General features: G+C 42.7%; 2 protein-coding genes across 3 annotated transcripts; one reads left to right on the forward strand and one right to left on the reverse strand.

The window, feature by feature from the left end:
• The first annotated feature begins 3,364 nt into the window (after positions 1 to 3,364).
• On the forward strand, positions 3,365 to 48,308 carry LOC120055756 (TSC22 domain family protein 2-like). The gene is made up of 3 exons (XM_039003701.1): positions 3,365 to 5,850; positions 46,047 to 46,098; positions 46,428 to 48,308. The coding sequence occupies exons 1-3, from the start codon at positions 4,007 to 4,009 to the stop codon at positions 46,848 to 46,850; spliced, it is 2,319 nt and encodes a 772-aa protein (XP_038859629.1). The 5' UTR covers positions 3,365 to 4,006; the 3' UTR covers positions 46,851 to 48,308.
• A 7,476-nt stretch (positions 48,309 to 55,784) lies between these two features.
• Positions 55,785 to 63,982, reverse strand: LOC120055477 (UAP56-interacting factor-like). 2 transcript variants are annotated; one of them, XM_039003340.1, is made up of 9 exons: positions 63,789 to 63,982; positions 63,155 to 63,286; positions 62,809 to 62,981; positions 62,407 to 62,621; positions 58,045 to 58,117; positions 57,863 to 57,927; positions 57,069 to 57,146; positions 56,735 to 56,867; positions 55,785 to 56,245 (listed from the first exon to the last, which is right to left on the reverse strand). In XM_039003340.1, exons 1-9 carry the CDS (start codon positions 63,859 to 63,861, stop codon positions 56,147 to 56,149), a joined length of 1,041 nt encoding a protein of 346 aa, XP_038859268.1. In that variant the 5' UTR covers positions 63,862 to 63,982; the 3' UTR covers positions 55,785 to 56,146. The 2 variants fall into 2 exon arrangements, with proteins under 2 accessions (XP_038859268.1, XP_038859267.1); XM_039003339.1 differs by having other exon boundaries at positions 55,785 to 56,248.
• Between the last annotated feature and the right edge of the window lie 8,107 nt (positions 63,983 to 72,089).

Below are 72,089 nucleotides of genomic sequence, written 5' to 3' on the forward strand. Positions count from 1 at the left end.
CACGGTCCGGTATTTCCGGCGCTACCTCCCCGCCCCAGCCCAGTACCACCAGTGCCTACACCACGCACCAGGCTTCCAGTGCGTTTTCAGAGCCCTGTTCCTCCTCCACGCACTCTTCCTATGGTGCGTGTCTCCAGCCCAGTGCCTCCAGTTCCGGCACCACGCACTAAGCCACCTGTGCGTCTCCAGAGCCCTGTACACACTGTTCCTTCTCCCCGTACTCGTCCTGATGTGCGTGCCCTCAGCCCGGTGCCACCAGTGCCGGTACCACGCACCAGGCAAATAGTACGCTTTGAGAGTCCAGTGTGCCCTGTCCCTGCTCCCCGCACTAGCATGAAGGTGCGTGTCCTTAGCCCGGTGCCTCCAGTTCCGGCACCACGCACCAGGCCTACAGTGCGCCTCATCCGGCCAGAGCCATCCGTCTCCCTAGCGTCATCTGAGCCATCCGTCTCCCCAGCGCTATCTGAGCCATCCGTCTGTCCCGAGCCATTAGAGCCGCCCGTCTGGTCAGAGCCGTTAGTCAGTCAGGAGCCGCTAGAGCCATTCGTCAGTCAGGATCTGCCAGAGCCGCCAACCAGACAGGATCTGCCAGAGCCGCCAACCAGACAGGATCTGCCAGAGCCGCCAACCAGACAGGATCTGCCAGAGCCGCCAACCAGACAGGATCTGCCAGAGCCGCCAACCAGACAGGATCTGCCAGAGCCGTCAGCGAGCCATGAGCGTCCAGAGCCGTCAGCCAGCCATGAGCGTCCAGAGCCGTCAGCCAGCCATGAGCGTCCAGAGCCGTCAGCCAGCCATGAGCGTCCAGAGCCGTCAGCTAGTCATGAGCGTCCAGAGCTGCCATGTATCCAGAACTGCCACTCAGTCCAGAGCTGTCTCTCTGTCCGGAGCTGCCCTTCAGTCCGGAGTTGCCCCTCTATCCTGAGCTACCTCTCTATCCTGAGCTACCTCTCTATCCTGAGCTACCTCTCTGTCCTGAGCTACCTTGTCCCGGAGCTGTCCCTTATTTTTGTGTTGCCTCTTATATTAGGTGGGTGGAATAGGAGGGTGGTCATTCTGAGGGGGAGAAGTAAGCTGGGATTGACTATGGTGGGGTGGGGACCTCGCCCAGAGCCTGAGCCACCACCGTGGTCAGATGCCCACCCTGACCCTCCCCTAGACTTTGTGCTGGTGCGCCCGGAGTTCGCACCTTAAGGGGGGGGTTATGTCACGTTCCTGACCTGTTTTCTGTTAGTTTTTGTATGTGTTAGTTGGTCAGGACGTGAGTTTGGGTGGGCAGTCTATGTTTTCTGTTTCTATGTTGGTTAATGGGTACCTAATAAGGTTCTCAATTAGAGGCAGGTGGTTTTCATCTCCTCTGATTGAGAATCATATTAAGGTAGGTGGTGTCACATTGTTTGTTTGTGGGTGGTTGTCTTCCGTGTCTGTGTTTGTTTGCACCATACGGGACTGTTTCGTTCGTTCATCGTTTTATGTAGTCATTTTTCCTGTTCGTGGGTTCTTCGTGTTATATGTAAGTTCGTATGTTCAGGTTTGTCTACATTCGTTTTGTTATTTTGTAAGTATTCAAGTGAAGTTCGTGTTTTTCGTCTACACTTAAATAAATTCATTATGTCTAAATACAACGCTGCAGTTTGGTTCAATCCCTGCTCCTCCTCTTCGGATGAAGAGGAGGAGGAACGCCGTTACAATTGTAGTCATAAGACGTTGCACATTGCTGCTATGGCCCAAAGCAAAGAAAGTTACCATGAGCTGATTCAGTAAATAAGCATCTACAGAAATACAATATTACAGCCCACCTGGAAAATGAGATCTCATGGTGACATTAGAGCAGAAATAAATGAAAGTACATAATTTTGAAGAAGCTGGGTAGGACCAATCCAATAATCTCAAACTACTAAAACAATCATCATGATGTGCTTGGAATGCCCCTCTAAATTAAGGCAGTTATACTATGAACAATGTCAAACCTAAATATCTGTAGGCACAGGTTCTAACTTGCTAGATCCTAATGCAAACTACACTACATGACCAAAAGTACCTGCTCGTCGAACATCTCATTCCAAAATTATGGGCATTAATATGGAGTTGGTCCCCCCTTTGCTGCTTTAACAGTGTAACTAAGGGGCCTAGCCCGAAACACAAAAAAGCCCCATTAAAAACAACCATTATTCCTCCTCCACCAAACTTTACAGTTGGCACTATGCATCCGGGCAGGTAGTGTTCTCATGATCCGCCAAACCGATATTAGTCCGTCGGACTGACAGATGGTGAAGCGTGATTCATCACGCCAGAGAACGATTTTCCTTTGCTCCAGATTCCAATTGCGGCTAGCTTTACACCATTCCAGCCGGCATTTGGCATTGCGCATGGTGATCTTATGCTTTTGTGCACTTACAGTTGACCGGGGCAGCTCTGGCAGGGCAGAGATTTGATGGACTAACTTGTTGGAAAGGTAGCATTCTATGATGGTGCCACATTGAAAGTCACTGAGCTCTTCAGTAAGGGCATTCTACTGCCAATGTTTGTCTATGGAGATTGCATGGCTGTTTTCTCGATTTTATACACCTGTCAGCAACAGTGTGGCTGAAATAGCCGAATCCACTAATTTGAAGGGGTGTCCACATACTTTTGTATATATAGTGTATTTTTGAGGGATTCACAGCCATCTATAGTTCATTGAACTGACTGAATATGTTAAGATTTGTATACATTGGCCACCAGGGGTCCAAAGATACAAAGACCACCAGGGGTCCATGGCAGAGTTTTAGTTTGGATTGTTCCTGCTCCCTTCAATAGTGTTCTTCACCAACGGATAGTAAGGGGTGCAGTCCCCCTTTCAAATACTAAGTGGTCTAAAAGGAAATAAGACAAATGGTCTAAAAGTGTAGTAAATATATTGAGAGAGAGAGAAATGAAATTCTCAATCATTATGTACGTAAAAATGGTTGCGTTCGCTTCCCACGATGCAGTGCAATTGTACGTAACCAAATATTTTCTATTATATTGACAAGACAGTCGAGTGACTGCTCTAACAATGGAAATACATGTCCATGAAGATGGAAGGCAGGCGGAAAGAGACGATATCTTGTGGGACCATACTAGCTAATAAGAGGGCAAATACGCGTGTGAACAACAGTCACAACTCCGATATAAAGTTGTTTTTTCTAAGTTGCTGAAATCCCATGTGCGTCTACTTATATCAGTGCGTTCGTGACAATCAAACAATTGACCAAATTCGACACTTGTCATAGACTTCCTTACAACAATTTCTCATTGGTAGTCTTAAATTCGTGGACAGATTTTGTGCGGAGTAAACCCTCTCGCTTTGCCTCTTCCTCTCTGATATAACTGGCTAGCCATCTTCTTGACAAGAGTAAGGTAGGCGCTGTTTGGAATGTCAGTTCCATGAAGTGGGAAATAGTGACAGTGTATTCTTGGTAATGTGTTTCAATTACCTTTTAAACAGTGTTAGTATTGAATAATTTTTAATTCGCAAGTCAAGAGGGGAGAGTAGACTTGATCCGCATGATGTCTTACATACTTGTCCCAACGTAGAGGAGTGTTGTAGCTAGCAAGCTAGCTAGCTAGCCAACCACGTTAGCTCTTTGAGTGGAGGGGTACGGGCCCGCCTCAGACTAAAGTAGCTCCTGCAGCTGGGGAGCTCTATCTGCGACAGCGGCCATCTGACAACTACGGAGTCGGGACATTACTTACTGGGCAGGCCGGTTCGGACGGATCAAAGCTTTGGATCAGTTATTTAATTGCTAGCTACTTCTATTGGCAAACGCCGCATTGCTTGAATTGAGAGGGTTGGTCTTCAATGTTATGAACTCGTAAAATGCAACAGGAGACGAGAGGAGGTAGGATGACTTACTCGTCTTGATAATAGAATAACTGAAATCGATGCAAATACGCTGTTTCAGATAGCCATTTGTCGGCTGGTACTAGCCCACTCGCGTTTGACGCAGGATATTTAGACGAGTTGTAAACGCAGGCTCTCAAAATGTCTAAAATGCCGGCTAAAAAGAAGAGCTGTTTTCAGATCACAAGTGTGACACAGGCTCAGGTGGCGGCCAGCAGTGCCACGGATGACACAGAGAGCCTGGACGACCCAGACGAATCACGGACTGAAGACGTGTCTTCGGAAATATTCGACATGTCCCGGGCTGACTACGAGCCGGAGGTATGTGATCGAAGTTCATCTGAGGAAACCCTAAACCATGTAGGGGAGCAAGAGGCACCTGGCGTTATACCTCAAGTTGGGCAGCTACCTGCAATGTCGGGTCCCCCAAATGAGTGTTTTGCTATTCGAAAGGTGGGAGTGGCAGGCTCTCATGTTAGCCAGCAAACTCTGGGAACTGGTTCCTCAAGCGGCCTCCCTAGTATCGCTCAGTCCAGGCTCATGCAACAGCCTGCCCCAGTGACCAGTGGGGTGGCTACCAACGTGTCAGTGAGCACATCTCAGCCAATAGTGACTAGTTCAACCCCTACTTCTACGACGTCGACAACAAGTTGCAGTTCACGCTTCAGGGTCATCAAACTTGACCATGGTACTGGAGAGCCCTTCAGAAGGGGCCGATGGACTTGCACAGAGTTCTATGAGAAAGACTCGGAGGGTAACACAGTGGTTAACAGGACTGCGGATAACATTAGGCATGCCAATGCGTTGGACCCCAGCGCCGACAAGGACAGCGGGCTGGGGTTGACAGGTGGTTCGGTGGTCGCACCGGCGACTCTCTCAGGTCAGGGCCTAGACTCTATAGTGGATGCTGCTGCACTTAGTGCCTCGCACATTCCCCCAGTGGACACACTGCTGCAGCAGCTCCACCACCAAAACTACAACATGGGGCAGCCTGGAACAGCCACATCCAACGCTTTCCCCACCAACAAACCCATGGCTGTCTCAGTTAAGCAGCCAGCTCTGGGCACTATCCAACCCGCTGCCCTCCAGAACCTCCTTGTGGGGTTCAACGGTCTGCCTCAAACTGGCATCCACATACAGAAATTTCATAGTGTGCCCCCGGCAGCCCAGACCCAGCCGCTGGCTTACCCTCTCCAGCAGCAGCAACCCATGCTACAGCATCTTCCACTGGGACACCATCTATCCAACCAACCCCCAGGCCTGCCCCAGAACCAGGCTGACTACTACCAACACCACCAACCTGTCATGGAGGCAGTGGCGTCGGCTGGCCAGACCCTTTCCATGGCCAGCCTCTCCGTGGGACAACCTATGGGTCAGGGCCCATCGCCGGTCATGACTCCCGCCGCCGGGGTGCCGATGCAGGGCCAGGTAGGGGAGTTGGCAGCAGCGGGGGGAGGTGTCTCTTTACCCCTTAGTCAGCCAGCTCCAGGCTTGATGGGTGCAGGTATTGGAGGTGTTGGGGCCTCCATGCTGCTGGGCAGATCCTCTACCCTGCAGCAGCCTGTGTGTCAGTACGCCCCCACAGGGATGCCTCAGCCCCTCGGGCTCCACTCCATGCCCCCCAGTGCCCAAAACGTGCCTACCGCCGTCGTAGCCGTGACCACCAGCATTGCCGGCATGCCCACCACTGTTCCCAGTGCCTCCAACACCGCTGCAGCAGTCCCTGCCACCATGTCAAACCTGACCGGCTTCTTGTTGCCCGGGCAACAGGCCCGCAATGGCGGGGGGGTGCAGGACCTCTTGGCTGCCGGGTTTGACCAGGTGGAGGAGGGCAGTAGGAAGGTGGAGGTCCTCGCGGCAGCTCAGCCTCCCGCCATCGCTGAGAAAAACCTGTTGAAGACCCCAGAGGGCCTGCATCAGGCCGACAACCCCTCTGTGAACAGCCTGTTTGGAATACCCATACAAATGGACTGGGACGAGGACAGGTAAGGCCCCACCACCATCGTTCACCCTGTTACAGTTCACCATAGAAGGGAATAACCTAGCTAGAAAGTCAACTAAATGCTGTCAGGCAACATACTATGGACTCTCAGGGGCAGAGCCATTCAGATACATGACTTAGGCCTAGCCTAAAATTGCCAAAGACTCCAGTCACCCAAACCATAGACTGTTCACTCTTTTACCATCCGGCAAACGGACCAACAGGCTTTGAGACAGCTTCTACCCCCAAGCCATAAGACTGCTAAATGGTCAATTAATGGTACCCGAACTGTCTGTACTGACTCTCCATCTTGCGCTGTCCTTATGGACACTCACTAGACTATATATACACACTCACACACTACATTGACACTCCCACACAAAACCCACACACATTCAAATACACCACATACATCCACACACACATACCGACAACACAAATGCACACATTACACACACGCACGCACACTCATTTGCTGCTGCTACTCTGTTCTTTATTTTAGTCTTATCTATCCTGATGCCTAGTCACTTTACCTTGCATTCATGTCTGTCTCTAATACTTTACCTCTGCACATTGATCTGGTACTGGTACTCCCTGTATACATCTCCATTCTTGTGCATTTAATTGTATTCCTCGTGTCACTATTTTAATTGTATTATTTTTAAACCGCATCGTTGGGAAGGGCTCGTAGGCAAGCATTTGTACTACACCCGTTGTATTCATGTTAAAATTCAATTTGATTTGATTAGCTATAGCGAAACAATAGCTCAATCTCCTTGGTTGAGGTATAAATCATTTTGGTACGGTTTTTCTCTGTAAGCAGTACAATTGGCAGGTTTTATATCGGTGTAGAAAAACAACATTGCAGCTGTGGAGTGGTTTTATAAAGTGCAGGGGGTGTGCGTTCACATGGGGGAGGGTCTGTTTTGAAATTGTGGCAGCCAGCTCTCTGGACACACAGTGCATTTGGAAAGTATTCAGACCCTTTGACTTTTTCCACATTTTGTTACGTTACAGCCTTATTCAAAAATGTATTGTCATTTTTTTCCCTCAATCTACACACAATACCGCATAATGACAAAGCAAAAATAGGTTTTTAGAAACGGAAATATCACATTTACCTAAGTATTCAGACCTTTTACTCAGTACTTTGTTGCTCGCCTTTGGCAGTGATTATAGCCTCGAGTCTACTTGGGCATGACGCTACAAGCTTGGCACACCTGTATTTGGGGAGTTTCTTCCATTCTCTGCAGATCCTCTCAAGTTCTGTCAGGTTGGATGGGGACCGTCGCTGCACAGCTATCTTCAGGTTTCTCCAAAGATGTTCAAGTCCGGGCTCTGGCTGGGCCACTCAAGGACTTCTAGACTTGTCCCGAAGCCCCTCCCGCATTGTCTTGGTTGTGTGCTTAGGTTCATTGTCCTGTTGGAAGGTGAACCTTTGCACAAGTCTGAGGTCCTGAACTCTCTGGAGCAGGTTTTCAGCAAGGGTCTTTCAGTACTTTGCTCCGTTCATCTTTCCCTCGATCCAGACTAGTCTCCCAGTCCCTGCTGCTGAAAAACATTCCCACAGCATGATGTTGCCACCACCATGCTTCACCGTAGGGATGGTGCCATGTTTTTTTCCCCAGACGTGACACTTGGCATTAAGGTCAAAGAGTTCAATCTTGGTTTTCATCAGACCAGAGAGTGTTGTTTCTCATGGTCAGAGTCCTATGGTGGCCTTTTGGCAAACCCCAAGCGTTACTGAAGAGTGGCTTCCGTCTGGCCACTCTACCATAAAGGCCTGATGGGTGGAGTGCTGCAGAGATGGTTGTCCTTCTGGAAGGTTCTCCCATCTCCACAGAGGAACTCTGGAGCTCTGTCAGAGTGACTATCGGGTTCTTGGTCACCTCCCTGACCAAGACCCTTCTCCCCCAATTGCTCTCTAGCTACAATGTTATCTTCAACCTAGCATGTATTTTAGCTAGCTAGCTAGCTGCTCTGCAGTGCAAGCTAGCTTGACTTGCTATAAAGTTTGAGAAACAAGTTGAGGAAAAAGTAATTAAACAACTTTTTGTATTATCACCTGAAACTGTATTTATCCTGGCATGAATGAGAAGTTCATATTTTCTAATCTCCCAAAAATACATGTGATCTCTGACGAGAGACTCTCCTTCCATCTTGCATTAAACACTTGTCCGTTCAGTAGCGGGACAAGACTCCATGAAGATGACGTAAGGCATAATGAAATATGTCACGATGTACATGGGTCAATTATAGAGTTAAGAAATCAGCATTTTCAAAACGCAGACCATCAAATCTGCATTTTTAAACCTTTTGACTTGAATGTTTACATTGAAATTAAAGAGTGACTTTTTTGTCTGATCAGGGGCATGCAACTAGGACTGACCCCTTTTTTAAAATGTTTTAACCGACTGGTCGATTATGTAGTCGATAGGCTGTTGGTCGACCTAGATTTCGCTAGTTGAGCAGTCACAAAAAATTTTATGGTGCACACGATACCTGTCTGATTCACACCTGTCTGAGTGGACTAATCCATTGCGGAGGCTGTGGGGATGTCACTGTCACTTTTGTGCTACTGAAATTGTATATGTTTATATTATGTAAGAACAATGGTGCAACTAATAAAAAATATAATTTTATATCATGCTTTCTCTTGCCTTTAGAGCGGTCGCTGTCCATGGTTCTGAAACGCCAGTGCGCTGTTGAATTGGTACCTTATTCATGTTGCTATGTGCATAATAGCGAAGTTAACCAGTATATTGGTGTTGAGAACAATACGGAGGAGGTAGAATTAGGAGACAGGAAAACAGCCCTTGCCTTAATTGTCTAAGAAAATTGAGGAGAGGGGAAACCCCAACTTAATTAGGTCTAATCAATAGCCTAACTGTTAAATGTGCCTGACTTTAAGTCATCCATATACAGTACCAGTCAAAAGTTTGGACACACCTACTCATTCAAGGGTTTTTCTTTATTTTTACTATGGTCTACATTGTTGAATAATAGTGAAGACATCAAAACTATGAAATAACATATATTGAATCATGTAGTAACAAAAAATAGATTATTGAAAGTAGCCACCCTTTGCCTTGATGGCAGCTTTGCACACACTTGGCATTCTCTCAAGCAGCTTCATGAGGAATGCCTTTACAACAGTCTTGGAAGGAGTTCCCACAAATGCTAAGCGCTTGTCTGTTTTTCCTTAACTCTGCGGTCCAACTCATCCCAAACCATCTCAATTGGGTTGAGGTCGGTGGATTGTTGGAGGCCAGGTCATCTGATGCAGCACTCCATCACTCTCCTTGGTCAAATAGCCCTTACCAGCCTGGATGTGTGTTGGGTCATTGTCCTGTTGGAAAAACAAATGATAGTCCCACTAAGCGCAAACCAGATGATGGCATATCACTGCAGAATGCTGTGGTAGCCATGCTGGTTAAGTGTGCCTTGAATTCTAAATAAATCACTGACAGTGTTACCAGTAAAGCACCCCCACACCACCAACCAAAAATCTCAAATTTGGACTCATCAGACCAAAGGACAGATTTCCACCAGTCTAATGTCCATTGCTCGTGTTTCATGGACAAGCAAGTCTCTTCTTCTTATTGGTGTCCTGTAGTAGTGGTTTCTTTGCAATTTGACCATGAAGGCCTGATTCACGCAGTCTCTGAACAGTTGATGTTGAGATGTCTGTTAATTGAGCTCTGTGAAGCATTTATTTGGGCTGCAATTTCTGAGGCTGGTAACTTTTTAATGAACTTATCCTCTGCAGCAGAAGTAACTCTGGGTCTTCCTTTCCTGTGGTGGTCCTCATGAGAGTCAGTTTCATCATAGCGCTTGATGGCTTTTGCGACTGCACTTTAAGAAACTTTCAAAGTTCCTGAAATGTTAAGAATTGAAGGGTCATGTCGTTAAGTAATAATGGACTTTTAATAAGGCACACCTGTAAATTTAAATGCATTCCAGGTGACTACCTCATGAAGCTGGTTGAGAGAATGCCAAGAGTGTGCAAAGCTGTTATCAAGGCAAAGGGTGGCTACTTTGAAGAATCTCATATGATCATATCATTATATTAATAATGTCGTTGTCATTCTTAGGGTTAGTATAGTAGCCTTGCATAACCACCATCGAGCTGTAGGCCTTATGAGTGCATCCTGTTTAGTCTTAATACCGTAACTTACTTAGGCCTAAATCTCTCTCTCTCTATATATATATATGAGAGAGAGACATTTATATGCTACTGTATCAATATTATCACACAGTATACAAGTCATTCATGATTTGAAATGTAATCAAGCATTTTACTTTTAAAATGAAATTATGAAGGGACCCTTGAATAATTAGTGTAAACAATAAATAAACCTTTCCATGTTGGCAGTTGCATTAACAAATGCATGCTACTGGTTTTAGTCTGTAATAAAGGCTTTACAACGCAAATTTTTAAACTGGTAGTTTTATAATTTAGTGTTTACATTGTTCCAAACAGTCCCCAATTTTTTTTTTTTAAATAAAATTGTAATCTAACCTGTTTTGCACACAATATGCAACCAGCGCTTGCTCCTTACCTTCCTCCTTTTTCTTTATCTCCAGTAGTTTCCACAACTAAATCAAATCTATTCCACACATCTGACTTCCCCTTTCCCTCCTGCACCCAGTAAATATTTCCCTGTTTTTTTCGAGTTTATTTTTCATGTCCTCCGCATCCATTTTGCTGTCATGTGATGGGAGAGCAAGGGTTGAGGGAATAGGGAATGTTATTTTCTAAACAAAATGGGTTTTTTGATATCAAATCAATTGTGGTCGGACTCTCTCTAGTTATTTGTGTCTTAAATATTTAATCTAACAGTGCGCTTAAAGCATCAGACAAGCTCAGTCCATATAGTGGATTTTATTAAAACACGTAGGGTGTGTCTACATATAGAAAAATGTGTTTTAAAAATGTTGGCTAATCAAAGTTTTTTTTTTTTTGAGTCGGATAGCTGTACATGCAACAACAGTATTCCTTCACAGAAAATGCATTAGTGCACCACATTCGGCAGAAAATAGCTTCATTTTCATCAGATGACAACAGAAGTGCAACGCTATTTGGCTAGTCTTTTTATTTCTGTTGATCATAGAAGGAATGCAGCCAGCTACATTTCACAATGTTTTGCTTGAAGTTAAACTGGTGTTTTACCTGAGAAAAGTAGCTACACATCAGTCAGAGTGCTGTCTACTTATAAAAATGAATTCTCATCCGAGTGTAGACGTGCAACTGAGCACAAAATGAGTCTGATGCCAAGCAGAAATTACAATAAGAAGCATTTTAGATCTGCGTTGAAAAAACGCAGCAAGATATTTCTTATGCGTTTTGTAATTTTGTTGTTGTTGTGGAATTCTGCATTAAGCTGCATCCCGCTACCGGGATCGATATGAAAGTGAAAGTGCAGGGCGTCAAATTCAAACAACAGAAATCTCATAATTAAAATTCCTCAAACATACATGTCTTATATAATTTTAAAGGTAATCTTGTTGTTAATCCCACCAAAGTGTCCGATTTCAAATATGCTTTTCAGCGAAAGCACTACAAACAATTATGTAAGCAATAAGCACAGCCATTTTTCCAGCGAAATATAGCAGTCACAAAATGCAGAAATAGAGAAAATTAATCACTAACCTTTGATTATCTTCATCAGATGACACTCATAGGACTTCATGTTACACAATACATGCAAGTTTTGTTTGATAAAGTTCATATTTATATCAAAAAATCGGAGTTTACATTGGCGCGTTACAATCACTAGTTCCAAAAACATCAGGTGATTTTTGCATAGCCACATCGTTTCAATCGAAATACTCATCATAAATGTAGATGATAATACAAGTTATACACATGGAATTATAGATATACCTCTCCTTAATGCAACCGCTATGTCAGATTTCAAAAAAACTTTACGGAAAAAGCAAATCATGCAATAATCTGAGACGGAGCTCAAAACAATAGCCAAATTAGCCGCCATGTTGGGGTCAACAGAAACCAGAAAATACATGATAAATGTTTCCTTTGATGAACTTCATCAGAATGCAGTCCTAGGAATCCCAGGTCCACAATAAATGCTTGATTTGTTCAATAATGTCCGTTATTTATGTCCAATTAGCTACTTTGGTTAGCGCGTTTGGTAAACAATTCCAAAGTCACAAAGTGCGTCCACTATAACGTGACGAAATGTCCAAAAGTTCCATAACAGTCAGTAGAAACATGTCAAACGATGTACTGAATCAATCTTTAGAATGTTGTTAACATACATCTTGAATAACGTTCCAACCGGAGAATTAGATTGACTTCAGTTGAGCGACGGAACGGAGCTGCCTATCACGTGAACGCGCGTGGTCAAAGCGTGGTCAGCTCGTGACAGTGGTGACTAATTCCTGTCTCCTTCGGCCCCCCTTCACATTAGTCATCAGACAAAGTTCTATTGACTGTTGAAATCTAGTGGAAGCCGTAGGAAGTGAAAACTCATCAATATCTCGCTGTAATTTCAATGAGAGCTTGGTTGAAAATCTAGCACCCTCAGAAAAAATCCAAACAGGAAGTGGAACTTCTCAGGTTTTTTGCCTCCCAATTGAGTTCTGTTATACTCACAGACATAATTCAAACCGTTTTAGAAACTTCAGAGTGTTTTCTATCCAATACTAATAATAATATGCAAATATGAGCAACTATGACTGAGGAGCAGGCCGTTTCCTCTGGGCACCTCTGTGCACCTTTCATCCAAGCTACTCAATACTGCCCCTGCAGCCATAAGAAGTTAACGCACCTCTGGCAAAGATTACAGCCTTGAGTCGTCTTGTGTATGACGCTACAAGCTTAGTACACCTGTTTTTGGGGAGTTCCTCTGGTTCTTCTCTGCAGAACCTCTCAAGCTTTGTCAGGTTGGATGGAGTGTCACTGCATAGCTTTTTTCAGTTATCTCCAGAGATGTTCAAGCCCAGGCTCTGACTCGGCCACTCAAGGACATTCAGAGACTTGTCCCGAAGCCACTCCTGCGTTGTCTTGGCTGTCTGCTTAGGGTCGTTGTCCTGTTGGAAGGTGAACCCCGGTTTGAGATCCTGAGCAGTCTGGAGCAGATTTCCATGGTTTCTAAACCTGTTTTTGCCTTGTAATTATGGGGTATTGTGTGTAGAATGAGGATGAACATTTATTGAATACATTTTAGAATGAGCGTAACAAAGTGAAAAAATGGAAGGGGTCTAAATACGAATGTACTGTGTGTATGTTTTGATGGAGGCTACAATCTATCTGCAATATTTAAGCTGATCAACTTTGGGACTGTGAAGACACCTCTGGTGGCATGTCTTGTGGGGTATGCATGCGTTTTTGAGCTGTGGGCTAATAGGTTAAACAGACAGCTCAGTACATTCACCATGTCAATACTTCTCACAAATACAAGTAGTGATGAAATCAATCTCATGTACTTTGAGCCAGGAGAGATGAACATATTATTGTTAGCTCTCATGTACATTTAAGGGCCAGCCATGCTGCCCTTTTCTGGGCCAATTGCAATTTTCCTAAGTCCCTCTAATTGGCATCTGATAACACGACAGGACAGTTGTCCAGCTGCAATAACTAGAGCAGGTAGGACCTGCCTTGTTGATATCTATGTTAAGAAAGCAGAGCAGCACTTTATTATGGACAGACCTCTCCCCATCTTAGCTACTGTTCCATCAATATGTTTGACCATGACAGTTTACAATCCAAGGTTACTCCAAGGAGTTCAGTCTCTTCAACTTGCACAATTTCTACATTATTCATTACAATATTTACAGTAGATACAGGTTTTACTCAGAGCCAGTGGTAGGTCATTAGTAAAGATTTTTTAAAAGGGGCCAAGACTGCTGCCCTGGGGAATGCCTGACTCTAACTGGATTATGTTGGAAAGGATTCCATTAATTCCTGTGGTTGTTGTAAATACCCTAGTAGGTTGACTGATAACCTGAACCAGGTTACAGTTTTAAATCTTTTTCCTGAGTGGGCAGCTTGATGAAAGCCAGTTAATATTTGGGTCATGATACTGACTTTTGGCACTTGGTCTATAGCAGCTTCCCACAAGAATGGGCTTTAGGTGGGGCAGGTGAACCTGTAGCCATATTACTTCAACAGCATTTGGCATGAAATCCTCAAAGCATTACAGGAATATGACTCTGAACATAAACAGCAACTCCTCTACCATTGGCATTCCTGTCTCTTCTGAAGATGTTGAAACCATGTATTGCTACCACTGTATCATCAAAGGTATTATCTAAGTGAGTTTCAGAGATAGTATATGAACGTTATCTTCTAGCAAGTTATCGATTTCATGAACCTTGTTTCCTAGGCTACATGTTAATGTGGGCTATTTTTAGCACTTGTTTTTATTGCTTTACTGGGAGGCTTATCAGAAGTAGACATGACACTGATATTTATGTTTGAGCTGATAGTGCAGGGTGAACTGCACATAGTGGACTTCCTACTAGGTCAAACAGCCTCAGTGATAACAGTATAACTCAGGCTCATAGGCTCATGATTACTGCATACAATAGCTGTGGGATTGACCGAGGCATTCAGGGGAGTTGGAGGGACATAGTGAGGTTATTTACATTATGACTGCCAACACCCCTGGGACAATGTCAATTTGCAGCAGCACTATGACAACTCGGCGACAAAATGGCAGGGATTATCTGAGCAGGGCTTGGGTCACTGATAAGTCATTGTCTCAATGCAACCTTTAAATGCTAGCACAGGAGCCAAAATGATTTGGATGGACTCCGTCATTCCTGTAAAGCATCTTCTTTTTCCAAAAGGTGTCAAAGTTAACTTTTAAAGATAACGCCAACAGAGCTACAGTAGTCTTTTAGCCAGATGTGTAATGCCAGTAGCCTGCTGAGTCTTTCACAGCGATGGTGCCGGGCCTGAAATAATTGGTCACTTTTTTTGGACAGCCTTGTATTGTCCTGTACTCGTGCTCCAGTATAGCAAAGGGTTCTTGCCCCGGGAACCGAGATGTTTCTCACCATAGCTGCCTGATGATATTCACGTAGTAGACCCCCCCCCCCCCCCCCCCCCCCCCCCCCCCCCCCTTAGGAAAATGTTCTGGGAAGATGGGCCAGGAGTTGGTGCAATGCAATACAGGAGTCAAGTTTGGGGATAAGATGGGCCTACAAACATAAGTATGATATCTTGGAAGTAGGGATGCAAATTTTGGTCAATTTTGCTGTAGACTAACCGACCCTCATTAACCTTTCTGGCGCAGGCGTTCCGCTAGCGACCCACCTCGACAACATCCGGTGAAATTGCAGAGCGCCAAATTCAAAATGCAGAAATAGTCTTAATAAACATTCATAAAAAATACAAGTGTTATACATCGGCTTCAAGATGAACTTCTTGTTAATCCAGCCGCTTTGTCAGAGTTCAAAAAGGCTTTACGGCGAAAGCATACCATGCGATTATCTGAGGACAGCGTCCCGCTTACAAAAGCATACAAACATTTTACAACCAAGTAAAGGAATTACAAAAGTCAGAAATAGCGATAAAATTAATTACTTACCTTTGAAGATCTTCATATGGTTGCAGTCACAAGAGTCCCAACTACACAATAAATGTTAGTTTTGTTCGATAAAGTCTCTTTTTATATCCCAAAAACTCATTTGTTGGCGCGTTTTGTTCAGTAATCCACTGGCTCAAAGGTGGTCAAAACATGCAGACGAATACATCCTAATAGTACCGATAAAGTTCGTTGAAACATGTCAAACGGTGTTTATAATTAATCCTCAGGTTGTCAATTGTCTAAATAATCGATAATATTTCAACCGGACAATAGCGTATTCAATAGAAAGGAAAAAGAACGAAGGGCGCGCAATCAGTCACGCGTGCAAACCAGCACTGCATGATTCTACAGTCCACTGACAAAGGTCTCATTCTTCTTCATTTTCCAGAAAACAAGCCTGAAACAATGTCTAAAGACTGTTGACATCTAGTGGAAGCCATAGGAACTGCAATTTGGGTCCTAACCCAATAGATACTCTATAGGCATTCAATTGAAAATGCCTATATCAAAAAAATCCCACTTCCTGGATGGATTTTCCTCAGGTTTTCGCTTGCCATATCAGTTCTGTTATACTCACAGACATTATTTTAACAGTTTTGGAAACTTTTAGAGTTTTCTATCCAAATCTACCAATTATATGCATATCCTAGCTTCTGGCCCTGAGTAACAGGCAGTTTACTTTGGGCACGCTTCTCATCCAGATGTTGAAATACTGCCCCCAAGAACTTAACCGTTAACAAATGGTTCAATTTGTTTCGAACAGCAAAATGACTTGATCAACAGAAAATACTATGCATGCATACATGGAATTTTTCATTAAGAGCTTAATTGAAACATGCAACAATAGCACGCCTACGTTTCACAGCCAAAATGCTATTTTATTAATCATGCAACTCCTGTAATGAAGCAGCTAATGTAAAACTTAATTTTAAATAATTTGCCAAAATACAATTTGTGGGAAAACACAGTTCTAAAGACACACAGAGATTAAAATCTCAGACATTTAGAGGAAAAATCTAAAGATGCAACAACTATGGCGGGTTGCTAATATGACTAGGATTGTGCCTTTGGCTTCTGGAGGGCCGATTTCAAGTTTTCATAACAATCGGAAATCGGTATTTTTTTTAAATATTTTTTTTTACACCTTTATTTAATTAACTAGGCAAGTCAGTTAAGAACACATTCTTATTTTCAATGATGGCCTAGGAACGGTGGGTTAACTGCCTCGTTCAGGGGCAGAATGACAGATTTTTACCTTGTCAGCTCGGGGGATTCAATCTTGCAACCTTACAGTTAACTAGTCCAACGCTCTAACCACCTGATTACATTGCACTCCATGAGGAGCCTGCATGTTACGCGAATGCAGTAAGCCAAGGTAAGTTGCTAGCTAGCATTAAAACAATCTTATAAAAAACAATCAATCAATCATAATCACTAGTTAACTACACATGGTTGATGATATTACTAGTTTATCTAGCGTGTCCTGCGTTGCATATAATCGTGGTGCGTATCGTTGCTCCAATGTGTACCTAACCATAAACATCAATGCCTTTCTTAAAATCAATACACAGAAGTATATATGTTTAAACCTGCATATTTAGCTAAAAGAAATCCAGGTTAGCAGGCAATATTAACCAGGTGAAATTGTGTCACTTCTCTTGCGTTCATTGCATGCGGAGTCAGGGTATATGCAACAGTTTGGGCTGCCTAATTTGCCAGAATTTTACGTAATTATTAACATAACATTGAAGGTTGTGCAATGTAACAGGAATATTTAGACTTAGGGATGCTACCCGTTAGATAAAATACGGAACGGTTCCATATTTAACTGAAAGAATGAACGTCTTGTTTTCGAGATGATAGTTTCCGGATTCGACCATATTAATGACCTAAGGCTCGTATTGCTGTGTGTTATTATGTTATAATTAAGTCTATGATTTGATAGAGCAATCTGACTGAGCGATGGTAGGCACCAGCAGGCTCGTAAGCATTCATTCAAACAGCACTTTTGTGCATTTTGCCAGCAGCTCTGCTGTTTATGACTTCAAGCCTATCAACTCCTGAGATTAGGCTGGTGTAACCGATGTGAAATGGCTAGCTAGTTAGCGGGGTGTGCGCTAATAGCGTTTCAAACGTCACTCGCTCTGAGACTTGGAGTGGTTGTTCCCCTTGCTCTGCAAAAAATGAAAACAATACACAAAAGAAACCAAGAAGCAGAAATTATACTGACATTTGAAATACAGTTGAAGGTGGAGCTGATGAACTCTGCAGCTGTAGCTTACTTGACTATACTGTATAATAATGTAAAGTACCATGTAGCAGAGTGGATATTTGTGGAGTGATGGGTAACGCTGCTTCGAGGGTGGCTGTTGTCGTTGTGTTCCTGGTTTGAGCCCAGGTAGGAGCGAGGAGAGGGATGGAAGCTATACTGTTACACTGGCAATACTAAAGTGCCTATAAGAACATCCAATAGTCAAAGGTTAATGAAATACAAATGGTATAGAGATAAATAGTCCTATAATTCCTATAATAACTACAACCTAAAACTTCTTACCTGGGAATATTGAAGACTCGTGTTAAAAGGAACCACCAGCTGTCATATGTTCTGAGCAAGGAACTTAAACGTTAGCTTTCTTACATGGCACATATTGCACTTTTACTTTCTTCAACACTTTGTTTTTGTATTATTTAAACCAAATTGAACATTTCATTATTTATTTGAGGCTAAATTGATTTTATTGATGTATTATATTAAGTTAAAATAAGTGTTCATTCAGTATTGTTGTAATTGTCATCAAAAATTGACCGATTTAATCGGTATCGGCTTTTTTGGCCCTCCAACAATCGGTATCGGCGTTGAAAAATCATAATCGGTCGACCTCTAGTTTCAATGGCATAATAGGAAGTCTATATAAAATAGTTTCCTTCGTTTCTAATGTTGGCTTTTGGCTAGGCTACTTGGAAGCAAGGTAAGACATGCCTCATGAGTTAAAATTGTTTTAAACCTGGACATTTTAAGTATATGTTTTCAAAATGCCTCCAGCTCAGATTGCGAGGTGGTGGGTACCTCGTTGATGGTCTGCCTACTGGATTGCCTATGCACTCGAATGGCGAATGGAGGACACACTTCAATTAGTAGTTGATAAAAATAGTAGCAATAAAGCTGCCATCCTCTTTTTAAACTTTTTTAGAATTGTTGCGCAATGATTGGGCTTATAAGAATTGTTTCACTCCAGCAGCAACCAGCTGTTTGAGGAGCAGCAGCTTTTGCCGTCCATGATATTCCACTCCAAACTAGGTTCCGAGTGCGTGTGTGTGATTTTAAATAAGATGCATGAGGACTAACAAAAATACACGGTCCAATTTAATTCCACTAAATTGTGCAAATTGACAGATAAGCATGACTGGTAAATGTTATTTTCGCCGGCTAACAGATTAACTGTTAATATCCAGGAAGGATAGGCTAGTGCAGGGGTGTCAAACTCATTCCACGGAGGGCCTAGTGTCTGCAGGTTTTTGGTTTTTCCTTTCAATAAAGCCCTAGACAACCAGGTGTGGGGAGTTCCTAACTAATTAGTGATGTTAATTCATCAATCAAGTACAAGGGAGGAGCGAAAACCCGCAGACACTCGGCCCTCCATGGAATGAGTTTGACACCTGTGGGCTAGTGGGTCGGTCCACCTCAACGCGCAAGTCGATTTCGACACCCACCATCTTAGATTGTTCAATAATTGTTTATTTTAGAAACGGATCAAATTACCGTTCTTGAAATATATTTTGATCTGAGAAATTAAGCTAATTGATTGCACCCAAATTGGTGATTATTTTTAATTTATAGGATTCATATAATATTAAATAAATATAGTACCTAGCAATGAGTGAGGAATCTAAAGAAATTGTCAAAAGCCTCCCACCCCAACAACGATTCTCAGGTCGCTATGTCTGACAAGAAGCATGGCACTGCGGTTCAGAGTATTGTAATGTATTCCCACTGAATTTAATGGTGTTTTTTTATATATATTTTTTCCCTGTCCAGAGAAATTAGGCATTGAAGTTGCTAGGTCCAATCCTACATCCTGATATGACCAGTTTCTGACCACTAGATGGTGCTGTTCCAGGTTATTTTTTTATATACCCCCCTCAATGGCAAAGTTCCCCCAAAATACAAAATTACATATTGGTTTCCTTACCCTGTAAACAGTCTATGGACAAGATATGACCGCAATCCATGTGCTGGTTTTGTTGTCCACTGTTTCATTTGTGGCACAAATCCAATGCAAGTCGATGGTACCCTACAGTATGTTGGCATTTTCACGCTTCATGTCCAAATCATCCTGAAGTATCACATTTATTGTGTAACTCAATGATGTTACTTCTAGATGTGGATATGACGCTCAAATGCTAATATAGGTACCATTGACTTGCATTGAATTTGTGCCACAAATGCAAAAAAGTTAGCATTTGAAACAGTGGCCAGGTAAACAACCAAAGCATAGGTTGGTGTTATACCTTGTCCATAAACTGCTTACATGTCATGGGAGGGGGAGAATTGATACTGTATAGTCATTGTTAGGATGGGATTGGCGTAGGGTGGGGGAGGGTGAGTCTCTTGACAATCTCTTTGGATTCCTCATGTCTTATTGTTAGAAAACAGTTTGGTCCAAATCGTATGTTCGGTACTATATTTATTGAATATTGTAAGAATCCTATGAATTAAAATGGCCAATTTTTGGGTGCAATCAATTAATTGCTTAATTTCTCAGCGATCAAATTGTTTCAACAAAATGTTGTAGGAATGCTAATCTTATCGGTTTCTAACTACAGAAATGATTTCAGAACAATCTGAGATGGTGGGTGTCATGGCTTGCTGAAATGACATGGAACAACTCTAGTCTGACATAAGTTACAGATACTAAACCTTGACTGAAAACAGTCCTTTAGTGTAGATATGCAGTTTAGACTAACTTTTCACAGAATCTTAGTGCATATGTTAATCTGTACAGATTTGGTTGAGAGGTGTCACACTTACACTTCCTTTTCATACGCTAAAACTTTCAGTTCCTGAGCTGAGCGCTTGCCTGGGTTGGCAAGCGTGAGAGGAAATGGTAAAATGGCTTGACTCTGTTGGTAATTTCCATATACAGGTTTTATAGACAAATATAGACAAGGCATCCTATGCAGCAGCGCAGGCATTTTGTGTTCGTTCACATATGGCCTAGATACCTAGTTTAACCCTTTTTTTGTTTTACAAGCCTAACTTTTTTTATGTATTTATTTTTATTTCACCTTTATTTAACCAGCTAGGCCAGTTGAGAACAACTTCTCATTTACAACTGCGACCTGGCCAAGATAAAGCAAAGCAGTGCGACCAACAACAACGCAGAGTTACACAAAGAAATGTAGGGTCAATAACACAATAGAAAAATCTATGTACAATGTGTGCAAATGTAGGGAGGTTAGGCAATAAATAGGCCATAGAGGTGAAATAATTACAATTTAGCATTAACACTGGAGTGATAGATGTGCAGATGATGTGCAAGTAGAGATACTGGGGTGCAAAAGGGTAAGTAATAATATGGGGATGAGGTAGTTGGGTGTGCTATTTACAGATTAGCTGTGACTTGCCTTATAAGCTTTTTCAGAAAGTTGTTTAGTGTGTTTTTGCAGCACAGGCTTTTGCTGTTTGAAGGCTCTGGTTCTGCCCTCTGTTGATTCATGAGCCTAACATGCCTTTTTAAAAAGGTATTTAGTAGTGGGTTTTAAAGTATAGGCCTCTCAGTTTTGCCAATTCTAAGTTGCTGTGTTTAAAACGGCAATGATTCACGCCTTGCAACAAAGTGACTGACTATCTTCTTTTAGCTGTTATGAGTGAAGCAAGCAGCCGCTTGTCCCAGGCTCGTGAGAATTAAAACTCTCTCTCCAAATGATTCAAGTGGGAGTCTCATGATAGGGCTGCTGCTATCAGGCAGCGAAGTGGTCTTTCCACCGTGCCGCCATTCTACAGATAAGGCCTCGTCAACGTGGTGTCGGACATCAGTCACTACACTATATCTGACATGTATTTTTTTTCTCTCTCTTTCAATATCTGCCTGAAACATCGAAATTCGTCGTTGTCACCCACCGCCCCTTGTCCGGAATCAAAACCGCACTGGCTGTCGAGACCTGACTAACTTTGCGTCTGTTCCACCTCTGTGTCTTTCGTGCCAGCAGCCACTGGGAACGTCCTCTGTTGCAGTGTCTAGAGCCAGGCCCCTTGACTGACTGACCGGCATAGAGAGGCAAGGCAAACTGGCAGTGGTGACTGAGGTATTCCCGGAACTCTAGGAAGCCACAGAGTGAGTGGAGATCCACGGAGTCATATTTGATATAATGGTCCCAGATGAGTGTGTAGGGTAGCGATAGGCCTAGTACATAGCTCGTATCTCCCTTGGTAACATTCGGGACTATAACATCCAGGCCTAACCAGTTGTAGGTTTCCCATTCTCACAATCTAAATAGCAAATGTCATCAAAGGTGTTGGTAAAATTAGGTGTCTGACTTGTTGCTGTCGCAGTGACTACAACTGTTAATGCCTTACACAGAACCCAAACCGGGGGGGGGGGGTAGTAGAAGGGGGGTAGTAGAAGTGAAAGAGTGAATGACACTGAAATGAGCCAGTAGGTGGACAAGGAGGTGGGGGAAGATGGGGATCCACTTTTTGAGTAGAACAGTCGTGTTAAGGGAAGTCTTATGTATTTCCTGTGTGTCTGTGTGACAACAATCGGCCTAGGGTATCCTGCTGTTTCCTGTTTTTCTCACCAGAGAGTGAGAAGAGGGGTACGATCACTGTCCTGACCATGGTTTCTGTTATGTAAATGACTGGACATTTTGAGAAATTTACTGGACCTGTATGCTTTGGGTGCGTAACTTGATATGGGTGTCTACCCACAGTGCTCAGAATAACAGAAATCACACATAGATTATGGTAATTCATCTTAACAGTACATTGTAACTCGAGGATGCAACGACATGTGTCCTCACCGAATTACTATGCAGACTTTGAAGACGTTAGGTCAACTGTTCACATTTGACTTTTCCTCAGCCAACAAGACGATTAACGAACAGCAAAATCACTAGCCTATGTGTTATAGTTTATGTAGTGTCTAACCTATGTCAATCTACTATCCCCCATAGTAGAAAAGTTCACCTATACTATTGGTCAGTTGGTTGAGAAAAATGTCCTATTCCAAACAGACTCTGGGACAGTTGTGGGACAATGGATCCCAAATTCATACAGCCAGTATGCCTAGGCTACATATATTTAAAACATTTTTTAAAGCGATGACGCTGATGCAACAGATCAGAAAGATTAGCTTACAATTTTGATGCTTTACAAAAATATACATGTAAAAATGTCAAAGATTTTACAGAGGTTCAGATAAGGAAATGAGTCAATTGATGTGAATTCATTATGCTGTAATCTATGGATTTCACATTACTGGGAACTAGAATACGCTGTCGTACTCGTTGATCCAGAGCATCCCAAACATGTCTGAGTATGCAGGCCTTGGAAGAACTGGGACATTTTCAGCTTCCATGAAGCTGAAAATCTTTGATGGCTGTGCATTATCATGCTGAAATATGAGGTGATGGCGGCAGATGAATAGCACAACAATGGGCATCAGGATCTTGTCACGGGATGTCTCTGCATTTAAATTGCCATCAATTAAAATGCAATTGTTTGTTTTTCGTAACTTATGCCTGCCCGTAACAGCCCCACCATGGGGCACTCTGTTCACAACATTGACATCAGCAAACCGCATGCCCTTACAACGTCATACATACTGTCTGCCATATACCCGATACAGTTGAAACAGGGATTCATCCATGAAGCGCACACTTCTCCAGCATGACAGTGGCCATTGAAGGTGAGCATTTGCCCACTGAAGTTGGTTACGATACCGAACTGCAGTCAGGTCATGACCCTGGTGAGGAGGACAAACACGCAGATACGCTTCCCTGAGACGGTTTCTGTCAGTTTGTGCAGAAATTCTTTGGTTGTTCAAGCCCACAGTTGCATCAGCTGTCCGGGTGGCTGGTCTCAGACGATCCCGCAGGTGAAGAAGCGTGGAAGGCCTGGCCTGGAGTGTTTATTCGTGGTCTGCGGTTTTGGTTTGAAGTACTGCCAAATTCCCTAAAATGACATTGGAGGTGGTTTATAGTAGAGAAATAAAAATGTCATTCTCTGGCAACAGCTCTGGGGACATTCCTGTAAATGAGTAGCAATGTACAGGTAACTGACAAAATATAGGAAACAGTTAGGTAAATGATGGATACTAAGTATATTGAAAGCAGGTGCTTCCACACAGGTGTGACTCCTGAGTTAATTACGCAATTAACATCCCATCATGCAGAAGGCCATGAATAAAAATACCCAGTTGCCCTTTTATTTTTGCTACCATGGCTAGAAGACGAGATCTCAGTGACTTAAAAAAGGAAGGTCTCAGGAGCATATGGGGTTGAAAGTGTGTGTGCATGTCTGTCACCAGATCTCAACCGAGTTAAACACTTATGGGAGATTCTGGAGCGGTTCCTGGGACAGCGTTTTCCACCACCATCAGACAAACACCAAATGATGGAATTTCTCCAGACACTTGTAGAATCTTGCCTGTCTAGGCGCACTGACGCTGTTTTGGCATACGCTTTACTTTGTTACCATTCAGCAGGCAGGGGACTCTTTTGGCTAAAACAGGTGAACGGAATTAGCCCACCACCGGTAATCTTTTGCACTGCTTTAAACTCCCTTTAACTGCTTGTGGTTTGTGTTTTAAGTCCCATCTGCCTTTTTTAATGCTATTCTAAAGAAAGGTGTATTGTTCTGCCTGTCCCCGTCTTTAGGTTCTTCCTCAGTCATCAACTCTGCTCCAGGTACAGAGGCCCTCCATTGTTTGGAGAGGAAGGCATGTCAGCGCTTCGCTGCCAATAATAGACTGGTTAAACAGTTCCTTCATGGGGAAGTATTGTTACTGTACGTCACAAAGGGCTATTTATGCACAGCATTTAGGTGAGCAGTGTTTAAGTGATCAGGTAACTGCCAAAATAATGGAAACACTTGAGTAAATGAGGAATACAAAGTACAGTTGAAGTCAGAAGTTTACATACACCTTAGCCAAATACATAAACTCAGTTTTTCACAATTCCTGACATTTAATCCTACCAAAAATTCCTTGTCTTAGGTCAGTTAGGATAACCACTTTATTTTAAGAATGTGAAATGTCAGAATAGTAGTAGAGAGAATGATTTATTTCAGCTTTTATTTCTTTCATCACATTCCCAGTGGGTCAGAAGTTTACATGTACTCAATTAGTATTTGGTAGCATTGCCTTGAAATTGTTTAACTTGGGTCAAACATTTCAGGTAGCCTTCCATAAGCTTCCCACAATAAATTGGGTGAATTTATGCCCATTCCTCCTGACAGAGCTGGTGTAACTGAGTCAGGTTGTAGGCCTCCTTGCTCGCACACGCTTTTTCAGTTCTGCCCACAACTTTTCCATGGGTTTGAGATCAGGGCTTTGTGATGGCCACACCTTGACTTTGTTCTCCTTAAGCCATTTTGCCACAACTTTGGAAGTATGCTTGGGGTCATTGTCCATTTGGAAGACCCATTTGCGACCAAGCTTTAACTTCCTGACTGATGTCTTGAGATGTTGCTTCAATATATCCACATCATTTTCCGTCCTCATGATGCCATCTATTTTGTGAAGTGCACCAGTCCCTCCTGCAGCAAAGCACCCCCAAAACATGATGCTGCCACCCCCTTGCTTCACGGTTGGGATGGTGTTCTTCAGCTTGCAAGCATCATCAGACCAGAGGACATTTCTCCAAAAAGTACGATCTTTGTCCCCATGTGCAGTTGCAAACCGTAGTCTGGCTTTTTTATGGCGGTTTTGGAGCAGTGGCTTCTTCCTTGTTGAGCGGCTTTTCAGGTTATGTTGATATAGGACTAGTTTTACTGTGGATATAGATACTTTTGTATCTGTTTCCTCCAGCACCTTCACAAGGTTTTTTGCTGTTGTTCTGGGATAGATTTGCACTTTTCGCACCAAAGTATGTTCATCTCTAGAGAACAGAACATGTCTCCTTCCTGAGCGGTATGACGGCTATTGGTCCCATGGTGTTTATACTTGCGTACTATTGTTTGTACAGATGAACCTGGTACCTTCAGGCGTTTGGAAATTGCTCCCAAGGATGAACCAGACTTGTGGAGGTCTACAATTTATTTCTTAGGTCTTGGTTGATTTATTTTGATTTTCCCATGATGTCAAGCAAAGAGGCACTGCGTTTGAAGGTTGGCCTTGAAATACATCCACAGATACACCTCCAATTGACTCAAATGAGGTCAATTAGCCTATCAGAAGCAACTAAAGCATGACATTTTCTGGAATTTTCCCAAGCTGTTTAAAGGCACAGTCAACTTAGTGTATGTAAAGATGTCCTAACCGCCTTGACAAAACTATAGTTTGTTGACAAGAAATTTGTGGAGTGGTTGAAAAATGAGTTTTAATGACTCCAACCTATGTGTATGCAAACTTCCGACTTCAACTGTAGTGTGTTTGTGTGGCTGTATGTAATGGGGGTGTCAGTGTAAGTACTGTATGTGTGTGTGCGCAGAGTCCAGTGCAAAATAAGTCCAATGCGGGTAGCCATTTGATTAGTTATTTAGCAGTCATGTTTTGCATTCTTATGGCTTGGGGGTAGAAGTTGTTCAGCGTGCTGTTGGTTCCAGTCTTGCAGCACTGGTACCGCTTGCTGTGCTGTAGCAGAGAGAACAGTCTATGGCTTGGGTGGCTGGAGTCTTCTAAAAAAAAAAATGTGATGTACAGTGATGTACTGGCCCGTACTCGCTATCCTCTGTAGCGCCTTGCGGTCAGATGCCCAGCAGTTGCAATACCAGGGCTCGACATAAAGGCGTGTCAATTTTTTTTTTAAGTTGGACAACCAGAATATAGATTTCAGTTGTTTGTATGGACAAGTAAACAATCACAATATCAAACAACTACTATGATCAGGCAGGGCAGTGCATGGTTGACATTGAGTAAATTGCCTATATTCCTATTCCTATAGCCTATTTCAATACATTTTATATTTACATAAAGCAAGAGAACAATGTAGACCGAGCTAAGAGTCTCACCAAAGCAGTGCAAAATATCCCGTCAGAATAAAAAATATATATAATCTTTTTGAATGCAGGAATCTGGGCCTTTTTGTTGTTGTTGAGGATACTCTGGTGTCTTATTGTTATTAAAGTCCATATGTATTATTTGTGACCCAACACCTGGATTCGGTCCTATGTAGGAAAATTTGGAATGGTGTTTTTTTACATTGGATAAAAGTAGAGACTGTAATCCGGAACAGCCTTCTTTCTGTGTTCTCTTTTTGGACTCATTTCACTCATTTCAAAACTCTGTCAACTTCCATGACAACGACACTGTTTCTTCCCCACCATTGTCATCAGAAGACTCTACAATGTCTGGTTCAATGGAAATGTTTTTCCTAAATCGGGGATTTCCTCATTGTCTGATTTTTAAAAAATATTTTTTTGGGTCAGTCAGCATGGCACAATCATCCTCCAGAAAGTAGGCCATCACGTTTTGCCACTTAGCTTTGTCGATAGCGCTATTAACTTCAAGGCAGCAATGTTGAGAACAGTAGCAAAACTGTCAGTTCTTCATATCTTTCCAAAAAAGACGTGGTAGACAGGATTATCCACACATACTTAGCAGCTCATGTTATAGACGGAAGCATGCTACATGGCAGACCAATCCAAACTTCTCTCGTCATGTCCAGCCCATTCATTCTCAGCCAATCATGGCTAGCGGGAAGGTTTCTGTATTTTTTATGTGGCTGAATCAACTTGGCTCATTAAAATAACTTCTTTTTTTTTACAGATGGCTTACAAGTTTGTTATTAATGAAGCCAATGACTGATGTGGTAAACTCTTCAATGTTATCGGATAAATCCTGGAACATATTCCTATCTGTGCTAGCGAAACAGTCCTGTAGATTAGCATCCGCTTCACCGGACCACCGTATTGAGCGTCACTGGTACATCCTGTTTGAGTTTTTGATTGAAAGCATGGTGGAAAAGGGAGGGTGAGGGAGGGCCTTGTATGCCTTCCTGTGTGTGGAGCAAAAGTGATATAGAGTTTTGTCGCCTCTAGTTGCACAGGTGAGAAGTTGGTTAAAATGAGGTAAACGGGCTTCCTTTTCCCTGCATTGAAATCACCAACCACGAGAAACGCCGCCTCTGGATTTGCATTTTCTTGTTTGCTTATGGTCTATACAGCTCTTTGATTGCGGTCTTAGTGCCAGCATCAGTTTGTGGTGGTAGACAGACAGCAACGCATGACTAACTTTTTTCACCACTTGTCCTTTGGACCTTGTGTTGTTGAATGTCCGGATGGCAGTAGACAAGAAGGATATAATTCACATTGATGTTAATGATTCATTTCGAGAGTCATGATTATTGACTCTCTCTCTCTCTGACAAACAACCAAAGAGATCTCTAACAAACACAAACTACTAGGTCATCATTTGGGTCCACAACAAAGTCAATTGTCATGAAGACCCAAATGTCTTAAAATCAATCAAAGGGGCTCTTTCCTTTTCAAACCACTCTCTCCTTCAATGAATTAACATTAACGTGTTAGCTACCAAACTTGTTTGTTTTATGTACCGTCTTTTTAAGCACATGACCAAATGAGTTTCTCACTGGTGGGATAGTAAAGTTAATCTGACTAGTTTAAAATCAAACAAGCAACATCGCTATTTATCTGAGAAGCCGGCTTCAATGATGATTGTTGACTAACTAGAAAATGGGAAGACAGCGTGCATGCAACCCTTCTCGCCTGTGTGCTCATTCACCCCCCCCCCCCAATTTTTTTTAAATTAAAAGCAGTGTATTGGTACTGACAAAGATCAGTACCAATACACGTTGTCAATAAAGTGGTGAATTGGGAGCTTTAACACGGTGCGCGCCTTGTTCTTTGTTAGCCCAGAACCTACAGTGCATTCGTAAAGTATTCAGACCCCTTGACTTTTTCCACATTTTGTTACGTTACAGCCTTATTCTAAAATGGATTAAATAATCCCCCCCCCCCCCCCCCATCAATCCACACACAATACCCCATAATGACAAAGCAAAAACAGGGTTTTAGAAATATATGCATATTTATAAAAAATGTAAATTGACTTCACATTTCCATAAGTATTCTGACCCTTAACTCAGTACTTTGAAGCACCTTTGGCAGCTATTACAGCCTCGAGTCTGACGCTGCAAGCTTGGCACACCTGTATTTGGGGAGTTTGTCCCATTCTTTTCTGCCTGTCCTCTCAAGCTCTGTCAGGTTGGATGGGAGCTTCGCTGCACAGCTATTTTCAGGTCTCTCCAGAGATCTTCGATCAGTTCAAGTCCAGGCTCTGGCTGGGCCACTCAAGGACATTCAGAGACTTGTCCTGAAGCCACTCCTGCTTTGTCTTGTCTGTGTGCTTAGGATCGTTGTCCTGTTGGAAGGTGAATCTTCGACACAATCTGAAGGCTCTGAAGCAGGTTTTCATGAAGGATCTCTCTGTACTTTGCTCCGTTCATCTTTGCCTTGATCGTGACTAGTCTCCCAGTCCCTGCCGCTGAAAAACATCCCAACAGCATGGTGGTGGCAGCATCATGCTGTTGGGATGTTTTTCAGCGGCAGGGACTGGGAGACTAGTCACGATCAAGGCAAAGTACAGAGAGATCCTTCATGAAAACCTGCTTCAGAGGCTTCAGGACTTCAGATTGTGTCGAAGATTCACCTTCCAACAGGACAACGACTCGAGTGTAGCCTTGTACTGTCATAGCTACAGTACAATAACATGGAATTCCTCTTAAAAACAGAGTAATCTGAATGACAAACTGAAATTAAGTACATAATCAACCCCATCTCTGGTCTAAGTGATAAGCACCACAACTGTGGAATATTTACCTTCATTTTCAGCAGAGGCCATTGGCAACTGATTCAAGAACGTAGACAAACCAAGCGAGTGGCCCATGAGATGGTGTAATGTCGTAGCGAAGGAGTGACTTCCGTTTGTCCACTCTACCATAAAGGCTGATTGGTGGAGTGCTGCAGAGATAGATGGGAGAATCTTCCAGAAGGACAACCATCTCCACAGAGGAACTCTGGTGCGCTCTGAGTGACCATCAGGTTCTTGGTCACCTCCCTGACCAAGGCCCCTCTCCCTCGATAGCTCTGTAAAGAATCTTGGTGGTTCCAAACTTCTATTTAAGAATGATGGAGGCCAATGTTCTTGGGGACCTTCAACGCTGCAGACATTTTTTGGTACCCTTCCCCAGATCTGTGCCTCGACACAATCCTGTCTTGGAGCTCTACAGACAATTAATTTGATCTAATGGCTAGGTTTTTGCTCTGACATGCACTGTCAACTGTGGGACCTTTTATATAGACACGAAGTCTGTTGCAACATTCTAAGGTCAGGAAAGTTGGAGCTAGCGTTTTGGGCAAGCTAGCTATTGTCAACTATTTCCTTAAGTAATAATGCAATGATCTTTACAATAAAGTAAAGAGTTTCAAGTCTAGGCCGCTTCATTTGTCACACGTGACTGGCGTTTAGCATATATTTATGTAATTAAAAGTCAAATTAAAGTTTGGCTACATTTTTTACTTGCACCTCATGTCAGCATCGGTTTGTACATAAAGCTGTAGACAATATACATATCACCTGTACTTTGACATGTAGGCTTTTTTTTAATGTATGTGTATGAAAAATGTATTTGAATATTATACTACCTCCTGATCCAATTATGATATGAGTAATTGTTTGATATTGTGATTTTTGTGATCTATACAGTACCAGTCAAATGTTTGGACACCTACTCATTCAAGTTTTTATTACATTTTTACTATTTTCTACATTGTAGAATAATAGTGAAAACATCAGAACTATGAAATAACACCTATGGAATCATGTAGTAACCAAGACAGTGTTAAACAAATCTAAATATATTTGAGATTCTGCAAAGTAGCCACCCTTTGTCTTGATGACGGCTTTGCACACTCTTGGCATTTTCTCAACCAGCTTCATGAGGTAGTCACCTGGAATACATTTCAATTAGCAGGTGTGCCTTAAATTAATTGGTGGAATTTCTTTCCTTAATGCATTTGAGCCAATCAGTTGGGGTGGTATACAGAAGATAGCCCTATTTGGTAAAAGACCAAGTCCATATTATGGCAAGAACAGCTCAAATAAGCAAAGAAATACGACAGTTCATTACTTTAAGACAAGAAGGTCAATCTGGAACATTTCAAGAACTTTGAAAGTTTCTTCAATTGCAAAAACCATCAAGAGCTGTGATGAAACTGGCTCTCATGAGGACCACCACAGGAAATGAAGACAGAGTTACTTCTGCTGCAGAGGATAAGTTCATTAGAATTACCAGCCTCAGAAATTGCAGCCCAAATAAATGCTTGAGTTCAAGTAAAAGACACATCTCAACCTCAACTGTTCAGAGGAGACTGCATGAATCAGGCCTTCATGGTCAAATTGCTGCGATGAAACCACTACTAAAGGACACCAATAATAAGAAGAGATTTGCTTGGGCCAAGAAACACGAGCAATGGACATTAGACCGGTGGAAATCAGTCCTTTGGTCAGGTGAGTCCAAATTTGAGATTTTTAGTTCCAACCGCTGTGTCTTTGTGAGACGCAGAGTAGGGAAACGGATGATCTCTGCATGTTCCCACCGTGAAGCATGGAGGTGGTGTGACGATGTGGGGGTGCTTTGCTGGTGACACTATCAGTGATTTTATTTAGAATTGAAAGCATACTTAACCAGCATGGCTACCACAGCGATCTGCAGAGATACGCCATCCCATCTGGTTTGCGCTTAGTGGGACTAAAATGTGTTTTTCTACAGGACAATGACCCAAAACACCTCCAGGCTGTGTAAGGGCTAGTTGACCAAGAAGGAGTGTGATGGAGTGCTGCATCAGATGACCTGGCCCCCACAATCACCCAACCTCAACCCAATTGAGGTGGTTTGGGATGAGTTGGACCACAGAGTGAAGGAAAAGCAGCCAAAGAGTGCTCAGCATATGTGGGAACTCCTTCAAGACTGTTGGAAAAGCATTCCAGGTTAAGCTGGTTGAGAGCATGCCAAGAGTGCAAAGCTGTCCTCAAGGAAAAGGGTGGCTACTTTGAAGAATCTAAAATATAAATACAGGCCTATCTTAAGCTAAATATGGAGCACACAATTAAAAATACTTATCAAACTTAATTTAGCCAACAAATGTTTTAACAGAATAAAACAAACACGTTTTGAATATTTAAAGAATTGGTTTAGATTAATAAATAGGCCTACAGTAATAATGATATACAATAATAATAATGATGATAATAAAACAAATGATTCTAAATATGAAAAAAAAAATCCATGCAAGTTGCGCACAGCCTGCATTTGGCCGAACCACCGTTCTTATCATAGTCTTATCACAGTCTCTTACTTTCATTTGACCTCAATTTTTGCAATCAACAGTAGCTGTGGGGTGGGCCATTTCCCTTCTCCTCATGTCTCATCATTAAACAGTGTACTTGTGGCCTCAAAGGCCCCATAGTCAGGACAAAGGCGGTAATGTTAACCATCTGAGCTCGCCCCCCCTATCAACAGCGGTTGGCAAAATATAATGTTCTTACTCTGTAGACCTCAACACTTACATTTTTGTACAGTTTTAGCCTCCGTTGCCTGCACTGCGTTCAAAATATTTAAACTAGGAGTTAAGAGTACAGTGTGTTTCACTCTACAGGCACCTTGTTCTTTGAAACTCCCCCAAAGTGATTTTTATTTTTTTAAAGTTTGAATATTTGTGAATTGCGTACTGTTCTGTTTGCTACCTTGAACTCAATTTAGTGAAAGGCTTTTAGGCATACATTAGCCTCTATCCTCCTAACTAGTTAGCTTTGCACACAGGGTATTCTACCTCCAAGACATTTTGCAATACGAGCCTTGCTTTCTCTTGTCTGTCTTCTCTGATTCATTCCCTCACTCTCTTTTTTTTTTCTCTCCCTGTTTTCTCTGACTTTTGTTGGCACAGGAACCCCTCCATTGCGTTCTACCAGGCCTTCCAGTCTGGCAGCAGGCTGTGGGCCCACAGTGATAGGTACTGGACTGGATGGGACAGGCCTGCCTGTGTGTGTGTTTTATGGTGCAGTGCGTTTGCAGCTCAGCAGCAGTAGTGAGCTTTCCTTTGTGGATGTGCATGGCTGGAAACGGAGCATGGCAGCGGCAATGTGTTGGCCAGCCAAACCTCTCACACTCAGCCAACAGGCCTACATTAATAGCTGCCTTCTCAGTAACACGAAGGCCCACTAAAGCCCATAAACAAACAGTTGTTCCCTGAACCTCCCCTCAACTGACTCACGCTGGTCAGTGTATGACACTGAACAGAGGGGTGGCTATAAAGGGCAAGCCACTTTTAGTCATAATATGAAGTCATCAATAGGAATAATCGGATGATTTAAATAGAACATGCCAAATCCAATACCTTTCCCGAACACTCCCACTTACAAAGCAGATGATATGTCAGTCTATCATGACCTCTCTCCTACCCCTTTCTGAGTGCTAGATGGAGTGTGCATTCAGGAGGCAGGACATTCTTGAGAAGCCTCTATACAAATGAAAAGGGAACCATATAGAACTATATCTGACAGGAGAGCACCAGACGGGAAATGAAAGCGTGTTGTTAAAGCGACGCTCAGCTGACAGACGCCACGGAGGAGAACTGTACACACAGGCAGTCATTTCATACACACAACCACCTCCAGCCATTACGCTGTGTGCCTGAAACCCACTCACACTAAAGCATTGATTGACTGACTGACTGACTTAGAGAGCACTGTCTGAGTGCTTTCTAACTGGGACGCTGTAGTAACATCATGTACTTCTGCCTGGAATAGTACATGCCGATTTCAGTTGTGCTGTGTTGTTTGGAGACTTTACTATTACTGCAAGCACCTGGAATGTACTGCATGTCTCCAGTTGGTTTCCATCACCAGCACCACCGCGGGATGGCAGGGGCGTTGCGCTTCACTTCCTGTTTTAGAGGTGCTGTATGTAGGGCGTTCCGTGGGTACACACTTCCACGAGGGCTTGTTTCCATGGCAGGAATGCAAACAGGCCAGGCTTGTATTTCATGTCATTTCATTATTCGACCTCATTTGGTAACCAATTGGGTTCTCGCAACATGATACCATAGAGATTGTTCAGATGTCTCTCAGCATCATGCCACACTGTTTCCCCCTGATGTTTTGCACTGTAAAAACGAGATGGATTGCCAAATAGCCAGTTCTCTTGCATGAAGAAATGCTTGTGTGTTTGTGTATCCTTTCGCATCTGTCAATTTCCTTCTAGTTACGAAATGAATCTGCTTGTAGTCACGCGTGTTTGTGAAATGTCTTTCATGGTAGAAGCAGGTAGGTACATTCAAAGGTGTCACGGTAGTTAAGCCCACCTGCAGATACTGAACATGTGGACTGGCCTCGCTTGTGAGTTGTTTTTATCATATGCCAAGCTAAGCCAGAGGCCCCAACTGGACTTCCCTCTCACTGAAGTTACTGATCCCAGGGATAGCATGAGGCAACAGTGGCCAGGGGCAAGGTATTCCTACTCAGTTGCTCCCACCTCGGTCCCTGTCAATGTAGGAGCACTTTGTGACTGTCCACTCTTTGGTGGCTAATGCATCTTTTGATTCGCATTCTTCTCTTGAACCCTTGAGGTTCGGGAATCGTCTCGGTCATTCTGTTTGTAACAACAAACCCTAATTCAAGCTCCATTTAAGCTCGGTCCAGTGAATTGTACAAGGTAAACTTTATAGAGTTTAGCTTGTACAAAAATGGACGAGAGCAGCTTTTTGTTTGATCTCAGCCCAACCCTAAGGCCCGTGGGCTCTGACGAACAGAGGCGGTTTTACACTGTTTACCTTCACCCAGGTAGAGCCGGAGACGTACCTTTATACTACGTACTGTACGTGATTGAAGTCCGAAGCTTTAGCAAAGAGTTAGGCCTACGTGGCTTTAACGAGAAGTCAGTGGCTTTAACTAGAAACTAGTGGCTAAGAGAAGATCACATGTTCAAAGGGGCTTGGGAGAACTGGAGCTTGTTACACCACCTGGCCACACATTGTTTTGTCTTCAACCCAAAAAATCACAACTCTCAGGAGTAATTTAGTTTGTTTGACAATTTGCGTAGGACTTTTAGACACTCATGCTGCCATTCTGGCTTTGGTAGCTAGTTCTGTTATTTTTCTTGGTCTGTTGAGGAGTGCAAGGGTTATGCAATTGGTAGGATTTCACCCCCCACAATTCTTAAAGTAGCTTAATTTGAGTGGGCAGTGGGCACTGCCCAGACTGATCTATGATCAGCTGGTTTGTGGCAGCTCTTACCTAACCACACCCGTGTAGTTAGACTCTACCATCCTCCCCAAAATTGGTGGGGGTTCCACCATAGCCCTGCCAGTGGCTGGCTTTATCCAAACTCCTCTTTATCGAACATGGAAAAACTACACTAATGTACTCCATTCCATATTCTCCTGTAAACCAGGCCTGTGTTCTCTCGTGTTGGTCTTTTTCAAGCCGTCTTTAATTCAAATGAATAAACACACTCCACTTCAGTCTGTCCCAGTGTCTGAATCCAGGAACGCTGGTATTAAAGGTTTACGCCCAGTTAGGCAGTTTAGTGTACAGTAGCTCGCTAGAGAGCCCAATGTTTATTACGGGTTGTTTTTTAATATTATTAATGCACTACTAGCCTAGTTGTCTAAGATTTTCTTGTCATTAAAGTGCAATAGGACCAGTGACAAGTGTTTGGTTTAGGAAAATGACCAGGCCTACTTCAAATGATTAGGCTAGTCCATGATTGCATTCATGCATTTGATTTAATCATTTGAACTGATTTATTGTTTTGGTCTCATACTGGCACAGGACCAGTCTGGAGGTATTTGGGCTTGGGGCCCACCACAAGATCTGTGCTTTTACAGAGGGAGAGCGCCGTTGGGTCAGACCCATTGGAAACCCACAGCAGGCAGGAAACCTATAGGAGGGACTGTGTGCATGCTAGGAACTAACCTAATTGAAACAAATTTGGGAAGTGTAGGGTGAAGTTTGTTTTTTGCCTCTAAGGTTTTTCTGGCATACATAACTCTTTGGCTGTTAGGATCTATTACTATTTGAAATCTTTTGAGTATTTTGAGCGTTTGCTTTAGCCTGCCTGAAGGGCCATGTGGTGGGGGAGGGGGGGGGTTATACTTTCAAGACTTCAATTGCAACAGGCAAGCTCAATCAACCACAGATATAGTATTTTATAAAATATTTTAAGTAGTTTTTGAATCCAGGTCTGGTGTAGTGAGTGTGCCCTGAGCTTGCCTCTTGCTTGTGTGTACATTGTGTTTTTATACGTTTTGGGGAAGTGTGCCTACTGCCTCCTTGCATGTGAGACGTTTTGTCTTACTCAGCCTTCGTTATCCATCATCCTCTTGTCAGCGAGACCAAAGTGGAGGTTTGTGGTACAAAAAGTCGCTGTACTGGCTGAAGGGCTGGCAGAACATTCCTCCCTGGAGGAGCCTGTTGATGGGAATCTGCCTGTGCTTCCGCTCCTCTTGGACAAGTACATTTGGATGGTGAAAGAACACAATGTCTGGTGCTGCGCCGTGCTCATCAACCCTTATTTTTGAGGGAACCTCTGAGCGCGTGTGTGCGCATTAGAGCCTGAGACGTCAAAAAGAAGCAGCTGTCCTGCACATCCTTCTGAAAGTGTTAATCATGACATGGTGCAGTTAGTTGACACACTGATTGGAATGACCATTAGAATGGCACCAGATGTCAACCCATGCAGTCGGTCTTTGCTGATAAAGGTAACCACACCCATATCGGGTGGTGAATACACATACACTTAGGTTGGAGTCACTAAAACTCGTTTTTCAACCACTCCACACATTTCTTGTTAACAAACTATAGTTTTGGCGAGTCGGTTAGGACATCTACTTTGCATGACAAGTCATTTTTCCAACAATTGTTTACAGACAGATTATTTCACTTATAATTCGCTGTATCACAATTCCAGTGGGTCAGAAGTTTACATACACTAAGTTGACACAGCCTTTAAACAGCTTAGAAAATTCCAGAAACTAATGTCCTGGCTTTAGAAGCTTCTGATAGGCTAATTGACATAATTTGAGTCAATTGGAGGTGTACCTGTGGATGTATATCAAGGCCTACCTTTAAACTCAGTGCCTCTTCGCTTGACATCATGGGAAAATCAAAAGAAATCAGCCAAGACCTCAGAAAAAGAATTGTAGACCTCCACAAGTCTGGTTCATCCTTGGGAGCAATTTCCAAACGCCTGAAGGTACCAGGTTCATCTGTACAAACAATAGTACGCAAGTATAAACACCATGGGACCACGCAGCCATCATACCGCTCAGGAAGGAGACGCGTTCTGTCTCCTAGAGATGAACGTACTTTGGTGTGAAAGTGCAAATCTATCCCAGAACCACAGCAAAAGACCTTGTGAAGATGCTGGAGGAAACGGGTACAGAATTATCTATATCCACAGTAAAATGAGTCCTATATCGACATAACCTGAAAGGCCACTCAGCAAGGAAGAAGCCACTGCTCCAAAACCGCCATAAAAAAGCCAGACTATGGTTTGCAACTGCACATGGGGACAAAGATCGTACTTTTTGGAGAAATGTCTTCTGGTCTGATGAAATAGAACTGTTTGGCCATAATGACCATCGTTATGTTTGGAGGAAAAAGGGGGAGGCTTGCAAGCGGAAGAACACCATCCCAACCGTGAAGCAGCATCATGTTGTGGGGGTGCTTTGCTGCAGAAGGGACTGGTGCACTTCACAAAATAGATTGCATCATGAGGCAGCAAAATTGTGGATATATTGAAGTAGCATCTCAAGACATCAGCCAGGAACTTAAGCTTGGTTGCAAATGGGTCTTCCAAATGGACAATGACCCCAAGCATACTTCCAAAGTTGAGGCGAAATGGCTTAAGGACAACAAAGTCAAGGTATTGGAGTGGCCATCACAAATCCCTGACCTCAATCCTATAGAACATTTATGTGGGCAGAACTGAAAAAGCGTGTGCGAGCAAGGAGGCCTACAACCTGACTCAGTTACACCAGCTCTGTCAGGAGGAATGGGCCAAAATTCACCCAACTTATTGTGGGAAGCTTGTGGAAGGCTACCTGAAACGTTTGACCCAAGTAAAACAATTTAAAGGCAATGTTACCAAATACTAATTGAGTGTATGTGATCTTCTGACCCACTGGGAATGTGATGAAAGAAATAAAAGCTGAAATAAATCATTCTCTCTACTATTATTCTGACATTTCACATTCTTAAAATAAAGTGGTCATCCTAACTGACCTAAAACAGGGATTTTTTTTTACAAGGATTAAATGTCAGGAATTGTGAAACTGAGTTTTTAAATGTATTTGGTAAAGGTGTATGTAAACTTCCGACTTCAACTGTATGCATGTCATCTGTAAAATGTTTTTCAGATGATTTAATTGGCTATGGTAAGAAGGAAGATTTGATAGCAGATCTGAAAGTTCTAGCCTTTATGTATAACAGGTTGTGAGCCTGGAGCATCAAGTGAACAGCTTGGAAGGTAATAATGGTTACGTAAACAACATGATATACACTGAGCATACAAAACATTAGGATCACCTGCTCTTTCCGTGGCTTAGACAGAATACAGGTGAAAGCTATGATCCTTTATTGATGTCACTTGTTAAATCCACTTCAATCAGTGTAGATGGTGGGGAGACCGGTTAAAGGGTTTTTAAGACGATTGCGGCATGGATTGTGTGTGCGCCATTCAGAGGGTGAATGGGCAAGACAAGAAATGCAAGTGCCTTTTTAAACGAGGTATCGTGTAGGTGCCTGGCACACTGGTTTGAGTGTGTCAAGAATGCAACGCTGCCGAGTTTTTCACACTCAACAGTTTACCGTGCGTATCAAGAATGGTCCACCACCCAAAGGACATCCAGACAACTTGACACAACTGTGGGAAGCATTGGCGTCAACATGGGCCCACTGGAGTCCATGCTACAATGAATTGAGGCTGTTCGGAGGGCAAAGGGGGGTGCAACTTAATGTTAGGAAGGTGTTCCTAATATTTTGTACACAGTGTAGTATCACAATGTCATGAAACTACACAAATCCTTTGGGTATGGGGAGGGGTGCCACTTCCCTAACCTTTTTTATTTCAACCAGCATTTTAGTGCATAGTCAGCCTAACCTGCTCCAAAATGCACACAAGCAATACATGTTACCGGTCCTGAAAAGCAAGGTGATGATTGCGGACCCATTCCATTTTACTACTTCCCCTGCTTTGTTGAGTCATCCGCACTTGGATAAATGCCGTTGACCCCGGTCATAAACCACCGTTCTATTGCAATTTTATCTATGATGTGGTGTGATAACTGTTGCGCATCTAGGTGAACTTTGACTTTGTTTCTATTTGATTGACATGATTTTGAATATCTGAATACATTTGGAATCTCCCTGCACGCGCATCAAAGCGACCGCGGAAGGTATGAAATGTATCCCTGGCCTACTTGTCAACCCATGTCTTCCTGATGTCCAGTTTGTAATGCATGTCTTCTTCTTGACGTGCAAGGTTTTATTTTTCCCTATGTAGCCTAGTGATACCTAAGCCCTTCAGTGCTCTTGTGGTGTACTCGTGGAGTACTCTCTCGACCATGCGTTACACTATCCTACAAACTACTTTGCTGTCCTGGTTCTCCTCTTAGTTATTCAGTATCATTGGTCCATTACAGAGAACAACACGGGTAAGTGTATTGCTCGTTTCAATAGTGGAGTGTTGGTTTTGATGACGGGGTCTAGTTGTCGTTGGATTTATGTTCCTAAAATTAGGTTAAAAGTAGTCTCAATGGGATGTTTTGGAATACGTTTTGTGCACACGTTCAATAAATGTACACTACATTTCCTGAATCTAATCAAAATGTATTTGTCACACTTGCCAAATACAACCAACGTAGACTTTACAATGAAATGCGTATTTACAAGCTCTTTCTCAACCATGCAGAGTAAAAAATAAGAATAGAAAAACATGAGGAATAAACACAATAATGAAGCAACAGTGCCTTCGGAAAGTATTCAGACAGCCTTATTCTAAAATTATTTAAATTGTATTTTTTCTTAATCTACCAACAATAACCCATAATGACAAAGCAAAATAATGTTTTAGAAATTTTTGCTATTTTATAAAAAAGTGATATCACATTTACCTAAGTATTGAGACGCCTTACTCAGTACTTTGGTGAAGCACCTTTGGCAGCGATTACGTCATCAAGTCTTCCTGGGTATGACGCTACAAGCTTGGCACATGTTTTTGGGGGGGATTTCATCATTCTTCTCTGCAGAGCCTCAAGCTCTGTCAGGTTGGATGGGGAGCGTTGCTGCACAGCTATTTTCAGGTCTCCAGAGATGTTCGATTGGGTTCAAGTCCGGGCTCTGGCTGGGCCACTCAAGAACATTCAGAGACTTGTCCCGAAGCCACTCCAGCGTGGTCTTGGCTGTGTGCTTAGGGTTATTGTCGTGTTGAAAGGTGAATCTTCGCCCCCAGTCTGAGGTCCTGAGCGGTCTGGAGCAGGTTTTCATCAAGGATCTCTCTGTACTTTGCTCCGTTCATCTTTGCCTAGGTCCTGACTAGTCTCCCACTCCCTGCCGCTGAAAAACATCCCCACGGCATGATGCTGCCGCCACCAAGCTTCACCGTAGGGATGGTGCCTGGTTTTCTCCAGACGTGACGCTTGGCATTCAGGCAGAAGAGTTCAATATTGGTTTCATCAGACCAGAGAATCTTGTTTCCCATGGTTGTAATCCATTGGTTGCCTTTTGGTTGCCAAACTCCAAGTTGGCGGTCATGTGCCTTTTACTGAGGAGTGGCTTCCGTCTGGCCACTCTACCATAAAGGCCTGATTGGTGGAGTGCTGCAGAGATGGTTGTCCTTCTGGAAGGTTCTCCCATCTCCACAGAGGAACTCTAGAGCTGTATCAGAGTGACCATCGGGTTCTCGGTCACATCCCTGACCAAGGCCATTCTCCCCCAATTGCTCAGTTTGGCTGGGTGGCCAGCTCTAGGAAGAGTCTTGGTGGTTCCAAACTTCTATGTAAGAATGATGGAGGTCACTGTTCTTGCACCTTCAAAGCTGCAGTAATGTTTTGGTACCTTGAGACAATCCCGTCTCTGAACTCTACGGACAATTCCTTCGATGTCATGGCTTGGTGTTTTCTCTGACAAGCCCTGTCAACTGTGGGACCTTATATAGACAGGTGTGTACCTTTCCAAATCATGTCCAATCTATTGAATTTACCACAGGTGGACTCCAATCAGGTTGTAGAAACGTCTCAAGGATGATCAATGGAAACGGGATACACCTGAGCTCAATTTCGAGTCTTATAGCAAAGGGTCTGATTACTTATGTAAATAAGGTATTTATTTTGTATAAATGTGCAAGCATTTATAAACCTGTTTTCACTGTTATTATGGGGTATTGTATGTAGATTGCTGAGGATTTAAAAAAATATATATATTATTCATTTTAGAAGGCTGCAACATAACAAAATGTGGAAAAAGTAAATGGGTCTGAATACTTTCCAAAGGCACTGTATATACAGGGAGTACCAGTACCATATCAATGTTCAGGGGTATGAGGTAGATATGTACATGTGGGCAGGGATAAGGTGAATATTAGAATAGATAATAATAAAAGTTAATAAATAAAATGGCAGCAAGAGGAAGTCCAGAATCCAGTTGCAGAGGGATGTGGTAAGTCCCATTGTCCTGAGCTTGATGATGAGCTCGGAGGGGACTATGGTATTGAACACTGAGCTATGGTTAATTAACAGAATTCTCACAGGTATTCCATTTGTCCAGGTGGGAGAGAGCAGTGTGAAATAGGGCTGGGAGTTATACCGTATTTTACTATATACCGGTATTTATACATGGACTGGTTTGGATTTTTACTTTACTTTTTATAATTGTACTTCAATGTTTATTCGGTGTGATATGCAACTCCGGCGTGTGTAATGTCAGTTTTTATAGTTTATTCCGTTTGCTACTTGCAAGTCAGCTCCCTCCTGCATGCAATGATTTAGGTCAGGGATGGGCAACTGGCGGCCCTTTTGTAGGCCCGCGGACCAATATTTTGAGATGTATATCTGTGAAGGCTGCTGAAGGGAGGACGGCTCATAATAATGGCAGGAACAGAGCCATGTGTTTGATGTATTTGATACCATTACCACGAGCCCGTTCTCCCCAATTTAAGGTGCCACCAACCTCCTGATTTATATATACACTACCGTTCAAAGGTTTGAGGACAAGTACATTGATGTCTAGTTTGAGAAACAGACGCCTCACAAGTCCTCAACTGGCAGCTTCATTAAATAGTACCCGCAAAACACCAGTCTCAACGTCAACAGTGAAGAGGCGACTCCGGGATGCTGGCCTTCTAGACAGAGTTCTTCTGTCCAGTGTGTGTGTTCTTTTACCCATTTTAATCTTATCTTTTTATTGGCCAGTCTGAGATACGGATTTTTCTTTGCAACTCTGCCTAGAAGGCCAGCATCCCGGAGTCACCTCTTCACTGTTGACGTTGAGACTTGTGTTTTGCGGGTACTATTTAATGAAGCTGCCAGTTGAGGACTTGTGAGGTGTCTGTTTCTCAATCTAAACAATGTAGTAAGCAAGTCGAATTACCGACCGGGGTGGGGCCCATTTGATAATCAGTTATCATATTAAAAACTGCCTCCACCCTATGGCAAATTGTGTAGAATTGCTGGAAATTTGTTATAAACTTGCAGAATCTTCTCTCCGCCTCATGTCAAAATGTGTAGAATTGCAGCAAACTTGCTTTAAAACGGCAACATTTTCTCTATGCCCCATGGCAAAATGTGCAGAATTACAGGAAATGAACTTTAAAGTATGTTTTTTTTTTTTTAATCTTCGCTGTCAGGTGGGCCGCTAAAATATTTTGCTCGCAAGGCAGTGTGTATATGGATGTATACGCAGATCCACGAGCCACTGCGGCCCATCATGAGTTTCGTTTTTTTGGTGGCCCCCACCCCCATCAGTTTCCCATCCCTGATTTAGATATACATCATGACCTGCATGCCACTTCCCACAACAAGCCCTGCCCCCTGTCACTCAAGGAGAGCAGTTATTGGTGTTGCTCGATCACGGAGTCATGAGTACTTCACTTGCGGTTTGCTCAGTCTGGATGGTCAGACGCAAGAAGATGTTGGTGACAACGATGCTGCTTTCAAAGTGTCCTATAATTACTCTATTAGTTTGTGTAGCTTACTATCTGCAAACAGCTTGTTTGTCTTTTCTTAACAAGTGAAAATAAATTGTTAGCTGCTAATGCTAATTGCTAGTTAAAGGGCTAGCTAGCTAAATGTAATCAGTCAGAGCAAACCTAGCTAGCTAATACAGCCTGATATCAGTGCTGGTGTAGGTCTGGATCAGTATGTTTGTACAACGGTATCTTCTAAATCCGAGAGGAATTAGCATAAATATGTTAGCTACCTAGCTAGCTACACGAAGAAGTATCCCCTGGGAAATGCTGACCAACACTACCCTGTCACAATAATTCCTCCCTGGCTTATTAATTTATCATGTCAAACAACAATGTATTCAAAGTGCTGCCCACTATATTCCAACTATTGAATTACAATAATCATATTTCCACGATTCCAACAGGACACCAATAAACTATGCCTATATCATGCAGCCCTGCTTGGCACAGTGTGGAAATGATAAAAGTGTGGTAAATTCAGAAATTGATGTAAATGCTAGAAATTATTTTTGGGTTGAATTGAACTGTATAAAACAGGGCTGTCCAACCCTGTTCCTGGAGAGCTACCCTCCTGTAGGTTTTCCTTTCATCCCCAGTTGTAACTAACCTGATTCAGCTTATCAACCAGTTAATTATTAGAATCAGGTGCGCTAGATTAAGGTTGGAGAGAGAACCTACAGGATGGTAGCTCTCCAGGAACAGGTTTGGACAGCCCTGGTATAAAACAATCAGAATGGAGAAATCACTTAATTGTTGCCACCCTAGAGCATATATATATATATATATATATATATATATATGTGTGTGTGTGTGTGTGTGTGTGTGTGTGTGTATTATTATTATTATTTATTTTTTATTATATATATTTTTTTAACTTAAAAGCCATCATACTGTCAAGAATTTAGAAAAATAGTATGATATTTTGGCCATAACGCCCAGCCCTAGTGTGAAGTGCAGTTGAGATTGCGTCATCTGTGGATCTGTTAGGGTGGTATGTTAATTGGAGTGGGTCTTGGATGATGGTGTTGATGTGTGCCATGAGCAGCTTTTAAAGCACTTCATGATTACAGATGTGAGTTACCGGGTAATAGACGATAAAAGGTCACAGTGCAGAATTATTACACCTGTCGAATGAATGAATGAATGAATGAATGAATGAATGAATGAATGCATTTGACAGATTTTAAAATACATGGTTGCGTCAAACAATGCAATTGTTGAGGATACAAAAAGTTGAGACTTATTTCCATTCTGATCCTCATAACTTTGATGGACAGGGTCACACGATGTGTTCGCTGTAGTTTTGTCAGTTTCCGTTGCACATTCAACTTGTGAAAAGCACAGTATATACAGTGGGGTCTGGAATTATTGGATCCCTTTATAAAGATTAGCAAAAAATAGAAATACTGTTAAAAATACGTTTTACAAATAATTTATACTAATACAATTGTTCAGAAAAATGTTTAACAAGTAATACAAATAATCTAAAAAAAGACACCGGTCAATTATTGGATCCCCGGTTTTCAACAGGCTACTCTAGCACCCTCCCCTTGTGAGGCTAACAAGATTATTTGGAGAACACATTGGTGTGCGTGGCCAAAGACCTCTATTTTCGTCATATGACCATAATAATAAATTAATAAAAGACAGTACTGTGCAGCCGTCTTTATCGAACTGGCCAAGGCTTTCGACTATGTCAATCACCACATTCTTATCGGCAGACTCAACAGCCTTGGTTTCTCAAATGACTGCCTCGCCTGGTTCACCAACTACTTCTCTGATAGAGTTCAGTGTGTCAAATCGGAGGGCCTGTTGTCCGGACCTCTGGCAGTCTCTATGGGGGTACCACAGGGTTCAATTCTCGGACCGACTCTTTTCTCTGTATATATCAACGATGTCGCTCTTGCTGCGGGTGATTCCCTGATCCACCTCTACGCAGGCGACACCATTCTGTATACATCTGGCCCTTCTTTGGACACTGTGTTAACTAACCTCCAAACGAGCTTCAATGCCATACAACACTCCTTCCGTGGCCTCCAACAGCTCTTAAACGCTAGTAAAACCAAATGCATGCTTTTCAACCGTTCCCTGCCCGCACCCGCCCGCCTGACTAGCATCACTACTCTGGACGGTTCTGACTTAGAATATGTGGACAACTACAAATACCTAGGTGTCTGGTTAGACTGTAAACTCTCCTTCCAGACTCATATTAAACATCTCCAATCCAAAATTAAATCTAGAATCGGCTTCCTATTTCACAACAAAACCTCCTTCACTCACGCCGCCAAACATACCCTCGTAAAACTGACTATCCTACCGATCCTCGACTTCAGCGATGTCATTTACAAAATAGCTTCCAATACTCTCCTCAGACTGCATCCAGTTTGCTATCACAGTGCCATCCGTTTTGTCACCAAAGCCCCTTATACCACCCACCACTGCGACCTGTATGATCTAGTCGGCTGGCCCTTGCTACATATTTGTCGCCAGACCCACTTTCTCCAGGTCATCTATGTTAGGTAAAGTTCCGCCTTATCTCAGCTCACTGGTGTCGATTAACACCCACCCGTAGCACGCGCTCCAGCAGGTATATGTCACTGGTCATCCCCAAAGCCAACACCTCTTTGGCCGCCTTTCCTTCCAGTTCTCTGCTGCCAATGACTGGAACAAATTGCAAAAATCGCTGAAGCTGGAGACTTATATTTCCCTCACTAACTTTAAACATCAGCTATTTGAGCAGCTAACTGATCGCTGCAGCTGTACATAGTCCATCTGTAAATAGCCCATCCAATCTACCTACCTCATCCCCATATTGTTTTTATTTACTTTTCTGCTCTTTTGCACACCAGTATTTCTACTTGCACATCACCATCTGCTCATCTATCACTCCAGTGTTAATTTGCTAAATTGTAATTACTTCGCTACTATGGCCTATTTATTGCCTTACCACCTCATGCCATTTTCACGCTGTATATAGACTTTCTTTTTCTATTGTGTTATTAACTGTACTCTTGTTTATTCCATGTGTAACTCTGTGTTGTTTGTCGCACTGCTTTGCTTTATCTTGGCCAGGTCGCAGTTGTAAATGAGAACTTGTTCTCAACTAGCTTACCTGGTTAAATAAAGGTGAAATAATAAAATTTAAAAAATAATGATTGGTTGAATAATTTACCTGTGATTTTGTCTTCATGCTAATATTCTCCTCTTCCTTTTACAGTGCCTCTGGAGCCAGTGTTGTTGCCATTGATAATAAAATAGAACAAGCCATGGTAAGGGTTTTTATTGAATCATAATCATTTTTATAGTATCATATTTTGCTCTCATTTTGGTTTTAAACAGTGTTGATGAAATGGAACTTCTGTATTGGAAAGGAGTGAATCTCAACTAATTTGCTCAGGTGCCACTGGTTTAGGTCTCCTCTTGGTACTTAACTAAAAAATCTAAACTAATTCAAATAAGTTGCCATCTAGAGACGCCATCACCTAGTTTGCTGGTCGCTGTGTTGATGACGAGGATGAGTTTTCTCTTCTGTCCTCTCGTAATGAATGTTGGCGAGCTAAATGCTATTAGCATGTCCCTTGTTTTCTTTCTATCTCAGGACCTGGTGAAAAGCCATCTGATGTACGCGGTGCGCGAGGAGGTGGAGGTGCTGAAGGAGCAGATCAAGGAGCTGTTTGAGAGGAACTCTATGCTGGAGCGGGAGAACGCCGTGCTGAAATCCCTGGCCAACAGCGACCAGCTGTCTCAGCTCTCTGTCCGGCCGGCCGACACAAACTCCTCCTGCAGCACGCCTCCACAGCAAGGGGTGGGCCAAGGCCAGCCGCAACTACATGCTCCACCACAAGCCCAGCTTCAAACACAGCCGCTCCAGGCCCAGTCCCAGCAACTTCAAACCCAGCCTCAAGTGCTGCTTCAGCTCCAGTCCCAGCAACTACAGCCTTTGTCTCAACCCCAGCTCCAGCTTGACACCAGCCAGCCCCCGCCTTCGCAGCAACCACAGCCCAACGTCAACTCCGCTTGAAGTGCATCTTCCCTCCCTATCTCTCTCCGTGACAGGAGAGGGGGGGAGGGGAAAAAAAGTAGAAAACATCCTCCAATTCTAAATTGGCATACGAAGCAAAAAAACAATATTGTCTTGTTCGCCACCAGCTTGACCACCACAACCAAGAGCAGTGCTTCAGTGTGTCTGTGTGTGTGCTGTATGCCGGCTGTTCGGCCTTCCCAGTGTTAATGCAATCATCGAGCGAGAGAGAGTATGAGCGAGAGAAAGGGGGGCACTTCTTGTGGGGCGCCATGCTGGAGCTTTGACCGACCCCCCCCCCCCCCACCCAGGGGCAACACACAGAGGAGAGGGGAAACTCACGAGGACAAATCATCGTGTCCCAGAGTTTTTTTTTTTTTAAGAGAATCGAGTCGGGAAGGGGTTTATTTTTAGCCTTGCAGTTACATGTTGTAAGTAAGTGGGAGAGATCTATTTTCGGAGCCGCGCCACCATTTTCTTTTTCGACATAAGTCCAATCCATGCATCAGTCTAAAGTTCTACTGTTAATGTTTATTTATTACTGGGCTGCTATTTTCATAAAGGAACAATGTCTCACAAAAAGAAAAAAACTAAAAAAAAATATATATATATATATATAAAAATAAACATTGAGCCTTTTCTTTTTTCTTTCTTTTTTTTGTCATTAGTGTTAAAAACAACTGGCCCTACATCCAATGGGCAGTTTATTGCATTAACCAGTTGAATATGTAGGCAATAATAAAGAAACGTCTAACACTAAATGGGCTGTTTTACGATGAAATTGTTTATCCGCATCAGTCAAGATCTAGTTTGAATGTACATTTTGTATAGAGTGTAAAGTATTATGCGCATAGCAAAGTTTGTACAGGTGAACACCAACTCTTGTGACAGGAAATCTGAACATGAATCTGCGGTAGGCTATTTTGACGACAACTTCCAATCCAATTGCTAGTTTCTTTGTCTGAAATTGACAGTTTATTGCCATACTTCCCCGCCCCTACCCTAATGTCGTCTTGTGCATTTGTTTCTGGGATGGGGGCAAAAAATGCTGTGAAATCGTTCAAAACCTACTTTGTAACCAAAGATGCAAAGCTGTGTAATTCTATTATTTTGCACACTTCTATGTATTTTGTTACTTTTTCCTCCTTCACAACAAAATATTTTTGTTGCTGTTTAGCATGTTCTGCATGACCTGTAATCTTCAAACCACTTTCTTACCTCATTTTTATTCAGCACTCTTATTGTAAGATCTGTGAACAATGTAAATGGGGGAAAAAGACATGGAGACAGAGCTAGGGTTTTGGTTGAGCAACACAAACTAGTGTTAGACACTAGCTGCAAAAAAATGAAGTGAGCCATGTTTTGTTCATTTAAATGGTGTTTGAATTTCATATGCCAATAGTTTTGTTACATTGCAAATTTGTATCTATTTAAATAAATGCAATCTTCCGATTCAAATTTTGTGAAAACCTGAGTACCTTTTTTGTGAAATGACTACCCATTAGGAACCACAGGAGACTTGAAGTATTTTAAATTGTCACACTGTGTGTTTTAAAGTCTTTCCATAAATGCCTAAAGAATGTACCATTCTAATTAGTTTGCTTCTAGCAAATGTCACACACTTAACCAGAGAGGAGTAATGGGCCCAATCCCAAATCCTCCCCTAAACCCTGCCTGCACCTGGGAGGAATCTAACTGGTAATAGCGCCATCTTGCCCTCTGATAGGCTAGGTGAGAGTTTCACCATATTGCTTATACCAATCAAATCATCTATGTGGCTGGAAGGTGTGTTAGGATTCTGAACGGTCAGATGGCTAGCAACAATGACAAGAATCTGCCATGCTGGGAATCGTAGGTGGCTTGTATCTTGATTTAAAAATAAAGGAGAGCCTCACACTCTAGGAGCTCAGATGCAAAAATGTAATTACCAACGTTTCGACAGCCAAGCTGTCTTCATCAGCCAAGCTGTCTTCTACTCCGCTAGCCAGCACCTCGCCTAAATAGGTGTGTGTTTCTTTTTCTTCTAGATTGGCTTGTATCTTGATACCATGTTTTGACTGTTTATGCTAAAATTAGCTAACTGACTGTAATGATGCATTTAAAGGATAAGTGTTCATTGTGCAAATGTATTTGTTTTAAACTTTTGGTAACTAAATATAGTTTACATATTGATAGTCTAAGCCAATCCTGTCTGTTTTGCCCCATAGTTGTGTACTCGTCAGTTTGGTTGCTAAACAACCAACCCGTCTATAGGGCGCAGGGTTTACAGGAGGATTTGGAATTGGCCTAAAAAGTCTTTCCTACAAGACTGGTTTGCCAGCCTGTCGAGCAACTCATTCCTTACTGAATGATTTGGTCTGAAAAGATGCCCAATCCCAAATCAGCCCCTGGCTCCTCTGCAATTACCTGAGACCTGTCCAGAACAAGCCCTCAGTTGGAATTTTTGTAAGTGTTCTCAAATTTGTTTATTTTGCTGAAAATGTTTGTCTTGAGTCTCACTTCATGACTTGAATATTAGCCATGTCATGTCATAGCAGTTGGACTCTCCACATGGCTGATATTGTACCCTATTTATTAACATTTTATGAAGAGCTTGAATACCTATAATAACCCAACCTGAATTTTCAATTAATTTGTGTAATATTTTTAAATGCATCAATTGTAGAGAACCTGTTTATAACACCTTAGCCTATCAAGAAAACACAAGTATACATTTTCACATTTTTATTTTTTAAAAAGTAATGATATTTTTTTCAGGAAACCAGGTAGGGGAAGCAGCATCCCCTGGTCAAATCTTCGTCTTTGTCGTCGTCCTCTTTTCTTGGCATGGGTCTTCGTCCTCTTGAAGTAACCTCTCAGCCTCTTCCAGAAGGACTTCTTGGCAGGTTTAGGTGCAGCATCCTCAGCCAGCTCAGCTCTAACCTCCTGGAGTCTCCTCGGGCACGGCCTGGGTGATGTGGTGGACCAGGATGGGGGCATCCTCTGGGATGCTGGCGAGGGTCTGCTCCGAGCCCAGTGATTGGGCCGACCTGGCACGGCACTTACCGGACCCCTTTCTCACCATCTCAAGCGATGGTACCCTCTCGTGGTGGATAACAATGTCCTCGCACCTTGGGTAGACCGAGAAGGGCCAGGACTCAACGGTGCTGGTACTGGAGCATAGGCTAGTTTGGCTGCGTTCTGATCCGTCCCTGCTGGTGCGGCTGCGTTCTGATCCGTCCCTGCTGGAGCATAGGCTGGCGCGGCTGCGTTCTGATCCGTCCCTGCTGGAGCATAGGCTGGTGCGGCTGCGTTCTGATCCGTCCCTGCTGGAGCATAGGCTGGTCCGGCTGCGTTCTGATCCGTCCCTGCTGGAGCATAGGCTGGTGCGGCTGCGTTCTGATCCGTCCCTGCTGGAGCATAGGCTGGTGCGGCTGCGTTCTGATCCGTCCCTGCTGGAGCATAGGCTGGTCCGGCTGCGTTCTGATCCGTCCCTGCTGGAGCATAGGCTGATCCGTCTGCGTTCTGATCCGTCCCTGCTGGATCATAGGCTGATCCGTCTGCGTTCTGATCCGTCCCTGCTGGAGCATAGGCTGATCCGTCTGCGTTCTGATCCGTCCCTGCTGGAGCATAGGCTGATCCGTCTGCGTTCTGATCCGTCCCTGCTGGAGCATAGGCTGGTCCGGCTGCGTTCTGATCCGTCCCTGCTGGAGCATAGGCTGATCCGTCTGCGTTCTGATCCGTCCCTGCTGGAGCATAGGCTGATCCGTCTGCGTTCTGATCCGTCCCTGCTGGAGCATAGGCTGGTGCGGCTGCATTCTGATCCGTCCCTGCTGGTCACCCAAGCGGCTTTTGGGGTGGACGGGATGTCCATGGTTTGGCTCTCCGCAGATGAGAGCCGAGGTATTGGGCTATGACAATACATAATCACAAGCAAGTGGCAAGCAGGCTGTAGTAGTAGGCTAACAGCAGGTTGTCCAGAAAATCATAAAACAGGTGTTCGGACCTTTTCTAGCCTACCCCATGATGATGACATGATATGCCACGGTGATGCAATAAGCCATGCTGAGCCAACAACAGGGCTATGGTCAAAAGTAGTGCACTATACAGGGAATAGGGTGCCATTTTGGGGGGGACAGTCTTGTTTTTTGCCATTTCTGTTACATTCAAGGCCAAAGAAACAACTGCTACAGAATTTTAAAAAAGAATATGGATGGGAGCCAACCAACCAATGCCCCCTCTCTCTCTCTTTGATCCCACCCAAACTTTTGGAGGCATACTGCTCTCCTAAAATTAAACTGGGTAGCAAATGTTAGGTGGCTAGCCTAGCGCAACAGCATCCGTGCAGCTACTGACAGGATAGTCTTTTCCTAAGGAATATATTTTCTATATTAAACACTGGGTATGCTCTGTAGCAGTGGTGTAAGTGGAGGGTAAATGACTACCGGGATTAAGTACGTTCATTGTATTCAACTGAATAATGACTTTGTAGTTAGTATTGAGCGATGCCTAATCATAAATTAATAATGGACTTATTGCAAATAAAAGGCTGTGTGATGACATAGTGTAAATAAAAAATAATGCTTTCAGGTTAATCCCCATGTACCGAATAAAACATACAAGTTCAATGGGTTTCCATTGCATTTTCAACTCTAATGATGGTTTTGTCATAAACATTTTTTGCGTTATACAGCGAATGTGCCCAATCTGGTCTTGGCATGTGCACGCTAGTCAGTGCCCTCCAGCCAACAGCTTACAGACAGAGCAGGTAGTCTCCCGTCAGGGGAGTCATGCACCAAAAACATCTGAGGGGGCAGAAAGTATGTGAGGGTGGTCCGAAGATGGGCTATGCCCCTGTCCGAAAGTTGGGACATGTAGAATGATTTAAACACCTGAAATAACTTTTTCCTGCAATCTAGAGCCATAATCATTATGCTTAATTCTGCATGTCTAAGCATTCCTGCTGACTGGTGGTTATTTTTTAAAGAAACTAAATACGCTTATCTGCTAAAATCTGGGTAAAAGATTGAAAGGAATGAGTCTTATTCAGTACATTTCGTATTTGCTTGCTTTTCTAAAGTCTATTAAATTTGCCAGCAGGCATAGTTAGACAAGCTAGCTACTCTAACTTGATTGGTAGGCTGAAATGGCAGCTAGTTATGAGTTTGGGAGATTGGGAATGTATCTGTGCTAGCTAAAGCCAAATTCATAAAATTACTAGGTGGCTAGCACGATTAGAGAAACAAAATGTTTTGTTTTACAAAAAAAATGAAGGACAAATCTGAGGGGGCTTTGGGCATGGCTACCTCTGGCTACCTACATTATATTATTATGTACAAAAGAGTAAGATTATTTTAATTTTCAAATGGCAGCCAAGCATCGATCATCATGTCACCAGAATAAGACCCCGAATAGGCTATTAATTGGAAAGAGCATCAAGCTCATCACCATGATCTTTCAACACCCTGTGAACTCGTCATAATTTATTTAATCTGTAGCCTAATAAACTGCATGCTTTCCCGAGTTGTAGTGGGAGCAGGACTACCTCTTTTTGTTTAAAACAGCTAATTTCCTGCAAATCTACACATTTTGCCACAGGGCGGAGAAAAAATGTGCTGTTTTATATATCATCTCATGCTCATTTTGCCATGAGGATGACAGAACATTTTGCAGTTTTAAAGCTTATTTCCTGCTATTCTACAAATTTTGCCATTAGGCTGAGATAAACATTTTCAGTTTTAAATCAAATTTCTTGCAATTCTACACATTTTACCATTGATTATGACATGTTCATATGCTATCTGTCCCCCCCCCCCCCCCCCCCAATATGATGGTTATATCAATATTAGCAGTCGTTTCCACTTATATTTCTTGCATAATTAATTTAACCGATACAAAAAGATCCCACCTTCTCTAGTGTACTTTGTTTTGTCGACATTTGGAAAGTTTAACGACATATTAGCTGTTTCCATCAGGCCTGTCGTGACATTTTCTATGCGACATGTACCTTACTCACATAAACTCAGCCAAAAAAGAAACGTCCCTTTTTCAGGACCCTGTCTTTCAAATATCATTTGTAAAAATCCAAATAACTTCAGAGATCTTCATTGTAAAGGGTTTTAAACACTGTTTCCCATGCTTGTTCAATGAACCATAAAATGAATGAACATGCACCTGTGGAACGGTTGTTAAGGCCCTAACAGCTTACAGACGGTAGGCATTTAAGGTCAGTTATCAAAACTTGGGACAATAAAGAGGCCTTTTTACTGACTCTAAAAAACACTAAAAGAAAGATGCCCAGGGTCCCTGCTCATCTGCGTGTACGTGCCTTAGGCATGCTGCAAGGAGACATGAGGACTGCAGATGTGGACAGGGCAATAAATTGCAATGTCCGTACTGTGAGACACCTAAGACAGCACTACAGGGAGACAGCTGATCGTCCTCGCAGTGGCAGACCACATGTAACAACACATGCACAGGATCGGTACATCCGAACATCCCACCTGCGGGACAGGTACAGGATGGCAACAACTGCCCGAGTTACACCAAGAACACACAATCCCTCCATCAATGCTCAGACTGTCCAAAACAGGCTGAGGGAAGCTGGACTGAGAGCTTGTAGGCCTGTTGTAAGGCAGGTCCTCACCAGACATCACCGGCAACAACGTCGCCTATGGGCACAAACTCACCGTCGCTGGACCAGACAAGACTGGCAAAAAGTGCTCTTCGTTGACGAGTTGCGGTTTTGTCTCACCAGGGGTGATGGTCGGATTCGCGTTTATCGTCGAAGGAATGAGCGTTACACCGAGGCCTGTACTCTGGAGCGGGATCGATTTGGAGGTAGGGGTTCCGTCTTGGTCTGGGGATGTGTGTCACAGCATCATCGGACTGAGCTTGTCATTGCAGGCAATCTCAACGCTGTGCATTACAGGGAAGACATCCTCCTCCCTCATGTGGTACCCTTCCTGCAGGCTCATCCTGACATGACCCTCCAGCATGACAATGCCACCAGCCATACTGCTCGTTCTGTTCGTGATTTCCTGCAAGACAGGAATGTCAGTGTTCTGCCATGGCCAGCAAAGAGCCGGGATCTCAATCCCATTGAGCACGTCTGGGACCTGTTGGCTCTGAGGGTGAGGGCTAGGGCCATTCCCCCCAGAAAATGTCCGGGAACTTGCAGGTGCCTTGGTGGAAGTGTGGGGTAACATCTCACAGCTAGAACTGGCAAATCTGGTGCAGTCCATGAGATGCACTGCAGTACTTAATGCAGCTGGTGGCCAGATACTGACTGTTACTTTTGATTTTGACCCCCCCCTTTGTTCAGGGACACATTATTCCATTCTGCTAGTCACGTCTGTGGAACTTGTTCAGTTTATGTCTCAGTTTTTGAATCTTGTTTTGTTCATACAAATATTTACACATTAGGTTTGCTGAAAATAAACGCAGTTGACAGAGGATGTTTTCTTTTGCCAAGTTAATAAAAGGTTGGAAGGAAACCTGGTTACAGTTCTCTACTTGGGTATGAAAAGGTAGCAAAAAAAAATTATGCCACAGATACACCAACGAGCATTTCCTATAGGACAGCAGCCCACATTTATCAGAACCAAAAGAAATACACGTTTTTACCACATTTATGTAACAAATTCCATTATTTTATACCTGTGAAGGGTATCAAAGGTGAAGTGAACTGTGGTTAAGGATTGTATTGGGCAAAAATACTTCAGCACTTAATTTTTCAACAAAAACTGTGGCTGGAAACGTAGTTTATGCAAGTAACAGTTTGTGTCAAAACTATCAGTAGAGTTGAAAATGAAATGGAAACAATGAACTTCAGATTTTTATTCGGTACATGAAAACTTAAGCTAAAAGTAAATTGTCTACACTACGTCATCACACACCCCTGATTTGTATCTGCAACAAGTCTGTTTGGTGGAAATACGTGTATATTCTTTATGCAGATTTTAGAATATTAGCATGAAAATGTCACGAATTCGATGGAAATCTAGCTAGAGAGGGAAACAACGTGCCACATTTCTTTATTTGAAACAAAACAAATAGTATTTAAAAAAATGTCCCATTAATAAAAAAAGAATTTAACAAAAGACACACTAAACAAAACCCTTTCCTACTGGCACAAAGCAACATCCGTATTGAAAAACATTCTTCCAATGGCCTTCAGTACAACTCCCACAGCTGCACTCCTTGTGAGAAAAAGGATTTTCCTTTACGTCCTGACAAATGTTGAAACTCCTGAAGACAAGAGCTAAGTACACTGAACAAAAATACATACGCAACATGTAAAGCGTTGGTCACATGTTTCATGAGCTGAAATAAGATCCCAGAAATGTTCCATATTCACAAAATATTTCTCAAATTTTGTGCACAAATTTGTTTACATCCCTGTTAGTGAGCATTTCTCCTTTGCCAAGATAATCCATCCTCCTGACAGGTGTGACATATCAAGAAGCTGATTAAACAGCATGATCATTACAAAGGTGCACCTTGTGCTGGGGACAATAAAAAGCCACTAAAATTTGCAGTCACAGAACACGCCACAGATGTCTCAGGTTGAGGGAGCATGCAATTGGCATGCTGACTGCAGTAATGTCATCCAGAGCTTTTGCCAGAGAACCGAATGTAAATTTCTCTACCATAAGCCGCCTCCAACGTAGTTTTAGAGAATTTGGCAGTACGTCCAATCGGCCTTACAACCGCCGACCACGTGTAACCACGCCAGCTCAGGACCTCCACGTCTGGCTTCTTCACCTGCGGGATCGTGCGAGACCAGCCACCCGGATAGCTGGTGAAGCTGAGAAGTATTTCTGTCTGTAATAAAGCCATTTGTGGGGGAAAAACTCATTCGGATTGGCTGGGCCTGGCTCCCCAGTGGGTGGGCCTATGCCCTCCCAGGTCCACCCATGACTGCACCCCTGCCCAGTCATGTGAAATCAATAGATTAGGGACTAATTTACTTATTTAAATTGACCGATTTCCTTATATGAACTGTAACTCAGTAAAATTGTTGCGTTTATTTTTTTGTTCAGTATACATTGTTAAGAATAATGATAGTGTCCTATCACGGTACAAAAAAACAAAAAAAATCTTCCACAATAACTGCACCCGTATATAGTTCTCACATTTGAGGAGTAGTGCACTTTGTGTATCTCATTCTGCTGCTCCATGAGGAAAGTCACTCAGGAGAATCAGCTTAAGATCAGCGCAGGGACCTTTTGAATGGTTCCAGAAAATCAGATAGTGTGGGTCAGTGTGCGTGTCTGTCTGAGTGGGACAGAAAGGTTTCCTTCGTTATCGTTGGCTTAACCCACGGTGACGAATCGGCTGCCTTTGCTGGTCTGCGCAGTGGCGATGCGCTGGTCTTTCAGGATGCGGAATCGCTCATTCAAAGTCATCGCTGTCTGCTGTGACAACAGTTTGGATAGAGAAAGATTGTCAGAAAACCAATAATTCACTTCACACAACTGGGTCATGTTGACTAGGCACAAAATGTATGCAATCTGAACATTTCAAATAACAAACGCTTGTCTACCTGTGCATTGCATGTTTTAAAACGATTTCACATTTTGATAGAGCGTGCCCTAATGAATAGGACCCTGTACTCACCAATTCAAAGGGTGAAACCTTGATTTTGAACCACCTGGGGGAGTTATACTCTTGACTATTTAGTTCAAACACAGTTCATAAAATGTATACTAACGCTGATCAGGACAAGATCCGAGCCACTTGGGCTGCATTTACACAGGCAGGCTAATTCTGGTGATTTTCTTTTGACCAAAAAGAAAACCCAATCAGATTGACTCTTGTCAATAATTGGGCAAAAACTCAGAAATGGGCTGCCTGTGTAAACACAGCCACTGTGTGATTGTGCACTTGTATCTTATTTTCACCTGTTTCCCCACACTGTTGATGTCAAACTGCAGGGGGACTCCTTTAGGTGGTACTGGTTTCTTCTCCTCCTCCACCTTGACTGGGGCCGGGCTGATGGGTGCCGAGGGGTGCAGGGACCAAGCACGGGGAGGCCTGGGGGAACAGAGAAGAAAATACATGGTGAGTGGTTGTTTATCTCGGCCCAGGAGTATTTCCTGACTATGTGAATTGTTCAGGCAAAACTCTGGCCCTTCATTATGATCAGGTCATATGTTAAGGAAAAACTACTGGTCCTGTGTATTCAGTCAGCCTCTGTTCTGAAAGTGGTCTGTGTGAGCTCATAATGGGACTCACTCAGGCTGCGTCATGGTGGCAGTGGGGTTGTCGATGGAAACGGTCAGGATCCCACTGCTGTTTGTTGACGTGCGCCATCTGGTGGACAGACAGGCAAACAGACAAACATAGCGTAAGACAACCTGTGGATAATGACAAGCAAAGGTAACATTTGTGGTATTCAAGAATGATGAGGGTACACCAAATTATACAGAGAAATGTGGTCTGTCAAGAGGTGACAGTCAATGTGTTCATTCTCTCACACACAAACACACCCATCCACATTAGGGTTGCACGATATGTTAAAAAAAAATCTGAGATTTCGGTACCAAATATTGTGATTTTACTTGCGATTATAGATCAGAACACTTAGGTAAACTGTTGGAATCATAAAAACAGAATCATTATAATTGTGTGGTTGGAACTTGGAATGCACTTCTGTTTGTCATGACAACAAATGAAAAAGGGATGAGATGGTTGTGACAGTAGGAACTAAAGTGTTGGTCAGTGATTCCCATGGGACCCTAATTAGATTTAAATAAGGTACATTCAGACAAAGATTTTAGAATATTCTTCACCTTATCCTCTCTGATTAAGAACAAGCTGTTAGACTGGTACCAGTGGTGGAGTGTATTTGAGCATTAGGAACTGCCTGCTTGAGTGGCGGGGCGGGGCTTGGTGTGTGTGGGATTAAGCAATAAACTTTTTTTTATAAAATGGCCATTACAGATAGCTAAGTGGCATTTCAAAATAATCGCAGCCTCTTGCAATATGGATATTCACAGCCCTAATCCACACACAGGTCAAATACTCACTGGCGAGATCTAACTGGAGTAGGGGGTAGAGAGGTTGGAGCTGGCTTCTGCACCTGGGCGTGAACCTGCAGTATGGACGAATGTACAAGTGAGACAACTTTTCATGCACTGGGTCTGTTCAAAAAATAAATAAATAAAAGACTGCCTACGATCAGACATCTACATGCAAATAGAGAGCATACCTTGAGGCCCCTGTGGAAGAGAAACGTGGCCTGGCGGGCTTCTCTCTGGGTTTGATGGACAGGGGGCAGGGGCCTACAAGGAGAACACAAGATGGCAGGTTAGTTGAGACAGGAACGGAGATTAAAAAATGTTACATGACGTCCTTCGTTTGTGCAATGTCATTGGAGAGCACTTGGAAATACTTAACAGGAGACAGTGATTCTCAGTGTCAGACTGAGCCAGTCCCAATTCGTTCCCTACCCTTTTGCCTTGAAGTTAACCCTTCGATGTTTGCAGATTTTACAGGCCTGGATGGGTATACGGTGTGTATACAGTATGGCGCAGGGTTTCCGTTAACAGCCGACTTTTGACCCAAAAAATAATAGAAGAAAAGCCGATAAATAAAATTGGCACCGGCCAACACAAAGAAGAAATCCCATTGCGAATTAATGCTTTTTAGCCTATTCACTGATGGAAATATCAGTCTATGTACATTCCTTTGACTGGTCATTTTTATTAGTCGATGGGTTAATTTGCATAATCTATTTATCACACGTGTAGGACCTACAGCATACAGAGCCTTTGAGGGGAAAATCTGTCAGACAGCGCAAGAGCTGCTGCATCTTGTGGCGCTTTTAAGACAACTAGGAACTCGGGGGGGGGGGGGGGGGGGGGGAAATAGGTCAAAAAAAAATTCACCTTTATTTAACCAGGTAGGCTAGTTGAGAACAAGTTATTTTTGCAACTGCGACCTGGCCAAGATAAAGCATAGCAATTTGACACATACAACAACACAGAGTTACACATGGAATAAACAAAACAGTCAATAATACAGTAGAACAAAAGAAAACAAAAAGTCTATGTACAGTGAGTGCAAATGAGGTAAGATAATGGAGTTAAGGCAATAAATAAGCCATGGTGGCGAAGTAATTACAATATAGCAATTAAACACTGGAATGGTAGATGTGCAGAAGATGAATGTGCAAGAAGAGATACTGGGGTGCAAAGGAGCAAGATACATAAATACAGTATGGGATGAGGTAGGTAGATGGGCTGTTTACAGATGAGCTATGTACAGGTGCAGTGATCTGTGAGCTGCTCTGACAGCTGGTGCTTAAAGCTAGTGAGGGAGATATGAGTCTCCAGCTTCAGAGATTTTTGCAGTTCGTTCCTGTCATTGGCAGCAGAGAACTGGAAGGAAAGACGACCAAAGGAGGAATTGGCTTTGGGGGTGACCAGTGAGATATGCCTGCTGGAGTGCGTGCTACGAGTGATTGCTGCTATGGTGACCAGTGAGCTGAGATAAGGTGGGGCTTTACCTAGCAGAGACTTGTAGATAACCTGTAGCCAGTGGGTTTGGCGATGAGTATGAAGCGAGGGCCAACCAACAAGAGCGTACAGGTCGCAGTGGTGGGTAGTATATGGGGCTTTGGTGACAAAACGGATGGCACTGTGATAGACTGCATCCAGTTTGTTGAGTAGAGCGTTGGAGGCAATTTTATAGATGACATCACCGAAGTCGAGGATCAGTAGGATGGTCAGTTTTACAAGGGTATGTTTGGCAGCATGAGTGAAGGATGCTTTGTTGCGATATAGGAAACCAATTCTAGATTTAATTTTGGCTTGGAGATGCTTAATGTGAGTCTGGAAGGAGAGTTTACAGTCTAACCAGACACCTAGGTATTTGTAGTTGTCCACAAGTCAGAGCCGTCCAGAGTAGTGATGCTGGACGGGCGAGCAGGTGCGGGCAGTGATCGGTTGAATGCATTTCGTTTTACTTGCGTTTAAGAGCAGTTGGAGGCCACGGAAGGAGTGTTGTATGGCATTGAAGCTCGTCTGGAAGTTAGTTAACACAGTGTCCCAAGAGGGGCCAGAAGTATACAGAATGGTGTGGTCTGCGTAGAGGTGTATCAGAGAATCACCAGCAGCAAGAGCAACATCATTGATGTATAGAGAGAAGAGAGTCGGCCCGAGGATTGAACCATGTGGCACCCACATAGAGACTGCCAGAGGTCCGGACAACAGGCCCTCCGATTTGACACACTGAACTCTATCAGAGAAGTAGTTGGTAAACCAGGCGAGGCAATCATTTGAGAAACCAAGGCTGTCGAGTCTGCCAATAAGAATGTGGTGATTGACAGAGTCAAAAGCCTTGGCCAGGTTGATGAATACGGCTGCACAGTAATGTCTCTTATCGATGGCGGTTATGATGTTGTTTAGGACCTTGAGCGTGGCTGAGGTGCACCCATGACCAGCTCTGAAACCAGATTGCATAGCGGAGAAGGTACGGTGGGATTCGAAATGGTTGGTAATCTGTTTGTTAACTTGGCTTTCGAAGACCTTAGAAAGACAGGGTAGGATAGATATAGGTCTGTAGCAGTTTGGGTCTAGAGTGTCTCCCCCTTTGAAGAGGGGGATGACCGCGGCAGCTTTCCAATCTTTGGGAATCTCAGACGATACAAAAGAGAGGTTGAACAGGCTAGTAATAGGGGTTGCAACAATTTCGGCAGATCATTTTAGAAAGAGAGGGTCCAGATTGTCTAGCCCGGCTGATTTGTAGGGGTCCAGATTTTGCAGCTCTTTCAGAACATCAGCTATCTGGATTTGGGTAAAGGATAAATGGTGGGGGCTTTGGCGGGTTGCTGTGGAGGGTGCCGGGCAGTTGACCGGGGTAGGGGTAGCCAGGTGGAAAGCATGGCCAGCCGTAGAGAAATGCTTATTGAAATTCTCAATTATAGTGGATTTATCAGTGGTGACAGTGTTTCCTAGCCTCAGAGCAGTGGGCAGCTGGGAGGAGGTGCTCTTATTCTCCATGGACTTTACAGTGTCCCAGAACTTTTTTGAGTTAGTACTACAGGATGCAAATTTCTGTTTGAATAAACTAGCCTTAGCTTTCCTAACTGCCTGTGTATATTTGTTCGTAACTTCCCTGAAAAGTTGCATATCACAGTGGCTGTTCAATGCGAATGCAGAACGCCACAGGATGTTTTCGTGCTGGTCAAGGGCAGACAGGTCTGGAGTGAACCAAGGACTAAATCTATTCCTAGTTCTACATTTTTTGAATGGGGCATGCTTATTTAAGATGGTGAGGAAGGCACTTTTAAAGAATAGCCAGGCATCATCTACTGACGGGATGAGGTCAATGTCATTCCAGGATACCCCGGCCAGGTCGATTAGAAAGGCCTGTTCGCTGAAGTGTTTTAGGGAGCGTTTGACAGTGATGAGGGGTGGTCGTTTGGTCGCAGACCCATTACGGATGCAGGCAATGAGGCAGTGATCGCTGAGATCTTGATTGAAAACAGCAGAGGTGTATTTGGAGGGCGAGTTAGTTAGGATGACATCTATGAGGGTGCCCGAGTTCCCGAGTTGGATGACCGATCAAACCGATTTTCAGACCCCAGTTCCCAGTGGTCTTGAACACACTGAAGTTGGAAGTCAGAGCTGTTTTGAACGCGGCATCAAACGGCAACAGAAGGCAGGCAGGCTTCATCAGCGTGGCACACACCACTTTGCAATGAACTGGAGGCAGTATGCATTTTGAAAACATATACTTAATTGTTTGAAACTTCAATGTTTTAATACATACTATGCGGCAATATCTTACCTTGCTTCAAAATGTAATCTCTGTCACATTTAACTGCCCACATCTCCAGTTCCCTTTTGAAAACAGTGTTTTCCCACTAATTGCATTATGGAACGAACATTCGCACGTAGCCTACTACCTTGTGCGCATATGTGAAGAAATAATAGTTTATCAACATTTTAAGCTAAACGTTCTGATCGGTTGCGTCAGACTGATTGTTTTTTAAAGTTAATCTTTTAACACTTTTTTTTTAGCCTAGGCCTAATAATTGTATGAAGTTCGGATCTATCGTCCCCCAACTGTCCATAGTCTGAGAAATAAATAGCCTATTCCAAACAATAAGTTGTTAATCGTCTTGTTGGCTGAGGAAACGTAAATTTGGACAGTTATTCTAACATGTTTAAATCAGAATTCGTAAGGAGGACCGCACATTGTTGCATTCTGGACTTGCACGTTCTGTTAATATGAATTACCATATTCCAAATATGATTTCTGTCATTCTGAGCACAGCGGCTGGATGCCGTAATCAGGTCAATGCACATGGGTCTGGTACATTTCTAAAATGTCCGGTAAATTCAAATGTTGCCGGTCAAATGTCCGAGGCCACATTTTTCTAATGGAAAACCTGATATGGCGCTTCCACCACATTACTTAAATGATACAGATCTGCAAACATTGAAGGGTTAAGGTCAAGGGGAAGGGGTAGATAGCGAATTCGTACCGACTGACAGTGTGACGTGGTTATATTCCTTGGAGGGAAGTATTCCAAGAGTAAATTCTGCAATTGTAATTTTGTTACCGTCCCCGCAGCTGAACGGGTCTTGTCTGTGTCGTCGTGTCAGGGCCTCTCTGTACGTCTGTCTGTCTGTACGGCCTCCTCTGGCCTTGCGTCTGTCTGAATTGGGCTGATTGGATAAAAGGCCACGATTGGTTGTTGAAGGGCCGCGGTTGGTTGTTGAAGGGCCGCGGTTGGTTGTTGAAGGGCCGCGGTTGGTTGTTGAAGGGCCGTGACTTCTAAGAGGGAAAACGTAAATAGAGATGGTGAGCAGAGGAGCGAGGGCTACTTTGGAAACTAACTCACTCCTCCTCTTCGATCCCAACAAGGGTTGTGTTCATTAGGCATGAAACAGGAAAACGGTCCAAAACTAAGTGCAACATTTTGCCCTAATGAACATGTCCCAGATGTACGAGCCCTTAGTACCTGGTTGACAGTCGGTCGGTTGAGTGGACTGATGCCTTTCTGTACGGCTGACATCTTCCGGGCCGCCAGTCCAGTGATAACCCCTTGACCCCGGCTTTGACCAACCGGAGGGGGAATCTTCCGGCCTCTTCCAACACCCACTCTCGTTACCCCCCTTCTTGCTACACCACCTCCTGGAAATGACATGTGGACAATCCAAATGTGATGTCTTGAACATGTTCATTGGTATTATAAGTGGAGCTAAAGTCTGCCATTTCAAATATCACAGGAATGACTGTATGAAGTTATTCAACAATAGAAAACTAGCTGCATTAATGAGCACCACAAACATAGCTACTGTACACACCTCTTTGGGTCTGTCCTCCAGCTCCAACTGGTTTCCCTTGTACAAAGCCCTTTCCCTTCTGTAATGGCCTGCGGTTCCCTGGGCCTGGCCTCCGTGCTTGTTGCTCTTTCTTGTTCAGACGAATGATATCATCTAGGGAAGTAAGATGAACAAAACAATATTATAAATTGACTCGACAGTGAACTCTTTTTCTAGTCAATGTAAAATCTAAATGCCAAGCATATGAATGAAAGTTTGTCTGACTCCTGGAAGTCTGAGCTGACTTTGTACATTATAGCTAACAGTAGCTACATTCATTACTCACACTGACGTTTGGATGGGCCAAATATATAAAAATAGCTTAATGTTCAACTCAATATTAACTATCTAACGTTACTGTAGCTAACGTTAACGTTAGTTGGCTTGGTCGCATTGAATGAACCCAGCTAGCTAACAAAGTTGCCAGAGCTTTTAGACTTTGAAATAGACAGTGGAATGTATATACATATATTTAGTTAAATAACAATGTATATTATGACCTTATAACCGTTTAGCTGGCTAGCTACTTTACATGCGAACATTAGCCATGGCTAGTTACAACAACCAAACCCTAGCTTCTGGTAACCACCACATCAAGTGCGGCGAGCGGCCTTACCTAAAGACATGTCAACCTTATCAGGTCCCTCAGAAGTGCTCCCCCGTACATTCGAAAAACCAACGTTACTCATACTGTAAAAATCTGGAGAATGTTATGGATAAAATTACAAAACTGCGCTTCAACTGCAAACTATAGCAAGCTAGCTAGCCTAGCTATCTACGTGAAATTCAACTCCCTCTGCAAACCTCTAATACACGCGCACTTGACACGAAGGGCATTTTGGGATGTGTAGTTTGGATGCCAGTAGACCCAATAAACCTTCTGTTACGAGACAAAAAGAACACACCATGCGTGTAGTATATATATATATACATATATATATATATACATATACACATATATATACACATATATGTATATGTGTATATATATATATGTGTATATATATATGTGTGTATACATATACACATATATACATATATATATACATATATATACACACATATATATATATATATATATACACACATATATATATATGTGTGTATATATATATATGTGTATATATATATATATGTGTGTATATATATGTATATATATATGTATATATATATGTGTATATGTATACACACATATATATATACACATATATATATATATATATGTATATATATATACTACACGCATGGTGTGTTCTTTTTGTCTCGTACCAGAAGGTTTATTGGGTCTACTGGCATCCAAACTACACATCCCAAAATGCCCTTCGTGTCAAGTGCGCGTGTATTAGAGGTTTGCAGAGGGAGTTGAATACACATATATACACATATACACACATATATATACATACATATATAAACATATATACACACATATATACACATATATATATACATACATATATATATACATATATATATGTGTGTGTATATGTATATATATGTGTGTATATATATGTATATATATGTACATATATATATACATATATATACATACATATACATAAACATATATATACATACATATACATATATGTGTATATATATATGTGTGTATATATGTATGTATATACACATATATATATACATATATATATATACACATATATACATACATATATATATGTGTGTGTATATATATATGTGTGTGTATATGTATATATATGTGTGTGTATATATATATATGTGTATATATGTATGTATATATATATACATATATATACATATACATATATATATACATATATACACATATATATATATATACATACATATACATAAAAAAATGTAGGATAAACACAAACAAAATGGCCAGGCCTTGCTTAATTTGGGAGGTCCCTTAAAAGCTGGATCCGGGTACTTTTCATTTCTTTCCTAAGGAAGGGAGAGATACAGAATCATTGATAAACATGAAAAAACAACTTGGTAGCGCACATTCCATCAGTCCTGGAAGAAATCAAATTAACATAATTGAGTTTACTGCATCTTGGGCAGGAAGTTAATAAACTCATGCTTTTACAGAATTATACACATTTATACTTCAGATAGATCAGATTATACGGTGTCCCGTAAAGCTGAATTGGGCACGTTCTAAAGTAAACAACTCTCTTGTAATCTTAATATTTTGACATGTTGCTTTGACATACATTCCTGTACAAACTGTCCCTAATTTCCCCACTGTGTTTCTCACAGCCTGTTTGAGTTCAGTGTGTACAGTCGGCTATCTATTGTTCCACATGAAGCTTATTTTAAATCACAAACAACAGATGACTTAAACACGAGAGCAATGGACCAGGCCGTGAAGAGTGAGCAGCCTCTAATTTAATATCAGTCCCAATGCTCAATCTTCTACAAATTACTAAAATAATGCATTACTACAATACTATGTGAAAGCCAATTACCATTCACTTTGTTACTTTCACTAGTCTCCATAATCTGTTTCCTTCAACTAGGACTCCCTTCTTCCCAGTAGGAAGACTTTCTCAATCTACTACTTATACATACGGATAATTCTCAAACAACATTCTCCATTTCCTCCTATTGCAAGGTTTAAAACAAAAGAAAACAAACATGATAACTTTCTCCATATTGGAAGGCATTGTTTTCATTTTAGTATACCTTCAAAAAGTGACTCTATATTTGTATTACCAATTTGTTGGATATTCACTTTCTGCTTAAATATTGATTAAACGTCTATTATTTTATGATTAATATGTAACGCTTTGGAGGGATCAGTATGTATTAACTTGGTTGGCACCTTCTCAGTCCCCAGTAGATGTCGGTCTCTGTCCATAATAAGCCTGGCACCTGAGACAGCAGGGAAACAGATGCAGTCTCCATTTTGCTTACTCACGAATTGGTTTAGAACGTCATCATTTGGGATATCAACGCAAACTCCATCGGGAGTACAAAACATTGTAGCCTTTTAAGAAAATCATGTTTAGCATTCATTAGTTCTATTCAACAGGGTATGGGGTTTATTTCAAAATGCATTACCACATATAGAATCATGTAGTAACCAAAAAAGTGTTAAACAAATCAAAATGTATTTTAGATTTTAGATTCTTCAAAGTAGCCACCCTTTGCCTTAATGACAGCTTTGCACTCTCTTGGCATTCTCTCAACCAGCTTCACCTGGAATGCTTTCATAACAGTCTTGAAGGAGTTCCCAAATATGCTGAGCACTTGTTGGCTGCTTTTCCTTCACTCTGCGGTCGAACTCATCCCAAACCATCACAATTGGGTTGAGGTCGGGTGATTGTGGAGGCCGGGTCATCTGAGGCAGCACTTGGTCAATTAGTAGTTACACAGCCTGGAGGTGTGTTTTGGGTCATTGTCCTTTTGAAAAACAAATGATAGTCCCACTAAGCGCAAATCAGATGGGATGGCGTATTGCTGCAGAATGCTGTGGTAGCCATGCTGATTAAATGTGCCTTGAATTCTAAATAAATCACTGACAGTGTCACCAGCATAGCACCCCCACACCATCACACCTCCTCCTCCATGCTTTACGGTGGGAACCACACATGTGGAGATCATTCGTTCACCTACTCTGCATCTCACCAAGACACGGCAGTTGGAACAAAAAATCTCAAATGTGGACTCTTCAGACCAAAGGACAGATTTCCACCGGTCTAATGTCCATTGCTCGTGTGTCTTGGCCCATGCAAGTCTCTTATTATTGGTGTCCTCTAGTAGTGGTTTCTTTGCTGCAATATGACCATGAAGGCCTGATTCACCCAGTCTCCTCTGAACAGTTGATGTTGAGATGTGTTTGTTACTTGAACTCTGTGAAGCATTTATTTGGGCTGCAATCTGAGGTGCAGTTAACTCTAATGAACTTATCCTCTCCAGCAGAGGTACCACTGGGCCTTCCTTTCCTGTGGCGGCCCTCATGAGAGACAATTTCATCATAGCGCTTGATGGTTTTTGCAACTGCACTTGAAGAAACTTTCAAAGTTCTTGAAATTTTCCGAATTGACTGACCTTCATGTCTTAAAGTAATGATGGACTGTCGTTTCTCTTTGCTTATTTGAGCTGTTCTTTCCATAATATTTGACCAAATAGTGCTATCTTCTGTATACCACCCCTACCTTGTCCCAACACAATTGATTGGCTCAAATGCATTAAGACGGAATGAAATTGCACAAATTAACTTTTAACAAGGCACACCTGTTAATTGAAATGCATTCTAGGTGACTACCTCATGAAGCTGGTTGAGAGAATGCCAGGAGTGTGCAAAGGGTGGCTACTTTGAATAATCTCAAATTGTTTTTATGTCTTCACTATTATTCTACAATGTAGAAAATAGTAAAAATAAAGAAAAACAGTTGAATGTGTAGGTGTGTCCAAACTTTTGATGTCACGGCCGTCGTTCAAGGAAGACCAAGGTGCAGCGTGGTGAGCGTACATTTTCTTTTAATAGTAAAATGTCGCCAACAAAACAAGCAATAACAAAAACGACCGTGAAGCTACAAGGGCTATAGTGCCCCTAACAAAGACAACTTCCCACAATGACAAAAGGGAAAAAGGCTGCCTAAGTATGATTCCCAATCAGAGACAACGATAGACAGCTGTCCCTGATTGAGAACCATAGCCGGCCAACACATAGAAATACAAAAACATAGAAATCAGAACATAGAATGCCCACCCCAAATCACACCCTGACCAAACCAAATAGAGACATAAAAAGGCTCTCTAAGGTCAGGGCGTGACGTTTGACTGGTACTGTATATATATATACTTTTTTACATTGCTGCCTCTTGGGCCCCCCACAGGCCTGGGCCCAGGGGCTTCAACCCCAGTAAGTCCCTGCATTAATTGTGCACTCCTCAGTTTTGTTGCTAAACAACCAACCACTCTATAGGTTAATTGTGGACTTTACTACAGCAACAACAACTTTAATATTTGACCTTTTCTAGAATACCCCTTTTTACTTACTAATGACTCAAGTGTGTGTGACAATTAGCATTGACTGCATATCCATTGTCCTTCTCATAAAGTGGCATTTAGCAATGTTGTAAATTAGCTGAAGCCAATGCTTACACCTATCCAATGCTCGGATCTCCACGAGGAGAGGAATGTACAATTGGTATGCAGCCGTTGATTTCACATGGCTTCATCAACAGATGGAATATGTCCCAAATTACACCCTATTCCCTATAGACAGTGCACTAATTTTATAGGGCTCTGGTCAAAAGTAGTGCATTTTACAAGGAAAAGTTGTAGGGAATAGGGTGCCCTTTGGGACTCATTCCACCTGTTGAGACCCACCCTACCTATTGTAAACCATTTCTCCATCCCATTCCCCCAGTTCAGTAAATGAAAGGGAGAGGCTGTGACTATAATTGATGTAATAAATTAATTTTCCTATCAATAACTTTATTTGATCAACTGCCTTTATTGTGTATGTGTGTCACTTTTAAAGGTTTAATAAAACCTTCATTCAGCCAAGAAATTCATATTTTCATTGATGGAATATTCAACAGAGTGAACAGTCATGTACCAATGAGATGAATCAGTGGCCGTTCAGCCTTGGTATGGGATAACTGATAACTGACAAAATACCTCATCCTTAGGAAATCATTGGGGAAATAAGTCACACTTCCAGGTTGCACAAATCTTTATTTGACTTGCTGTAAAACAGAGATGCAGACCGTATAAAAGCATACGTTGTTTGAATATGTCTTCATTGTGTCTTAATTGAAAAGGAAAGCATAGTCTTCCTTTATTTACCATTTCAATAAGGAATGAGCAATACCAGTATTTTAATGGCTAAAGAGGAAGTTCTAACACTTCAAGACCCTATCGTCAGACGGCTTTTCACAAAGACGTCATGGTAAGTAATGGAATCCAAGTTTCTGGGTGCGTGGGGAGATAGTGAGCGGGAGAAATAACCAGTGGAGGCAGCCACAGGCAGGTAGAGCGGGGCCAGGTGGGATTGGGCCAGGCAGGTCCAGGTGTCAGGCCAGAGTGTCCTCAGTTGCGGTTTAAGAGCCTCAGGCCCTCCCTTCCAGAGGAGACAGAGAAAGAGTACATACTGTATTAGGGTTAACGAGAGCATGGCTAAGAGCAAAGTACACCGTGTGCACTGGGGGTAGAGAATAATCAATAGTGTCGCTGTGGACCCTGGACAATCTGACTAACACCTGTTTTACCTCGCTATGATACTGTAGGCTTACTTATGTTACTTTTCTGAGTCAATTCAGGTAGCATTCAATGCCCTGCATTTGCGTTAACCATGACAGCCAGCGTAAATAGAGAGATGTGCAGACCAGTGGAGGTTGCTGAGGGGAGGATGGTTCATAATAATGGCCGGAAGGAGCAAATTGAATGGGATACCATTCCACTAATTCCACTCCAGCCATTACCATGAGCCCGTCCTCCCCAATTAAGGTTCCACCAACCTCCTGTGGTGCATAAAGATAATCAGCTTCTGAGTCTGTGAATCCTTTCCCCTTATGTATTGTTCATGTCAGCCAGGCCCATCTTTTCAAAGACACACCATTTATTTCAATCTCGAGTTAATTAAGTAAAACAAGGAGTCTATTGCTCCATTCTTTGTTTTGTTTTCACTTATTGTTACCTGGTAAATAACCAACAATCATGGATAACCACAAGGAGAATAAGGTGAAGAAACAGTCCATGTCAGCCAGGCCTATATTTTTTGAAGAAACACATTTTATTTCAATTTGTAATTGAGTAAAATTATTTATTTTGTTCTGTTCACAAGATAATTCAGAAAGTTGCGGTAAACAGTGCCACACTCTGAATGTTCTATTCTCAGCCAGGCCCATCTTTTCAAAGAAAACAATTTGATTCTCTCTCTCTCTGAGCAAAGAAATTAGTTTTGTTGTGATCACAAGAAAATCCTAAGAATACAGGTAAAGAGCGCCACAGTCACACAGACAATTCGGAATGTTCTATCATAAAGTAAGAACAATTCATTTCCCTGGCTGATATGGCTGCTACTTAGCAATTCTATAACAGTACATTAATAGATGACATTCACTGCTATAAACCAGTCTCCAATAGAATCGCATAGTTTACACAGACCCATCACGGTCGCTTCTACTGAGGCGCCTGAATGTTACGGCTATCGTCATATTCCTCCTCCTCCTCGGACGAGGAGAGGCGAGACGGATCGGACCAATACGCAGAGTGGTTAGTGTTCATAATGATTTATTAAAACGAAACTGAATACTGAATTACAAAACAAATAAACGAAGTGCATAAACCGATACATTACCGTGTGGTGCAACAAACACAGACACGGAAACAAACACCCACAAAACACACGTGAAACCCAGGCTGCCTAAGTATGATTCTCAATCAGGGACAACGATTGACAGCTGTCTCTGATTGAGAATCATACCCGGCCGAACACAAACATCCCAACATAGAAAATCAAACATAGACAAACCCACCCAACTCACGCCCTGACCAACTAAATAAATACAAGAAAAAGGAAAACAGGTCAGGAACGTGACACTGAACTTGTAGAGCCAGCTGAGGCGCGGGAACCAGTCGAACCAGCTGAGGCATGGGAGCCCGATGAGTCGGCTGAGGCACGGGAGCCCGACGGGTCGGCTGAGGCACGGGAGCCCGACGGGTCGGCTGAGGCATGGGAGCCCGACGGGTCGGCTGAGGCATGGGAGCCCGACGAGTCGGCTGAGGCATGGGAACCCGATGAGCCGGCTGAGGCACGGAAGCCTGACGAGCTAGCTGAGGCATCCCCTGTAGCTTCGGCAATGAAAGCCTGATGAGCCAGAACCTGTCGAGCCAGCCGAGCTACCTGGAGCAGGAGTAGACGTGACAATGATGCTGCTATTTCTCAAGGCCTTTTAGGCTTATATACAGGGATGCAAACTTGTTATATACAGGGATGCAAACTTGTTCTTCTGCGAAATTCGCAGTTTTGATATCAAAATAGGTCATCCACGTGAATCGTGTCAATCCATAAAAAAAAACGCTTTGGATGGGGTGGGTCTGACAAACGTGTGCAGACGGAGAGCTAAAATATTTTCTCCCTGTGTGATCACTACCTTCTCTCTCGAAATGAATGACTGAGCACAGAATGCATCCCTACGCGTCCTACAAATAGAATATCAAACAGAGTTCAGAGCGTGATATCAGATGTGTCATATCAGAATGAGCGCTTCATCCAATATTATGTGTGACAGCTGTGAGCAGCCAGGCGCATATCCCAAAGCAGCTCTTATCCGACTCAGCTGCTTCTCTCCATCAGTTTTTAAATGTTTTTTTTAGCTGTGATTGTGAGCTGGGGTGTGCAGGCAGTGACGGGGTTTCTTTTGTTTCATTTGTTTAATTATTGGAGCGGCTCGCAGCGTGAGCGAAGTAGATTCATACAGCATCTTTTCATTCTCTCCTGTAAGAACAAGCAGCCTCTGAGTGCCAATGCCATAGAGGATAAACAGAGCACAGTGAAAGACATGCTTTACATCACTGAAAACCACTAAAAAGTTGTGCCTCATATTACCGGAGCTACCTTCTCGCCTTTATACCGTGAATTGGCGCACATTTTACATAATTTTATAAACCATGTTGCAGGCCACAAGTTTTTGGTTTGATAACAAACAACCTTGTTCAGTCATGTTACTTGGCTTGCTAGCTAACATGGTACCTTGGTTATGCACAAATTTGGGTGGCACAGGAAAAACGGAAAAGGGATAGATGGCCTACTCAAATCAAATCTAATTTTATTGGTCACATACACATGGTTAGCAGATGTTAATGCGAGTGTAGCGAAATGCGTCCTTCTAGTTCCGACAGCGCAGTAGTATCTAACAAGTAATCGAACAATTTCACAATGACTACCTAATACACACAAGTGTAGAGGAAT

The sequence above is a fragment of the Salvelinus namaycush genome, chromosome 11 (assembly GCF_016432855.1).
Source record: "Salvelinus namaycush isolate Seneca chromosome 11, SaNama_1.0, whole genome shotgun sequence".
Taxonomy (NCBI): Eukaryota; Metazoa; Chordata; class Actinopteri; order Salmoniformes; family Salmonidae; genus Salvelinus; species Salvelinus namaycush.

Excerpts from the sequence above, each read along its gene's own strand:
- LOC120055756 (XM_039003701.1), top strand. The coding sequence starts at position 4,007 with ATGTCTAAAATGCCGGCTAAAAAGAAGAGCTGTTTTCAGATCACAAGT. Across the intron at positions 5,851-46,046 it reads ATGGACTGGGACGAGGACAG|TGCCTCTGGAGCCAGTGTTG; the intron begins GTAAGGCCCCAC and ends TTCCTTTTACAG. Across the intron at positions 46,099-46,427 it reads ATAAAATAGAACAAGCCATG|GACCTGGTGAAAAGCCATCT; the intron begins GTAAGGGTTTTT and ends TTTCTATCTCAG.
- LOC120055477 (XM_039003339.1), bottom strand. The coding sequence starts at position 63,861 with ATGAGTAACGTTGGTTTTTCGAATGTACGGGGGAGCACTTCTGAGGGA. Across the intron at positions 58,118-62,406 it reads CCCGTTCAGCTGCGGGGACG|GCCCCTGCCCCCTGTCCATC; the intron begins GTAACAAAATTA and ends TTCTCCTTGTAG. Across the intron at positions 56,249-56,734 it reads TCAACAGTGTGGGGAAACAG|CAGACAGCGATGACTTTGAA; the intron begins GTGAAAATAAGA and ends CTGTTGTCACAG.